Source organism: Scomber japonicus, chromosome 11 (genome assembly GCF_027409825.1).
Source record: "Scomber japonicus isolate fScoJap1 chromosome 11, fScoJap1.pri, whole genome shotgun sequence".
In the NCBI taxonomy this organism is placed as follows: Eukaryota; Metazoa; Chordata; class Actinopteri; order Scombriformes; family Scombridae; genus Scomber; species Scomber japonicus.
The window spans coordinates 14,842,652-14,914,740 of record NC_070588.1 but is presented as its reverse complement, the minus strand read 5'-3'; the positions used below and the strand labels follow the sequence as shown (position 1 = coordinate 14,914,740).

The 72,089-nt window shown below is 38.3% G+C and overlaps 3 protein-coding genes across 4 annotated transcripts; all 3 read right to left on the bottom strand.

Annotated features, from left to right (window-relative positions):
- Nucleotides 1–21,992: 21,992 nt before the first annotated feature.
- On the bottom strand, nucleotides 21,993–29,748 carry arsh (arylsulfatase H). The gene is made up of 11 exons (XM_053328135.1): nucleotides 29,688–29,748; nucleotides 28,849–29,001; nucleotides 28,556–28,677; nucleotides 28,311–28,433; nucleotides 27,928–28,130; nucleotides 26,217–26,437; nucleotides 25,378–25,514; nucleotides 24,881–25,018; nucleotides 24,610–24,769; nucleotides 23,794–23,915; nucleotides 21,993–22,933 (listed from the first exon to the last, which is right to left on the bottom strand). Exons 1-11 carry the CDS (start codon nucleotides 29,690–29,692, stop codon nucleotides 22,548–22,550), a joined length of 1,770 nt encoding a protein of 589 aa, XP_053184110.1. The 5' UTR covers nucleotides 29,693–29,748; the 3' UTR covers nucleotides 21,993–22,547.
- Nucleotides 29,749–35,015: 5,267 nt separating this feature from the next.
- On the bottom strand, nucleotides 35,016–51,942 carry si:ch211-39i22.1 (CD99 antigen-like protein 2). 2 transcript variants are annotated; one of them, XM_053328136.1, is made up of 12 exons: nucleotides 51,674–51,942; nucleotides 45,568–45,674; nucleotides 44,548–44,815; nucleotides 43,997–44,100; nucleotides 43,630–43,792; nucleotides 43,315–43,344; nucleotides 40,884–40,964; nucleotides 39,256–39,282; nucleotides 38,696–38,716; nucleotides 36,547–36,663; nucleotides 35,289–35,348; nucleotides 35,016–35,194 (listed from the first exon to the last, which is right to left on the bottom strand). In XM_053328136.1, exons 1-12 carry the CDS (start codon nucleotides 51,735–51,737, stop codon nucleotides 35,166–35,168), a joined length of 1,071 nt encoding a protein of 356 aa, XP_053184111.1. In that variant the 5' UTR covers nucleotides 51,738–51,942; the 3' UTR covers nucleotides 35,016–35,165. The 2 variants fall into 2 exon arrangements, with proteins under 2 accessions (XP_053184111.1, XP_053184112.1); XM_053328137.1 differs by having other exon boundaries at nucleotides 35,289–35,345.
- Nucleotides 51,943–54,595: 2,653 nt separating this feature from the next.
- On the bottom strand, nucleotides 54,596–64,179 carry LOC128367552 (sorting nexin-4-like). Its single transcript, XM_053328138.1, has 14 exons — nucleotides 64,054–64,179; nucleotides 63,184–63,308; nucleotides 62,245–62,386; nucleotides 61,916–62,065; nucleotides 61,413–61,460; nucleotides 61,159–61,214; nucleotides 60,276–60,348; nucleotides 59,902–59,963; nucleotides 58,032–58,097; nucleotides 57,765–57,854; nucleotides 57,072–57,171; nucleotides 56,727–56,872; nucleotides 56,123–56,237; nucleotides 54,596–56,024 (listed from the first exon to the last, which is right to left on the bottom strand). The coding sequence occupies exons 1-14, from the start codon at nucleotides 64,147–64,149 to the stop codon at nucleotides 55,977–55,979; spliced, it is 1,317 nt and encodes a 438-aa protein (XP_053184113.1). The 5' UTR covers nucleotides 64,150–64,179; the 3' UTR covers nucleotides 54,596–55,976.
- Between the last annotated feature and the right edge of the window lie 7,910 nt (nucleotides 64,180–72,089).

The following is a 72,089-nucleotide window of genomic DNA, read 5'->3' as shown; positions in this document are numbered from 1 at the left end:
TATTGATTTAGTATCCCATCTTCTCCACTACAATAATGTAAATATTGCAACTTATCTTTTAAGCAATGTTTCAATGTTTTAGACAGTCCAGTCTCAGTTGAATCCAGCAAAAACCATACCATATTTAGATTTTTATATTAGATTAGATTTTCCCCCATGTCAGCTAAACTGAACTGAAACAAATTGAATTCTTTCAGTAGTTTTATAGTTGTAAGTATTGCATGCTTGCAACTAAACTCCTGTACTGTCATCCCTTCATGTCCAACAACACTTTACATCACACACCTACCATCACTCTTCTTCTTTCTCATCTCTGTCCACTAAAAGCAGCCATGAACCCTCTGCTGTCACTAACTCCCCCTCGTGGAAGGATCATGGTGCTAGTCCTATTCCTCTCCATATTACAGACTGTTACCCCTTAAAGGTGTGGTGTGAAGAACAAAACTGAATAAACCTTCATTTCCAAGTGGGTAGAAGAACCTACGGTAGCAGTGAAACACAAATGGTCCTCTCAAGAGCTAGTGTTTGGTTTGTCCATTCTGGCCTAATGGGATATATGGTTATGCAATATGGCAGGCTCTGTGGAAGAGGACATGCACCCGCTGTAGGTGTAACAAACTCAAGTCCGTTCAGCTAAGCCACCAAATTCTAAACATTGCACCTTTAATTTTCATTTGCCACCTTTAGAGCCTGGAAACACGGTCCATAGGAAATCTACTTGGTGTGGAGTAAATGCTTATAATTTAATTAATGTTGATTAATTTAATTAATTCAGTCCGAATGATATGATTGGTCAGAGTTTTCACAGAATATTATGAGAATGGAATAATGATGAGTTTCTATGCCTGGTGGAGCTCTCTAACATTTTAGAGTGCCATTACCTTATTAATAGCATTTTAACCTAAACAAGAAAATGTGTAAAAATGTAACAAAGATAAGGGTAGCTTTAATGTAGACATCCAGTCCATCCAGACCAATGACTAACCCCTAAATTCCACTGGATGCGTCTGCGGTCCGTCACAGTTTTCGGGCACCCCTACTACTCCTCCGAATGGATGTGTTGGTTTTGTGGTTATCTATATAGAAAGTACATCCCGCGATTATCCGTGAATTTTGGAGATCTCGTGGGTCCTCAACAGATGGAGTTGGTGGGTGTTGACGGACAGCCGATCTGGTGAAATTTAGGGGTTACTAATAAATTCTACCATACAGATCCGATCCGTTTCCATTCTAGTCAATGGGATTCAGACTACTCCATTAACAACCTCTGTTTGTCAACCATAGATTTGGTCCCTCGCCCTGTACCAATCAATTCAAGTGATGGCTGTGAAATGTGAAATGTTAGGGTCCAGTGTTCCTCTGTTGAGCCAGTTTAGCCAAATTTCTTTGAAGAAGTTACAGCCACTGTCCCCCAAATGCATCCCTCCTTCTCTTCGTGACATTATCCCAACCTTTCTTTTTGAATATATTTTCTGCTCCTTGTGCCCAATCATACTCAACATTGTGAATAGCTCCCTTTGCTCTAGCTAGATGGCTGATTACTTAAAAAAAAGCTAGTATTCAGCAACTCTTAAAAAATAACAAGCCTTGTCCCATTACTTCCCAGTAACTATAGACCTATATCCAAATGTCCTTTAATTACCAAAGTCTTAGAGAAAGTAGTGTGTAAACAACTCCTACATGTCCTGGAAAACAATGATATCTTTGTTAAGTTCCTGTCAGGAATGATACCCAAATGCATGCTGATGATTGGGAGTGTTCGTTCTCTTGCTGCTTGACCTAAGTGAAGCCTTTGACACTTTTGACCACTCTATTCTTCTTTGTAGGCTTCAGCAATGGGTGGATATAAGTAATACAGGGACTGCCCTTGATTGGGTTTTCCTCTTTTATTTGTTCAGTATGGCCAGGAGTTGCTATGTGGCTATTGATGATTATGTCTCCCCATCTGCTCTGTTTACTTGTGGTGTGCCCCAGGGCTCAATCCTTGGTCCTACTCTTTTCTCCCTGTACATGCTGTCTCGGCCCCAGTTGGTCCAAAATATAGGTCATTAGACTTTTAACTAAGACTACTAACTAACTGACTAAGAAATCACACCAGTGTTAGCCATTGATTATTTGTTGAATTCACAACTGATTTTAACATTCTCTTCACCTATAAAGCATTGTACAGGCTTGCCCCACTTTACATTTCTGAATGATGATTTCCCTTGGCCACAGTAGGATCACTCATCATCTTCTGACCAAGGCCTTCTGGCTGCTTGTGCAGTTGTAGTTCCCACCAGTGGAGCCAGTGGAGAGTTTTAAAAAGCTCCTTATAACTCACTTGTTTTGCAAGCACTTTGTTTTGCAATGTGTTTGCCTTCTGCACAGTTTTAATGTCTTTATATTGTTATTTTCTGGGGCTTTTCTTTTATAACTTTATATTTTATTGTACAGCATCTTGTAACTCCTGTTTCAAAAGGCACTTTATGAGTAAAATTGACTTGCTTACATTACACAAAAGCGAGCAAACTCTTTGAATAAATAAGTAAAGGAAACTCAGACAATAAACTGATCAAAACCAGAGCGAAGCTCAGTTCAGTATCACTGAGTTCAACAAGGTTCATGTCAGCATTAATTTGAATTCAGCTGAGAGACAGTGACCTCAGCATCACATTTTAACACCAGGGGAAACAAACGGTTACAGTATCTCTCACGAAACACTGCTGAGAGCGTACTTTGGGTGTGTTACAGCACATGCAGCATGTCAGCTGTGACTGTGTTTGTGTGGTTTTATACTGTACTGTTACGTATGCTTGTGTGGTCATGGAGAAATGTATGCATCTACTGTGCATGCAATAGTACTTGCGTGTGTAAGTTAATACAGTAGGCTTTACATACTGATGGTGTTTCAGTTATGCCCTTGAGTGTGTGTGTGTGTGTGTGTGTGTGTGTGTGTGTCTGTGTCTGACTTGTAGGGTGTGTTGGTCAGCTGCTAATGATGCAGTCATATCAGGGAGTCTCCTCTCTCAGGAGAAAAGGCTGACTCATGGGTAACTGGCTGGCCTACTTTTGCTGGGACTTAAATCTGGACCACTGCAGGATACGCACACACACACACACACACACACACACACACACACACACACACACACACACACACACCCATACAGGGGCCCAGGTACTTATGAAATTTTGGACTAAGACTAGCAAACCTTGTACAGGTGCACAGAACAAAAGTCAGAGATAATCCATGGATGACAGATGAATGCCTCTGTACAGGGGACAGACAGGGGATTTGAGAAAAGAATATACTGTAAGGATGTCATCTGCTTGTATGAGAGGCCATACTCAGAGATTCAGAGCTACAAAACAACCTTGTCTAAACACAGAATTTGACTGAACAAAATTTGGTTGTTTTTGACAGAAACACCCCAGCAAAAAGCTTCGAATCACAAAGTCACCAAACTAATTAATATAATATTTTGTTGTATTTATTGTTTGATTACTTATTGTTTTATTGATTTGTTTATGCATCTCAAACTAGACTCCCAAATGAATAAATACAAAAGCCCCAAAGAGCAACTCAGATGAACCAACATTTTTTATATGTCTACAAAGTTGAAAGTCTGCTTTTAATGCTATAATTCAAGAGTGGAAAAACAAAATAATGTAATAAATGTGCAGAATATTTTCCTCCAAAGGAAACAACTCATACTCAAGGAACTTCTTTTATTAAGCCATGTACCTCCCACTTGCGGTGTGTCACTTAATTTTATTATTGCACAAAACATAACTCATGGACAAATTGCACAAAAATAGTGATTCAGGAAGACCCAAAGCTGCACTATGCAAAATGTAATATCTAAAATGTATTGTATAGCACCATGACCATCTTTCACCCTAAAAGTAAGTGAAAAAAGATAAGATAGGGTGTCTTAGACTTATGGAGCCTGGGAATATTGCAGAAGGGAGTGTTTTCATTGTCATTATAACTCAGTTATTTAGAAAAGAAACCCTTAAACTTTAACCACATAGAATAAATCCAGTCACTCTGGGACCAGCCAGCCTGACACACTTTTTTGTTAGTCATTGGATGTTGATTTAGTAACTGAAAATGTCATATTATGAAAATGTGTTTAACACCCTAAGATTCAAAAGCATTCATAAACACACACACACACAAACACCCACCCTGGCTTTAGTGTAACATTTTACTCCACATGTAACCTGTAATTATAGACATAAATTGTAGAGCAGCTGCGAGATGACCACACTTTCTGGGATGACAAGCAGAGCACCCACACACACAAACACAAAACATGTTACACACACACACACAATAGTGCGTACACAAAGGTGTACACACTATTATACGCTCATCAGGTGGCAGAGATAATGAGACTCGCCCTCTATCCTGTCGCAGATGAGCCTGCCTTAGGTATTCTAGGATGGAAAATATTAGCAGAGGATTGAAAAAGAGTGAATAAAGGAATGCATGAACAAACAGACAAGTATGAAGAGGTTTAACAAAGCAATAAAATGGCAGATGTAAGTTTTCTATATGTGAAATGATGTGAGTTCTCAGAGGTTTCTTGAGAGGAAGACAATAATCTTAAAGAACAATCTGAGTGGAAGGATGATGGATATGGCAAAATGGTTGTACAGACATTGGATAAATGGAGTTATATTGTAATGAGCTGAAAGTAATGGGGGGGGGGGGGTTATTCTATAATATAAGAGCATCTCTGATCAACTCACTCAGTGTTTGAATGATTGAAAAACAAACTCAGAGAGAAAGACAAAGGGGAGAAGGCTCAGGACAAATAAAGATAAGTGGAGGACACAGCTGATTCAGCCACTTTAAGCGTAAAGTAATAACAGCATTGTTTCATGAAAGTTTTTATTGGTGACTAACGTCGCTGACATAGAGTCAGACATTACGTGTCTGAGCACTTGGTCCTCTGGACATCATTATACTGCCCATGCTTTCCCATCAAACAGAGATAGGTATAGAGAAGTATTGAGAATTAATAAATACAGATCTAACAAATGGGACAAAATAAGACTAGAAGAAAGAAAGGAGAAGAGCAGAGACAGAGACTATAGTGCTGAGAACTATAAAAAAGTGAAAGGATAGCGAGGGGCAGAAGCAGGAAGAGCTAGAGGGAGGAAGGAGGGGATGGAGAGACATCTGTTTTGTTTCAGAGACAGGTTAAAGGCTGATAGCAGGGCTTAGAGAGAGAGAATGAAGGAGACAGAAGAGAGACATTCGCAGAGGGGGACAAGGAGCAGACTGAAGAGGAAAAAGAGTACGAGGAATGTGGAAAAACATTACAGAGATAGAAATGTCTAATTGAAAGAGACAGGCATTATTATTTGCTACAGAAATCTAAGTGCATGTCTCATGCTGTGTGTGTGTGTGTGTGTGTGTGTGTGTGTGTGTGTGTGAATGGGTGTGTCTGCACTGTAAGTGTAGGTGCTTGTGGAAGCCTGTGTATTAATTTGTGTGTTAGTCAGTACTGGATATTGCATCTCATTAAGGAGGGTACTTCTGCACCCAATGTGTTTTGCACGCGCGCGTGCGTGTGTGTGTGTGTGTGTATCTGAGAAAGAGAGGGATACAGACAGAGAGAATAAGAGAGATGGAAAGAGTCAGAGATAAAAGCAGACAGATAAGATAAAGACTAAGAAAAGAATATCTGAGGAGAAAAAGCCATAATAAAAGATGAAAGAGAAAGCATGGTGTGGGAGCAATAAAAGACACTAACACAGAGAGGGCTGGTAAGTATCAGGAAACCATAATAATACATGGTCTAAGAGAGGCAGGAGGCTTGTATCAGAGGCTGTGTTTGTGGTTTTACTGTCCCATATCCCTCCTGCCTTGCAGAAACCTCCCATCGCCAGTTCTGTCATTTACAGATTTCCCTTCCTTGAGGAGAAACACCAGACTATTGGTGATCCAAAATACGTTCAGGAGGCATGGCAATTTTTAAATTATTAGCAGGTTTCCCAAATGAAAGGGGTTTTCCCAGGACAATTCATGTTACTTTTCACTTTTGGACACCTTTTACAAGGACAATCAGGTAAAATTATATTCCCCTGCTGTTAAAACAAGTCAAATGCTTGTCCTATAATCCCTCCTTTAAATTAACTTTATAAGATTTTTGTGTCAACACAGCTTTTGTGCCATTAAAAAATGTTCAAGTAAAGTGTGTCGGCACAGCAGCGAAAATTAAGTTTCTTGAAACACAAAGAGTGTTGAGGGACTCTGGTGAGGGCCCAGACACAGTAATTATGCTCTTCTCCTCTGAGAAACAAGAAAGGAGGTCTCGCTAATGCAATCTCAATTTTATCTTCTTAGGGGGTGGGAAGCTGGAATGGAGACAGAATAAAAACGAGAGAAACAGAGGAATGGAATCTGAAAAAGAAGAGAAAGAGCATCAACTAGAGGGAATGGAAAAGCAGGGACTGCCATTTCAAAATCACTATCTCTAGTTATGGTGATGTCTTCCCTAGTCTCTGTCATAGCCTACATTTGTATTAAAGTCACTGAAGCGATTCTTCTCGCTACACAATGACTTTATAGAGACAGCATTAGATACACTAAATATACCCTCATCCCCCTTGTGCATGCTCTAGCTTAAATGTTACAATACTACATCATTGGCACTCTCCTCAGCAGTGACTTGCAAAAAAGTAGTGACTTATAGCACATGGAATATGATAAAGGAAGTTGTAAATGTTTGCTGCTTAAGCCTGGATATGATTTGCAATGAGCTGCTATATGTTTGCACAGTATCTATGTTGTTGAGGAAGCTAAAGTACAAGGCAAAAGTTTTACTTAGTGCCAGACTGCCCAGTGATGGGTGAAATAAAAAGATTAAAAGTGGTCTGTTGACAGTAACATTTTCTGGACTTTCTGGCAGATAGTACTAGTGAGCCTGTTTGTGCATGAGCAGGCATATGGGTGCATGTCAGTCTGTGCATGAGCACATTATGACACAATGAGCAACAATCAGGATCCTCACATGTTCGTGTCCGATACACTGCTGAATCTACGTTTATTTTAACAAGTGTGTTATGTGTATGTTGTGTTATGATACACAATTAAACCAAATTACTCTATTGTAAGCTATACACATGAGATTCTTTGCTGATTGCATGCAAAGGAATTGATTTAATCTCTGACTCAAAAACACTCAAAGCAGAACACATTCAAGCTCAGTTCAAAGACAATAAACACTTTTTATACACCCTTGTTTGTTGCTGACCAGATTCTGCTTTCTAAATTAACATTTATTAGGAGATGTATTTTTACACCTGACAAATGTAAATCCAATATTCACTCTCCTTTTAACTTTTGTTTCGTCTCAACCATTATACATATCTGTCTCTTTAGCCGCTAAGTGGTCCTTATTTACCACAGCTAGCTGCTAACTTTTTCTGTCTGCCATTTGATGCTCGGCAGGTGGTGTACAGTGGGCTTTTAGAGCTTTTTTGCTGAAAACAGCTGCCTGCCACACCTGGAAACGACACAGATGAGAGTGCTGAGAACCAAAACAGTAAAGTAGTGGGCTGGAAAACCAAAGCAACGAGCTGAAAGTTGCTAAGCTCCATAAAGCGGAGAGGGAATACGAGGTCAGGTGATAATTCTTTGTGGTTTGTCACTGTGAGCAACACATTTCACATTCAGTACAATCATGTGATCCATTGTTGAAATAAAAATATATATTATAGTCCCTGTACCAGCAGCCCATTTAACCAATGATAACTAGGACTAAATGAAAGAGAAACAGAATTTTGTGTAGCTCATACTGTAAGATATAAGCAATATACATTTTTTTTTTTTTTTACCAGAAACTCATGTACCACTGGGAACACAGGTTTTGGGACTTGGGACCATATAAAACTTGGAACAGTAGGTGTGAAGAGTGAAACCTTACATAATTCATTTAACACATCCAGAGTTTTGAAGTGTGAAACTGGTTAGTTGTTTAGTGTGAACACATGAGACATGTATCCATGGCAACCTAGTTATTTACTATCCAAGCTGTTGCACATCTTTAGCAAAACTTTCACCAAAAGGCCTGATGATTACAAACCCGGAAGTCATATCTGTCCTACACACTTTGTTAGGTGAATATTGTGTATAGCAGTGTATATGGTAAATAGACACTTGTAGGTATGTATTCAAACATTCTCTGTTATGTGCATGCACATAACAGAGAATATGTGGATAAGGAGATTTATCTGGGCACATCAAAGTTTGCCATAGACCCTGTCTGTATGTTTGTATGTGTGTGTGTGCACATGTGTGTGCACGTGCATGACAAGCTACAGGGAGTGCAGGCAACACCATCAGTAATTTAACAGGAGAGGGTTTCTGAGTCAACAAACCTGAGGGGTCTGAGTCAACTTATGACTGGTGGGTGGCATTTATGTGTGTGTGTGTGTGTGTGTGTGTGTGTGTGTGTGTGTGTATGTGTGTGTGTGTGTGTGTGTGTGTGTGTGTGTGTGCAATCAAAGTGATGTCATGTGTGAAAGAGCCACATTTCTGTATCGAACGTGAAAACGTGAAAGGGCAAAGGATGATGCTGATGATTATGGTGTAGAAGTGAATGTGTTAAATCACCATCAGAATTTATCATTTATCAGACTTAAGATGTACGCCATATACTGCAAACCCTTTAACCCTAATCCTAGTTGTATGAATACAAACTTTAATTCAGGTGATTCTATACAAATCTGACACAAACCACATACACTGTAAAGGTTCAGCTCATGATTGTGATTTGCTGCTCTCTAAATTCAAACTAAATAACTTACTCACGCCTGTCCTCATCTAAACTACGGGAAAGTTGTATTATGCAACAAACAAGATTGTCATGTCTTTTTGCAGGTCATCATGTAAAAGGACAGTACAAAAGAGGAAGAGGGATAAAGACAGTGAGACCCCAAAAGGCAAAGGAGAAGGAGGGGAGAGTAGAGGAAATATCCCCTGAAACACTCGGCTCAGATTTAGACAAACAGAGGAGTCAGACTGCCAACGCTACTTACCAAACTGATTCAGATTCACTGGCTGCTGCCTACTTCAATATGCTGTCCAGATCAAGCATTCATAAACATTTTAAGTTGGGAAAATTCAAAACTTATACTGATGCTCTAGGATTTACTGCAACACAGTAGTCTTACAATCTGGATGATGACCAGAATCCACCCTTTAACCTTTGACCTTAGTTTCCAGTACCAACATTTACTTCCTCTGTCTTTCAAACAGACATCTTGGTCATGAAAAGAAAACAGATGAAATAACTCGTATCAGGACAGTGTGGTTTTATTTGGGAAAAGTTATTGTAATTCATAGTAATCTGCCTACATTCAGGAACAAATGGACAAGAGGGCTTTTTTCTGAATTATGTCACACATCTTTTCAGTTGCTACACAATTGAAAGAGCTCTATTGTTCAAAATACTCCACAGGCTGTTTCTGCCATCTGATGTTGTGACAACTGAACAATGGCAAAAAACGGACTTCCCTTCTACTCTTCTGTCCCATTACATCCGTCAAAACATTTTGAGTGAGAAATTAAATGTAATTTAAAAAGACATCAATTCTTGCATTTCCCTTATAATTTAGTCTTAGTGGGATTGTACGGTCAGATAAGAAGAATCAACTTTAAACTACTGTGTAACTTTGTTAGGTAATACTGGGATTTTGGAAGAGGTGAAAAACAAAAATAGCAGCTTTGCCAAGGCATCTCATGCAATCACTGCTGCCTCTTCATAAATCCTGAGGTGGATCAGATTACATTTAATATCACTAATTTCATACCAGAAAAAGGACCCACAAACTACATATACTGTATGTGGCCCCATACTTGCACTAAAAACTGGGACTCTGGTAATTGAGATGAGATTTCAGTATTTAAAAACCTCACATTTGGTTGTTTCAGACAGATTTTTTCTCTTTTAGTCATTTTGGGATTGATTTGTATTGCATTTTTGTGGTGGGGAGTGACTTAATTATCACAATTATAATAATAGTCAGAAGATTGGGCAATGATTGGTTAACAAAACCAGCGCGTCTGATTCAAATGAGAAACACCTGATAAATTGAGACTTTTCAGGGTTGTCAGTTTATATTATTTTCAAGATTTTTGGCAATTGCTTCTAAATGACACCCAGTCAAGTGTACTTACTGTACAATGTTTTGACTATGACTTTTAATCATAATCCAAGAGAGAACTTTTTAAACCCCAGTTTTGAGAGTTACTGCTATCTTACATCATGCTAGTAAACCACAACTACCACAAAAAACTGTAGGACATCATTTTAGTAAGTTTACAAAGATGTATATCACATTAAATGAAAGTGATTTAGTGTTACATTCTGAACTCAGAAGAAATGTACAAAAGGACCACAGAGACAGTCTTTGATGGTAAAACTTTTTTTTTTTTTTTAAAGCATTGTTGGGATTCCTTGCCTGACTAGGACCTCCTCGTTACAATGTGAATTATGACTGTCTTGTGACAGAAAAAAATATGGAGGTAGTGGGAAATTGTTATCATGATTGTCATAAAACCTGGTGGTTGAATCTACAGAATGTGAACTTTGACATGGGAGACCAATGTTTAAATCTAATTTACATTTAACCATGACTACAATGTCTTAAACTTTGTCTTGGCTTTTTGGCTTTATTTAATAGCAGACACTGCAGTTATGTGTAATGTACCCTAACCATTCAGCTATTAGGACACTGTTAATCTTTTAATCTTATAATTTCAGCTATTTTAAGAAACTGTTTAGCCTTGTAATAATGCATATGTTCTATGTCCCTAACCCTTTTTAAAAAAAAAGATTTACGTCTTCAGTAGGAATCAATGAACTTGGGGCTCAGAGCCACAGACAATGTAAAGATGTCAAAATAGGGACAGACTAAATACTAGTTTTGATAACAATTTCATCCTGTCGGTACGAAAACAGCAGACACTCATAATGTAAAGCAATGACAAGCAACCAATTTTTTCATTTTCTTTGGAGGACATGTTGCATTACCACAAAACACACACAAACACACACACACACACACACACACACATAGGAGGCACATTCCATTGTGTTGCAATTATCGGTTAAAAACAGGTGTGCCTTCAACCTAAATCATCAGAAAGAGATGGAAAAGAGGGATGACCTACATATGCTTAATGATAGCAAAAGCATGACCTCACCCCAACCACTCCCTCTATTTCTTTGCTCTTCTTCTCTTCCTCCCTCCTTCTTCACTGCATTTCCATTTCTCTCTCCCCTGCTTTGACGTTTTCCCTGTCCCGCCCCTCGTTCTATTTGCCTCTTCTCACCTCCTCACCCTCACTCATTACCACCATTTTCCACCCAACAGAGTGACTCAGTATTTTCTTCAACGACATCCCCCTCACTCATCTGTTTCTCTCTCAGTCCATCACACTGTCTTGACAGAGAAGAAGTCACCTATCTGAGACAATGTGTACTGTTCGCCCTATCAATATTTCAAGTTTGCTTTATTGGCATGTCCATATACTTTTGAATATTTTTTTTTCTTAGTATATTTTTTTGGGCTTTTTTGCCTTTAATGTACAGGAAAGTGGAGATAGACAGGAAACAGGAGGCAGAGAGAGGGGGAATGACACGCCGGATAAGACCGCTCGGCTCGGGATCCGAACCGGGGTCGCCTGCAACGAGGGCTATAGCCTCAACACATGGAGCGGCGGGTGCTCTACCCGCTGAGCTATGCTCAACCCCATACTTTTGAATATTATTATTGCCAAAGCATATTAAGCATATTTAAATTGCAAGAAGACATCAAATGATTTGCATATTGCTACATACAGACATATATTATAATGAATGAAAACTAATATTTGCTTAATTAATACACTTCCTGTAGTGTAACAGGAAGTGTTGCTCTGTTTCCAGCCCTTGTTGTTAGCGGCACTGTTTTCTTTTGGTTGTCAGGATTGTCCGTGCTCTCCAGTTTCAATGGTTGGTCTCAGTGCTGTCCTCCTGGTGGTCATGGTGCCATGGTCATAGGACTTTGCTGTGGCCGTGCATTGTTTGAAGTGCTGATGTTCCTGACCAGTTGGTTGAGAGCCCAGCTAGAAATCTTCCAAGAAATTAGGGTGGAAGTGATTATATACGACTTATTTAGACCTAATTTATTTTGTATTTGTACTATGATATTTGCCATTGCCTGTTTTTTATAATTAACAAGCACATTGCAATTAGAATAACATTTACATTTTTGTCAAATGAAAATAGTAATGCAAACAAAAATTATAGAATTGTAGGTCCAAATGATATTGGAGTAGAAAATGACGTGCTGTCAACCTCTCCCTCCCAACTCTCATCTTGACAAATGAGGTTGTCCAAAACCAGCTTGTTCTCCTGGATGCCATGAAGGACATAACAACAGGCATAAAATACATTAATGAAACATTGAAACAATTATTGGATGTCCTCAATAATAACTAAGTGCATGTTTTGAAGTTTTGTGTGTTTCATTTGCTTCAGAAAAATGTAGATATGCTCCAGATACAATATGGTAGCCCATATAGTTGCAATAGTAGCTTCAATTTCAGAATGTGTTTAAGTGTCCAACACTAAAATATGAAAGCCAGTTGCTGCATTAAATCAGTGTGAGCCTTAACTGCAGCTCTGCCGGTAGGTCCCACATATGGTTCTATGTCACGTGGCCTGCAGTCTAGTTGAGGCTCTTTTCCAGGTTGTAGAGGAATGCCATGAGCCATCGCAATATTGTGAAGGACACTGCATGCCAGAATAATCCTGCACGCTAAGGGGGCACTCAGGGGTATAAAGAAGCAGCAATGCCATGGAACCCCTTCTTCATGTTACTCTGATGTTGCTCATCATAAGGGAATTTAATATGGTTGGTATTAGACATATGATGCCATTTAAAACCTTTGGGATGGCATGGCTCAGTGAAGGTTGCAAAATCCCAGTCCAATCTGCCAAATCCCCTTTGAAATGCCCCTGCAGCCAGGAAACTGATGGTGGACAGGACTTGAGCCTGAGAAGGTATTGAGTGAGAGTGGTGTGTCCGATGACTTGGATGCTGTTTCAGGGAAATGCATAGCTGCGGCAAAATTTGTCTCAGCAGTTGGGAATGGCTGTTAAGCCATCCGCATTTCTATCCAACATTCACAAATAGAAAATTTGAAAAAAGACTACAACACCTCAATTATATATTGATCTTACAATGAAAAATACACTTTAGAAAATTGAATTCCATTTTCCAATTTTCTATTTTTCATTTTTTTATATGGAAATTTAAACTGATATGCATTAGATGGACCAACTCCCTCCTTCATCGACAGATGTTTGGCTCTGAGCCACTGCATCTGACAAAAGAAACAGAGGATGGAGGGGGAGGAGTGGGGCCAGTCTAATAAGAGATGTGACTGGGCCAGCCATATTTGATAATGCAAAATGAACGGATGGGCCACTCAGTAGCTATTTAAAAAATAATTTAATAATTTAATAATTTAATAATTTAATAATTTAATAATTTAATAATTTAATAATTTAATAATTTAATAATTTAATAATAATAATAATAATAATAATAATAATAATAATAATAAATATAAAAGATTAAAATTGTATCAGTCCCAAGGTGTGTCAGGCCTCTGGGAAAATGCCTGGTATGTCAGAATTTTTGCAAAAGATGTCTCCATCTCTCTACCAATCTCTCTCAGCTCCTGATAGAGCCATTTCTAACTTTGCAAACATGTCTCTCCTTCAAACCATATCTCCCTAACACACAGATAAATCACTCATGCTTCTCAGTCTCTTCCTTCATTCACTATAGATTCCCTCATCTCAATAACTGTCTGAATTTCTCATGTGTCCCGCGTCTGTGGATTCATATTCTCTTTGGATCTTAGCTTCTCTTTTGCTATTCTCTTCTTTTCCTCCCCTCATCTCTTCCTCCTATGACTTTTCCCCACTCTCAGGCTCTGATCCTTTTTGTCCCTCTTTTGCTTCATCATCCCTTTCTTTTTTCAGATCTAGAGGCTTTCCATCTTAAGCTGTCTCTCTTCATCTCTCTCCTCCCTCCTCACATCAATATCTCTCAATCTTTCCTTCTCCCTGTAAACAGACTGACCCTTCAGTCTGCTGTTCCTTCTCCGCCTCCAGACTCTTTGCCATCTCTCTCTCACGCTCTCTCCTTCTCTCTCTCCTGTGGGTAAACATGACCCATGCTTCGATCATCTTCTTGTCATTTTGTCATTATTATGCCCCCTGAACCCCTCTCCATCGCTCTTCATGTCCCTTCTCTTCTCTCCTTCACTCTCTCTCTCTCTTTCTCATCCCTTGGTTCATTTTACTGTCCTCTTCTCATCTCTCTAGTGATGACAAATACTTCCATCACTCTTCTGCCATATCTCAAGAGCACCGCCTCTCCTTCTCACTTTTTCAGTCTCTTGTGTTATCTCTATTTTTCCTTAAAGATATCGCCTTCCAAACATTCATCCCTTCTCTCTGTCCTTTTATATCTCTTGGACAGATGGACACATCTACTTTACAAGGGCAAATATATACAGACATCTAGTCGCCTCTTTGTGCATAGACTCCTTCCAAAGGTCAACTGAAAATAAGATGAGGTGTCATCAGGCTGAGTCAGACTAAACATTGAGGTATTTTCAGAAAATTACAGTCTTTTAAGCTAAGAAACACTGACTGTGGAGGCAAAAAGGAGGACATTTACTCTAAAAAAGACAGAAAGTTTGGAAAATACCAACTTGATTTGACTGTCTCTGATGGATGAAGCCTCATATTAGCTTCAGCTGAACATTAAAATGCATTTTTGCACAAAAAGAGGACCTTTTGTGCCACATCACTTACAATGTAGACATACAGTATGGAGATCTAATCATACACAGTTTAGACAGTAGGAATGATTACAGCAAAATAATAATTCTTTCCATATGAGCATGTGAGTAATGTTTTGAGAAATGTCAACTTATTCTTTAATATGTTGCTTTAACAGCCTCCATGCTTTCTTGAAACCTGGCAGCAGAAATGAGGTCAGGCACTGATGTTGGTCGATAAGGCCTGACTTTTATTAATTGTTCCGATTGATCCCAAAGTTGGAAGCATACTACTAAGATTCCCTCCAAACTTGTACTTGTAATATTTAAATTGCGTCTGACATGTTTTTCCACAAATACTTGTTGGGATTTTAACATTTTAAGGATTTAAAAAAAAATCTTAAAATTGCATTTTCTCCAGCTGTATCATTACAAATCCAAAATCTATGACTATGCAGGTTTTCAAACTTCTGGACACAAGATTGATCCTATTTCAATAAAAAAGTACATCATCTGTGCATAAGCAATAGAGGCTGTAAGTGTCCACATCACAGTTCTATAAGTTGTATACTGGCTCCAGACTATTCGTGGTGTCACAAATCTTGCTCATTGGTCTGCCCGCTAAACTCAGATAAACTTTCCCCCTTCAGGAGATGAATGTGAAAGCAGCCTTGTAGTGTCAAACTCTGCACATACATCATTCTGCACAGTGAAGCTCAAACATCAAACTAAAGTGGAATAGAAAATGTGTTTTGATTGGAGGGAGCTTTAACATTTCCCTTAATTAAAAATAAAGGGTCCAAACCATGAAGAACAATCCCAGAGCTAAAGTAAAAAATGGTATTTGGGCAAGGACCATCCAAATACAGTAGTGTGTCTTTCTGTTTTTATTGTAGCCGCCCTCTTGCTCTCCCCATCCAGCTTTGTTAGCTTTTTATGAGACAGGATCCTTTAAGTTGCTCTCCTTCTCAAGGACTCTATCAGTCTATCTTTCCAAAAGCACCATCATTCTCGCTCCTTTCATGATTCCTTTTTATACCCAGACTTTTCATCCTCCTCACCCAGAATGAGACCCTCAAGTTTTGATTATAGTCTCGTAATTAATTTCTTTCTCTCATCAATATGTCTGCCTGCTTCCTCTGATTTCTTTACCGTCTCAAGTGTTTTTCTCAGTTCCACACCTGTTCAGCAGCATGTCTCATATGAATCCGTAAAACAGAGGCTGGTCTCCCTCCCTTTCTTTTGCTTGTGCTTTCTCTCCCTTTAACCTTCTGATATGATTTTTTAAAATGTGCTAATTTTGTCATCAGCCAGTCTGTATCTTATTTGTCACACCTCAAGCACTTCTCCTATTGCTGTGCCTACATTCTCCATCCCCTATTCCTACAATCATTCGTTCCATCACACATCACTCCTCCCTCCTTCACTGACCATTGCACCATTCTTACATTATTCATCCCTGCTCTGTGTCCTATTCCCTCTGCTCTCACCAGCATGAATCCTGTCATGATGAGTTATAGAGGGAATATCTGGGCATATTGGTTATAAATGTTTCAAACCGTTTTCAAGTGTATTAACATATTGTAACACCAACAATATAAAATTTTAAACATTTGGTCATACATGGGATTGTTTTAAATGAATATGTTGGTTTTTTTGTGTTGATCTACTGACAGTATTTGAACCTGTCTGGCTTTTTGGTGAGACATGTATCCTGTTTTGAAGTAAGATTAAAATATAAACTGTATTTTGCAATAAGGAACTAGTTTACTGAATAGAATGCCTAAAATATTCTTATATTAGATTGCTTTAAATGTTTACATATTTTTCTTTATGCAGTTAAAATGGATCCTGTCTTCCATAAGAAATGAGCCTCAGTGCCTTAAGTGTTACAAGTTTCCTTAATAATAATCAGTGTCACAAATTTCCGGGTATTACTGTACAAATCTCCTGGAGTGAAATTCCCTAGATGGTGTAGTTAGCCAGTAATCTCATTGTACTCTCGTCCTTCCTTCCTTTGCTACACTTTCATTAATGTTAAAACTCAGAGGAGCAACATGGATTTGTTTTTTATTCAGTTTAAGCAACAAAGGGTAAAGTTGATCATTGCTAGTTAGTGAAAACAGAAGGCCTTTGTGTTTTATGTCCAAATTTGGACCTAAAGTGCCAAAAATTGGATCATGATTGCACCCAGTGATCCTGAGAGTCCCACCAACAATGTGGTATTTTTGACCTAATTTATGTCATACCAGAGTCACTTGCCTTAACAAAGGAAGTCTGGGACAATAAAAAGCAAACCCTGAAAAAGGCTGCATCCTACTTAGTGGTTTTGCCACCATCAGTAGGGAACATATGCAGGCCATACTTGTGCTTTTAAGAAGCCTCATACATGGCGATTGACATCATTGTAACATCTGCAGTGTGAGCTGAAATACAGTAGACTGATGCGGTACGTGTGTGTGTGTTTGAATGTGTGTCTATGTAGGTTGAGGTGTCAGATGTGGGAGTGGTTTGCTGTATTTCTCCCAAATCACCCATACTGCTCTGATGCTGTCCCACTAACCGGGAGTAATTTAGCATTTTGCTGCAGTTGTTTTTGGGGCTTTTTTTTTTTTTTGGCCCTGAATCAAAGTGAGTCTCTGCAACAAAAAGCCTGATGTTGCTCTTCAGTGCTAAACCAAAAAACAGATGAGAGTTTTGGAGCCAAATTCTGTCAGTTTAGGCATAAGAACAGGAAGAGAGGTTCAGCACAGTGTGTCCATGTGATAGGCTACAATTGTCCCATTACCCTAGTTATTTAGCTATCTGTACTTCATCAAACCCCACCTCCCTAAACACTTCCTGTCACCAAAGATGGGCTGAATGTTAACTCTACCAGGGAACAGTGTTGGTTTGTGACTGTGAATTTACAAGTGTATTTGTTTGTATGTCTACATTGGTGAGAAAACATTTGCGGAAATGTAGAGGTTTGTGTTTATGTACTGACACGCCGGTCAAAAAATGCACTGTTCCCTACCTGAAACCTTGTCCCCTACGGCGGTAATTTTGCCCATATGGTACATAACATGACACATGCTTAAACTGCAGACATTGCACCACACTAAACACACACACATACACAAAAACACATGTTCTGGTGCAACTCCCCCAAGGATTCGGGATCAGAGTAAGATCTACATTTAGATACAAGGACAAGGAGTAACGACATGCAGAGATTGAGAGAGGCTTAGAGTCAGTCAGAGTGTGTGTGTGTGTGTTTAGTGAAAGTTCCCCAGCAGAGACCACATTTCAACCCCCGGAGCCTATCTCACACGGTAACAATTCGGGCCACTGCTGCTGAAAACGCAGCACACACACAGTATAATCCCATAATATATACAGACACACAAATCTTTCTCTGCCGCACTGACATTTATGATAAAAATTCAGATACAGTTACACATGCAAATACATTTTCTTGCTCTCTGCACTGTGCCCAAATAAAGACACATATACTACAAGCACACACACACACACAGATCCAATTGGCACTAATAGCAACGTAAACACCTCTGTCCTGCTCTCTAAAAGCCTCATTCATTGACAAACCTGACACAGACTCACTCTCTTGCTCTCCATTACACACACACATGTTCTATACTTGGCAATGTAATAGTGCTGTAATGGTGAGTAATTGCGGCTTTGCCACAGTAATCTACTGAGGTAGGTGAGAACAGAGCAGAGCGGCAGACAACTGACAACCACAGTAATTTTCTCTTTCCGCTTTCATTTGTTACCGGATAAGTGTATGATGAACCAAAAAGAGAAACAGATTGATGGATGGCTAGATAGACTACATGGACTGATGGATATTGATCAATTCTTGGACTGATCAATCAAGAAAGTTACTAGAAATTTACTAGTGGAGGGATATAAATGGTTTGTAGTGTGCTGCATCAACTTGTGTATTAAGTCTTCCCCTGTTGCCCACTTACTGCATCTGCATTTTAAAATTGTGCAGCATTTTAGTTCCCTGGTCATGTGGCCCTAGGCCTTTCAACTCACTGCAGACAACGTTAGCTTTGATTTTGAGGAAATGATAAAAGGCATAAACTGAGATAGGAGGCTAAAGAGCACACACTGCGTTGGGCATGGACTGTAGATTGTAATGGTATGTGACGGCTTTACCACAGAGGTCTATTGTGGTTTTACAAAACCTCAGCCAAACAGAGTGGCGCTGGGCAGATCATATCATTTTCATGTATATAATAAGATTTTTTTATCTTTCTTTGCCACACTCTCACACCTAAATAAACTGCTACGTTTGTAGGTCCCTTATTATTTCACAAATCTTCTCACTGTCAGTGAATAAATTGTCACAGCATATGTTCTCAAAGTGGAACAGTTAAGTACCTTTAAAGGGCAATTTCACCATTTGAGCATTCTTAGTTATTTCAAGTAGCTCTTGTGAATGTATGTGGAATCAATTTTTTTTAAATCAGGTTTTAGACACTTAAAGGAAGCCACTTATGGTAACTAACAGATATGTGTATTCACTTTAGATAATTATTCTCTTCTAGCTGTACAGAGTTAGATGAGAAGATCAATACCACTCTAATGTATGTGTTCAAGGTGCACCCAGGAGGCAAGACTTGAGGGGGAAAATAGCTAGCTTGGTTCTCCCCAGAGTAGCTGTATCATGTTTTTTTTCCTTAAAAAAAGAAGCAACATCTCAAGTTACAGTGCAGGCTGCCAAATAGGGTTAGTAACTAAAGGATTTGGTATAGGTTCCTGTAAAGGCTAAATGGTGCAAAACCTGGAAACCTCACTGTGATATAAGGAGTAGCTTCAAAAGTAATTGCACTGACTTTTGTTCATCACAAAAATAGTGACAGCACGCTGGTAAAACATAAAAATTGTTGTGTACAAAGTAAACAAATAAGATATGATAAGAATTACTGAGCTGTAGAGATGTTGGTGTGAGTACTTTTGAACAAAACTAGCTGTTTCTCCTGCTACTAGTTTTTATGCTAAGCTAGGCTAATTGTCTCCAAGCTCTGTCTTTACACATTAAATACAGACATTGGGTGATATCGAAGCAATCATTCATGGGAAAAAAAATCAAATAAGTACATTTCTCAAAATGTTGAGCTAGAAGGTTATAATGTAATAATAAACCTGAAGAATACTGTTCAGAACCTGCTCTATGTGTAAAGTGCCTTGAGATGACTTTGTTGTGATTTGGCAATATACAAATAAAGATTGATTGATTGATTGATTGATTGATGTCCAAACATTTTCTATATAGGCTTGATATTGTCAGTGAGTTTAAATGGCAGTGAAAACTATTTACCGAGATGGGAAATAAATTCTCCACAACACAAATTCTGATACAGTTGGCTGACAATGTTCATTTGCATCTTCCCACGACTCCACAACTAATTCACAAAACAGTCCTTTAGCTATCAGTCTTTGTGTAACATGCTTGGTACAGGAAAGCTATTTCCAGTGTGTTTTAGCTGCCAGCCATGCAGTATTCCTATCTTGTCAAGCTGGGTGTGTTTATGTGTGTCAAACAGAATGTTATAAAAATGCTTTATGGATTGTCCTGAAACACTGACCTTTACAGAAAACCACCGATCTGTTCAAAACATGATACACTGTGAGCAGTGTGCACACATGCATGTTTGTGTGTTTATGTCTGCACATGGTGATGTGTTTGTGTGTGTGACATGATATACAGCCAGTAACATACCCCACCAGCCATCATTAACTTTGATGTACAGCCAAATGCTGTTATGTACAGTCGACTGAATGATTTACTGTTCAAAGATATAATGGAGTGGCTACTGTAATGAACTTGCTGAGTGTTTGATGTACGGGTCTCTGCTGGAGGGAGAGAAGTAAATGCTCTGACCGTGATGGCAACAATTACAGTGATGATGATGATGATGATGATGATGATGATGATGATGATGATGATGATGAACTTTGCAGATGCAAGTGGAATATCTTGAGGCAGAATAGGAGGAGGAAGAGAGGACAACAAGGAGGAGATGAAGAAAGCAGTTTCAGGAGACGGAGGAAGAGGAAACAGAGAGGAAGGAGGCAAGGAGAGCAATTATAGGCTTCTGCTGTAGCAAACTTTGATGTTTTGACAGCCAGCCGCTGCTGGAGGGAGACAGTGTAAGTGTTGATGATGATGACGATGATGATGAATGATGATGACACTGAGGATAGAGAAGTTCACACGATCTTTAAAGTCATTTATTACTGAAGATGTGTAGCACCACAGGCTATCCTTGTGGTCACACTGGGACAACATCCACTCTTGCTTTGAGTCCTTAGCTGTTCATCAGCTGACTTTCTGCTATGACCTTTGTGAATGAAAAGGAAATTCTCTTTCCGAGATCAAAAAGTAATACAACACAGATAATCAGAAAGGGAAGGTAGAGGTGACAGGTGAGAATTTCAAGGAGAATCAAGAAAGGGAGAGGAAAGAATTGACATGATGGGGGGGTGGATAAATGCATAATACAGAATAAGAGGAAAGAGAATCCAGAAGACAGTTACTGGGAGGTTTTTTGTGGTGACTAGAGCTAAAAATAAAATGCACAGGGGAGGGATTCTGTTTTTAACCTGCAGATAATGAATACTGATGCAATAATATACTATGTTACAGAAACACTACTACTATACTATGTTACACACATAGAATACATAACACACTTAAATAGTATTTGTGTACTTACAATGGTGTATCTTTGTATTTGTTTTGAACTGAAAATATGTATAATATTAATATATGACATTAATGTATTATTAATAATACACAGCAAGAACTCAGTGACAGAATTTAGCTACAATCTCACTCTTAACCCTCATTCCCCTCTTTTTGCTCTCTCTCCCATAAACACACAGCTGACCAAACTCAGTCTGACTCTGCCCTCTAATGGTACATAACGTTAACTACAGTCTTGAGGAATTCCACTTCTTTCAGTCCAGCATGAATTAAATGTAGAGAATATGACAGTGATCATGGATAATAGGTCTGAAAACCTCACTATTAGTCTGGATGTAAGCACAGAATCACAAACAAAAGGGCCTCCTAGAATTTGGGGGGAAATAACTTACATGAAACTATTCATAGAGACAGAAATACAGCTTTTAAATAAAACATTTTATTGTGTTCTGCAAACTTTGTTGACATGTTTTCTTTCTAACAAACACCAATAGAAGAGATCCTTCACTTATGAATGATACAGGTAAACAACAGACTTCCCTTCATGTGTGTAAAGAAGCATTATCATTGAGCCATTGAGTGTGTGCAGTGTAATAATGCACTGCAAGGTTTAGTCCTTGTTTAATTTCTGTCCATTTTAATAGCATATCAATGTCAATGTTGTATGACTTTATTCTGATTTCTCTTTAGCTTCAGTTTTAATTTACTCTTTACATTACAATTTTGACTTTTTCTTCAATTTCAGTCATTGTTACATTAAAACAATTAAACAAAGCCTCAATATGCAAGTAGGGAACTTTGGAAAGAAAGTGAGGTGAGGTGTGGTTGGACATTTTTTACACAAAGTCTGTGGGTCAGACCTTTTCATGAAGAGGAAGAGCTCCTGAATGCACCCTGAACCACAAAAAGTACATTACAGTGCTATATAAAATTCTTGAAAAAAAGTTGGACTGGTTCACATGTTTGGGAGTTTTTTACTTAAATATGTGTTGCGCCCTCTTTGCAGCCACAGAATGGAAAGGTCCCACAGCAAGGCTGAAGCCAGGGTCTCCACAGAATCTTCTCCCAAGTCATCTGGCTTGAAGTTCCATGTGTGTTGGTGTGTGAATCCAAATCTTTGAGGGTATTTTGATGCCTCTCCACAGCTTTGGCGGTCTCCTCAAGGATTTCAGCATATCGTGGCTCAGTATCAGGGGTCAGTGGGCGCGACTCTGAGGGGTCATGGAACAGGTCATACAGCAGCGGTGGGTTGTGGTGCGTCACATGTTCTCCATGACATAAGCAGACCTTGGTGTCATAGCATCCACCGGCTCCAGGGGGAGAAAAGTTGGGGGTGAAAAAATGGATCTTGAAGATAGAGTCACCTGGATAGAAGCAAACACACAGAAACAGCAGAGAACACAGGTATAAAAATGACAAGAATACAGTATATCCTAATACTGCAAGAAAATGTTTTAATGCAAGAGAGGAATTTATGACAAAGTTTTCTTTCTTTCTGATTGGTTTCTGCAGTAAAAAGGTCTAAAATGAATGAGCATTTTGCATATGTGTGGCAAGACATAGAAAAGAAATTCATATTTTCCAAATATTACCTTCCGTCATTTACATTTATTATATATTTATTCTGGACTGCTTAAAATGAATGCAGCTCCTGCTTTCAACTTTGGTCTCTTTTGCAACTTTGGTTTCTTGTCAAGAATCTGATCCAGGATTCAATAAGCTCTGGAATCGGTTAAGCAGAACTATAAATCAGAATGGCTAAAATCTATCCATCATCCTGTCAATCATCGTTAATTGAAATTGTCAGTTGCATTCACACATTTATCGAGTATGTGAAGGGTTTGTATTTTGTCTTTTTCAATATCATTTTGTTTCAGAAAATGTTGCACAATTCAAGAAAGAGAAACAATACTGCAATGAAACCATACCTAGGAGACTCACAATAATACTTTCTGTATGTATTTCTTTCTTTGGGGGGTTTGGGTTGTTCTCTTAAGTATTACATTTGACCTTAAATCAGTTAATTTGAGTTAATGTTATATTTTAATGTTATTCTATTTGTAAATGCCTGACTGTAAAGTAGCCTACAGTTTGACTTCTGTTTTAAAGCCACATTTATGTTATTAGATCAGCATGTGGCTCTTTCTGCAGAACTAAGAGCTAAAGATAGAAAGAAATTCCACCAGATGATCTGATGTGTTTTTGTGTCTATGTGTGAACTTACTGCCAGGTGGGTGCCAGCGTACTGCGTTCAGGTAGATGCCACAGTAGTGGAACATGAACTCATGCTCTGATCGCTCTACTTTCCCCTCCAATAGTGGCATGAGGTTGTGACCATCTAAATGTCTGGGAAAAGAAGAGGGGAAAAAAGTGTCAATTTGATATTCAAAACTGCTTTACAATCAAGGGACAGACATGTCATTACATGCAGAAAGATAGACACTTTTGACTTTTGGCCCTATAATAAAATATCTCATTTTTCTCATATCTTGATTTTTGCTTACGTTCATAGGTCAGAGGGGACAATGTGGTAATAACTGTTTAAATTAAAAGGGAAAAAACATTAAAAAGATGACTTAAACTAAAACTAAAAAATCTAATAAATATTACTGTTTAGATCGCCAAGTAGTTAAGCAAACTACCATATTAAGTAATTATCTTGGGAACAAAAGCTTTTTTTGTCAGAATCATTAGCAAGTAATAATAATATGCAACAACCACATAGGTTTTTTTTGTCATAATGATAAAGCATATTCAGAATCAAATTTAGCAACATACTCTCTGACCTTCTGTATGTCACTTGCTTGTTACATTTGTAGTGTCTACATAACAGCCGTCTCTAAGTAAAAGATGTGGCTGGTCACAGATAATGAGGTTGTTCTGGTTCCACGCTTGAGTCATTTACAGGGAACAACAAAACAGTGTTGAAATGTACCATTCAAACTTTTTTCAAAGGTTCTCAACCCATTCAAGAACGATTACGAAATACTTAGTGGGTGAGAGTACTACAAAGAGAACCGCCATGTCAACAAGTCTTTACCTGTCTGGGTGGGTGTCCTGGGCCAAATGTTTCACCGTAGGGTACAGGTCCATGAGACTTGTAGGTTCATCCACCACTCTTCCAGCTTCTAGCCTGCCAGGCCAACGGAAAATACCAGGAACCCTGATCCCTCCTTCCCAGCCCCCCATTGCCTTCCCACCTGAAAAAGCCATGTTAACTAAATTATAGACTAATAACTATAATTATGATTGTGATTGCATTTAAAGTGATTTACAGTTGTTTTTAAAAAGAGCTTTACAATGATGACTACCTTTATAGATGCTGTTCCAGCCTCCTTTCTGGCCGATCTGTGTATCAGCATCCTCTAGGTGTCCACCGTGGTCTGATGTAAAGTACATCAGAGTGTTGTTGGATAGGCCGAGTGAATCCACAGTCTCTGTCATTTTACCTAGAAAATATATTAAGATAGCAATAGAAGCAGGTTGGCTGGGTAATATATCCTGCGAGGGAGCTCAAACTTCCTAAACAGATGGAGAGTGTAGAGTAGCTCTGGCTTTCCTGATTGCAGTTTACTACAACTTGGTACTGATTTTAATAGTTTTTAGCCATCAAATCTAGCAGTCATAATATCTTAAAATTCACATCTACAGAACAATATAAAATGTAGATGCAAATGCAGTTTGCAATTGGGTGAAATACTGCTGATGGCCACAGAGCATGAGTTCATGCTCACTACTGTGGCATCATTAAAAAAGTTTAACAATGCATAACAGTAGTAACACTTTCACTTTACAAACCCACACTCACCAATGAGCCAATCCACTTCTTCTATATTGTCACCGTAGCGACCATGGCGACTTTTGCCAGCAAAGGCGGGAGTCTTGAAAAGTGGCGTGTGGATATGAGCCAATGAGAAGAAGAGGAGGAACGGTCGATCAGCATTCCTTGAGGAGGAGGGGTTAAATCAAATAAAAAGGTCTCTCATTAACCAAGATTGTCAGTTTTAATGTTACTCATGTTAACCCATTTATGTAGGTTTGTTCTACGTTAAGTGATAAAGGATAAGGCTTATGATGTTCTCTTGCTGTCAACAAGTCCCACAGAAAGACCAACACTAACAGTTGATTGATCCTACTAACAAGTAAGAAGCACCCAAAAAAAAAAAAATCAACCACACTATTGCAGTGTCATCCTTCATTATTATGGTCATGGGCACAGTAGATTATTTTGATTCAATCCCACATAAATCATCTTGAAGCTGTAAAAGCTCACCAGCATGACAAATGTGGATTAATCAGCAATGCTTGAAATAGTCCTTGACAAATGCTCTATTTACCCCTGTTTGAGTAACATTTGCAAAAAACTGCAATGCCAAAGCCTTATGCAGAAATTACTTACTATATGTTTTGACCCATTTTTTAAGATTTACATCTCCAGTAATAATGAATGGGTTTTGTGCTGTTGACTTTGGTCTTTCATGCTGTCTTTGGCTTGTGCAAGTCCAGGCAATCAGTGTGTCAACCATGGATGCACCTGAAATATGAAACTGCCCTGAGCAGATGGTAAACGGCAGTTGCCAGACGTTTTTTATGCTGGTGACTTTTGCTTTCATAAGAATTGTTAAATTTTGCTCCTGCATTTAGTACCTTTTTATAAAATTTTGCGCTTCTCCCAGCAACCTCTGGGGCAGTGTATCCACTGTCATTGGCTGTTCGATCACCTCCTGGTTCCTCATGATGATGCAGTTCCAGGTCGGCAGGAGTTTAAAGGGCATGTACCACACAGCGGTTGTAAGGACATTAAAAAAGAAAAGTGCTACCAAGAGCCACAAGCTGACTTCAAAAAGGCCACATACACGGACACACACCTAAAGTACACACACACAAAATGAAACACCTGTTATACAACACAAAATACAGTATGTACAGTATATATATGCTATACAGTTTATATATTGTAGATGTAGATGAATTCTGTGGTTATGTAAACTCCCACAATAAGCTTCACTCACATTTATTTATCATATTTCTAAATGATAAGGTTCAAAATTGTACTCCTTATTTTTGACTACATACTAAATGGTGTTGTCATAGTGGACTGCATTATGTTATAAGCTGTTAATATTTGTGCCCCAACATTATATATTGTGCATACAGTACACTGAGGAAAAGGCAAGATGTGTGCACCTTCTAACATGTTGCAATTTAGCACAACTCTACCACAAATTAAAACCTAAAACAACCTACTACAGTTGAAATAAACACTTTTCTAACACTGTTTCAATTGATATTTAATGCACTGGACTTGTAGTGTCATGATGGTGTCATATGTCTGGGATCTTAAATTTTGATGCAGTTCAACGATTTCACCACTAGATGTTATCAGAATCCCTTACCAAAAGTAGTTATTTGTTTTCAACCATGTGACACAATTAGTACATTGTGTTTTATACTGTAGTATATTCAGTACTTAAATTTAGTCATGAAAGTAGTCTAATTTACCACCTCATATGTGTGGTATTCATTGATACAGGGTATTTATTTATATCTTTTATTTTTTTCTTTCTGCATTTGTAATTCTAATTGCCCAGTTTTATTTATTCTTTGTTTTGTTCTATTTGTACGCTTACTCATTTTTCATTGATTTACTGTATTATGTGGTCTAGTGTGTCATTATGTATTGTATATAATAAAAAAGTTAAGAAAAAGTAATTATGAAAAAAAAGGTTTATTTGTTAACATAGGCCATAGCTTTCTATCCCAATAGATGGTAACTTTTGGTAGTTGTTTATTTTGCACATCATTTCTTTTCCCATGATAATGATCGAGGGTCTTGTAGACTGTATAGAATGTAAAGTCTACCTATGGCACAGCTGGTTTCCATTTGTTTTAGAGGTACCTCCTGTACCATCGCCAAGTCCTCTCCAAATTTCAGTGTTGAAACTTCTTTACTTTCCCCTAAAGCAGGTTTCTGGCTGACGTGACTGTGAATTTCACAAGTGAAGCCTCTGTTCCTGATCTTTTTTTCAAACCCTGTGTGTCTCATTTCTTAGTAATTACGCACCAGTTATTTTGCTTTAGGGAAAACAACTCACGCAAACCTCAGTTGCTCTTTGTTTTACAGTTTCCCCCTCCTCCTCTTCCTCTTCCTCCTACTCCTCCTACTCCTACTCCTCCTCCAGCAACCCACATATATCTCTCAGTTGTTTTTGTTTTTAATTTTGTTTGGTTATACAGAAAACTTTTTGAGTAACCACATATTCTGTGTCATAGTCTGTCTTTTTTTAGATGTTACCTTTGGGCTCAAGTTTCCATGGAGATGAAAATAAAAGCTAACCTGATACGCAATCAACCTTACCAGCGTGAGAAGTCCAACTCCAAGCAACATGCTGAGGTTTCTGAGTGCGTGCTGTAAGTCTGCCAGGACATCGCTCCCCTCTCCAGGTACACAGTCATTGAACAGGGTGAATGGCAGGCCGTAGAAGTAGCTGAAGCCATGCTGGTTCGGGTGGTGACAGTGGTCCCCTTTTTGTTCACAGCTCACACCTAAGTGCCACTTACCTGCAGAGACATGGAGAGAGGAAAGAGGAGAGGTAGACAGATTTTCAGCTCCTACATGATTGGTGAGCAGCTGAGCAGCTGAAGTGGCATTAACTGTCTTTCTGTCTTGCCTGGGTGAAAGGACAGGACCAATTTCATGCTGAGGATCAGTGAATAAATGACTACAGTACATTATCTTACCGACTAAGCCAGTAGTGTATCCTTGTTGCTGTAGCCTCTTAGCAAAGGTGGTCTCACTTGATGGCAGCCCCCCTGAACCTCCAAGAAACAGCAACACCTGCACACGGCCTGTGCTACCCATCCCTAGACAAAAGACACACACATAATGTAAGAATAAAATTACTAAATAATTTGGTCAAACATTGCAGTAAATGTATAAATATGATGTCTCCATTTGCACAGACTGCATCATTTTTAAGAGCTACCTGAGCGGACAGCATAGCGCCCTGTCATGAAAGCTGCCCGGCTTGGGGTGCACAGAGGAGCGGCTGCAATGTGTTGAGTCAGTTTGACTCCCTCAGAAGCCAGTCTGTCTATGTTAGGAGTCCTACAGAGACAGAGCAAGTGAAATAAATAAGTAGAGTAAGACAGTAGCAATGCACATACCAGAGTGAGACAGATGTTAACATAGACATGATGGAATATACAGGCTAGGATGACAAAGAAGTGACTGTGAGCAAAAGAGGACCAGAATCATAATGCACTGGTAAAGACTGACCTGACAGTATCATTACCATAGCATCCTACATCACCGATACCCATGTCGTCCACCATCATCAGAACAAAGTTGGGCTTCCTGTCCACCCCCTCCCCTGTGATCTCATGCCCTATGGCCAGGAGCAGGGAGAGCAGAGATACCAACAGGTGGGACCTAAACATGAAGAGCACATTATTTTCTGACAGTAAAACTGGTTCCTTCACTTACAGTAAATGAACAAAACGTCCAGTACCAGTGCTGAAATGATTAATTAGTTCTCTACTTTATCTAATTGTAAGTTGAGTATCTTGGGTTTTGAACTGTTGGTTGAACAATACAAAAATATTAAATTTAGCTCTGGGAATTAGTGAGGGAAAATTTTGTCTTTGTGTTTCAAATTGAGTCTGAATTCTTACTACAGTTTTGCCCTCAATTGTGTCCTTGGGTTCAATCAGACCTCTTTGAACCATGACATTATCACTAATTTCCTCTAACTTGACAGTAAAACTGGTTCCTCGAGTAAACAATTATGTCACAATGCAAGTGTCTCATTAAACAATGCGTCTGAGATCATTTGCAGCAGGAACTGAAGACGAATAAACCATATGCTGTAGTCAATTGTGTCGTAACAGGTTACAGCACAGACTTTGCCTCTTACAACAGTAATGATTCATTCCCCAAACTCTACTCCGATGTGACAGCGATGAATGCTGTCGGTTTGCACAGACAGAATCACAAGATTTCACAGCGACTCGTCTTTCAGTTTGTTTCTCGCTTCAAATTCATTCAGCTTTTTTACTTAATCATTGCATGTGCTGTTGTTTAAAAAGAAACCTCGCAAACCTGCCATGTGAACTCACCTCATACCTGCACAATGAACTGATTCATACAGTTGCAAGAATGTCACACATTTCCTACTCCTCTCCTGAAGTCACTGCCCCCTCGATTGTACCGTATTGACTGGCTTATTAGCGCACAGCCTTAATGTGCCTTGCCTTAATGTGTGGTATAAATGCGAACTTCCACTTCAGAACAGCGGTTACGTAGCAACAGGACATCACCTGCTCCTGTCACCTGATAATGATCTTAATGGATGAATAAAAAGACAACAACCCCCAAAAACAACAACAACAAAACTGTAAACGTTGCAGAATAATAGAAACATATACAAAATATGATGATCTGCTCTGTGTAGTTGTAGTTATAGGATTGTTATTATAAATGCATACACATTAACTTTAAAGTTAATTTGAGCTGTATATGATAATAATAATACTATTAATAATAATAATAATAATAATAATGCTATTAATAATAACAATAATAATGCTATTAATAATAACAATAATAATGCTATTAATAATAATAATAATAATAATAATAATAACGACAACAACAACAATAATAATAATGATGCTAATGATGATACTACTACTACTACTAATAATAATAATAATCATGTACAGTACTTTTCTTAAAACAATGTTTACAAAATGCTTTACATGCAATAAAACCCAAGGAGACAATGATAATAGAGGTCAATAATAGAAAAATATAAAGTGAAAATAATAATAAAAAATAGTATAAATAAAAATGGAATAAAAGATAACAGGAACAAAGATCCACACAAACAAACAAACACTTACACAAGACCTCTCATTGGCCTCAGTCTCCTGAATGGCAGTAAGTAATGAGTGATTCACATACTGTAAAGCCTGTCCATATAAGTGTCTTTTATAGAAGGGTTCAAAATTCCATGAAACTCATTTAGTCGGCATAACGTCCACCAGCAGGTCCTTAGTCTAGGTGGATTAATAGAGAAAGCACAGTCACTTTTGGTCTTAAGTCTGACTTGTGGAACAGCCAAGAGGGCTTTGCCTGATGATAGGTTGCGTTCTAACTCATAAAGGCTTAACAGTTCAGCAAAAAAATCTTAAAATCTATTATAAATCTAACTGGTAACTGGTGCAGATGTTGCTGCATTTGGTGCTAGTTAAAATCCTAGCTGCAGCATTTTGAACAAGCTGGAGCATGAGACTGATTTTTAACTGAGGCAGGTGTCCAAAAAGTTGCAATAGACAAGGTGAGTTGAAATAATAGAAAATAAAAGTATGAATTCACCTTCACTTCATTAGCATGAGATAAAAATGACTTGTCTTTTGATATAGTATTTCTCAACTGAAGGAAGCAAGACTGCACAACTCTATTTACCAGCTACTCAAATGTCAGATCATAGTCAAAAATCCCTCCTATGGTTTTAGGCCACTGACTTAAATTACATGAGAAGTCACATATATCATGTAAGATAAGATTTCTTGAGTTGGGCTGCCCAAATAAGAATATCTTGTTTGTTTTCATTTAACTGTGGAAAGTTGTGGGACATCCAACATGCTTAATGAATGACAAATCAATTTGGAACATTATATCTTAAACTAATCAGCACAACTGTGAAAAGAAACATTATGCCTACAAATTATATGAACAAGTGGAAACATGTAGCGTGAAGACGATGGTGCTAAGAATTAAGCTCTGAGCTCACAACCACAGGTGATGTCTGCTGTGGTTGACGATGACGTGCCTATTGTGACAGAGAAAGAGCTGTTTCATAAGTAGGGTTTAAACCAGCTCTGTGCTAAATTTGAGATATACTGTTGGGTAGTTTAATCTGTAATTATGCATCAGATTTTATAAACTGACCATATTTGTTAAATCTGAAAAACTTAAAGAAGAGTTTATAGGTTAAATCCATGTGGTGGGGTGAAAAGCAAAATGGAAATACAGTACAGTACAAGTATCTTAAAATTATATTGCTGCACATTACTTTCCCCCACTGGTTTAAACCAACCAAAAGTGCAGTAATAGTTGTTTGAAATACTTTTGTTGTTACTTGGACTGGCTTGAACCTCTTGCTGTCATATTAATCCAATCATTTCTTTATAAACATAGTTCTTCTACTTCATTTGTATTTCTGTGTTTCGACAGTGTGGTATTAATAAGGTCTGCTTGAGTGAATGACTGGAATGCATTTTTGCCTTTATCCCTCAGACGCTAACACAGCTGAGATGTGGTTTTTCAACCACAAAGTATAATTTAGTCTGACTTGTAATCATATCAACTTTATTATCAATTCAGTAGTGTTGGGTTTAATTAGATGTAATTGTTGTGGCTGGTTGATATAAAATAAATAGGGTAGCATTTAGAGGAATTTTATGGGCATGAGTCTTGCATGATAAACCTACACAGGTTCCCACGTTTCTCTTCTGAGTGCCTCAGGTGTATCTATGAAACTGTCACCATCAATTACCCACTGAGCACAAACAAACCGAGCTGCATATGAGTTTCCTCCTCAAAATACCTGACATATCAAGCATTTCAGTGCATGTCCTGTGATGCCTTTGTCAGACAGGCACATGCAGTTACAGACAGAACACCAACTCCCACGAAAACTGTTTAATTGACTCCTCAAACATTATTTACACAATTCCAGAAGAACAACACAAGTGCCAGATGACAAAAATGAAGACAGTTCTTACACAAAATAAGAACACAGAATATTTAAATAAAAAAAGGAAAAGTCTATAAATCAGAAATTAATTGTCTAAATATGCTTAATGAATCAAGATGTATACAGGATAGGATAGTGCTTCTCCCATAGAGATTGTGTTAATAAAATCACCTGCAAAACATCTGTTTGTTTCACTTTGTCTTTCTGGTGATGAAATTGTTCTTTGCTTTGCTTGTTGGAATATTCAAGAGGCGGTATAAGGCAGGATTGGTCAGCCCCATGATTGATGCCCTAGCATTACCTGGGAAGTGCACTTCAGGACCCCATAAGTCTACAATTCCCTTTGTTACATTCTGACTTGGATGCAACGCTCCAATCGTTTGTGTTTACAAGGGATCTGACTGCTTGGGACTATAAGTAGAGTGGACCATATGTTCAAAACACAAGAAGTCCATCTTCCAGTTATTGGGGATTTATTGTTGTTTCCATTATATCAAATCACTCCCAGTAAATGTTCTGTATGTGAACAGCAGTTTGTTTTGGATAACTGTTAACCTTAAGGTTTTAAAGAGCTGTCCTGCTTAAAAGGCATCAGTGACTACATCTGAAAGCTTGTACTATTATTTTGTCTGTATTTTGTGCATTGTCACGCCATGACATTGTAGCCGATGCAGTGAAAAATTTCAGACACACTATCCACTTGGTTCAATGTGTCAAGAAACTCAGAAACTCTGTCTATCACAGAAGGAATCTGAAACAGAGCTTTGACCTGGCATCCAGCCCACAGTTCATACAGTAGAATTAATCAACATAACAGATTATTAATATTTTTCAGCTTTAGGCTAGGCTGTTGGCAACAGTCTCTGTCCTGTATTGCAGCTATATGGTGCTTTACAAAAAGGTGCGTTACATGAACTGCAGCACTATGCAACCTCTACAACCCTGTTTTAAAGTTTAAAGGGAACAGAGCAAGTACAAAACTGCAAGGCAACAAAAAAACATTCAGAAGTTAATATTTTTGTGCTACAGAGGGGAAAAAAACTCTTGGGCTCTTATTTTTAATGCAGTAGCGTTGCTTCTGAGGCATTTCACAATGATGATCACAAAATACCATAGCAAGTTAACCCAAGACAATCTGTGTCAGCTCTGAGGCACCACACTGCTAAATGTAAAGCGTTCATATAAAAATCACAGGTGAGTGGTGTTTCTAATGTGGAGATATTAATGATGCAAAAAGACTGCAAAACAGCAACTGGCTTGCCCAAATAAAGAGACACACAATGATGAGAGTCTTACTGCTGAGGGGTTTGAATGTAATGTTAATTTCTTTTTAAAAATGCAGTTAATAACAGCAAATGGGTCCACTGTGGATTTATGAGTAGTTTCAGGATTGAAGGAATTTGCAGAATTTCAGTCATTAAATGATACTGAATGAATCAAGAAAAATAAAAGCATCACATCTTTGATACATTCATGTGGTAACTTGTCTGTTTTTACTTTTAATGTCCCATCCCTCCTCCCTGTGTGTCTGCAGATTGGTCAAGCCAGGCTGTGTCAGTGAAAGGCACTATAAAGGAGAAATTACTGCATCACAACTAGACTGACACATACTACATCACAACAATGCCTACTACATCACTACATGACCACTTTTGAATTTGTCCATGTCAGGTGAACATTCATAAATCATCAACAGAAACAGGGTTGAACTAGACTTCAACTCACCTCATTAAATTTAGAAATGATGTTTTTGTACAGTAAATAGTAGATGAGGGGAACTCATTTGGCAAATAAATCAATACTTTTTCAGTACTTGAATTTCTATTGCATTTTCTTTTAAAAAAACAACAACATTAAGTCTTGGTGTGGATAATTAAACTTCACTTGGATTTTAAGTAATCAATTAGAAATTTTGCTGAGCTCCTTATTTATTTAATTAGCTGAGGAGAAGTGGTAGCCAACCAAAAGGATTTAAAACTAGGCCCATTCACCAATAAAAACACACAAACACACACACATACAGTGACATCGGTGGCCCACTGGACAGGGATTGGACCATGTAATAGCAACCCCAGAATCCTAGTATTGCAAATCTAGACAGAATTCAGGAAATAAAATGGTCGTCATTGAAGCCCCTTGTTATCTATCTATCCTACATTTTTACTGCAGACAACTGTATTAAAACAAAAAAAAAGGCTTTACTTAAGTGAATGGTCGCCAGTGGATTTTCAAAATGATACGGATGGCTCAAATAAGAATTAACAAAAAAGAAAAAACCCAGTTGTAAGAATTCAGTACAAAGTTAGACGTCTACAACATCAATATCTGTCACAATTTATATTCACACTGAATTACTGTAACTAGATTGTAGCCATACAAATACAATAAAAAAGGTAGTTCTATATTTTAGCTATCTTATGGTCATACTTAATTTGCAATTTAATCTCTTAATGACTGAAAAAAAGTTGTTGGATTTGGTTTAAAGTAGAAAGTCTGACCAATCATTTCAATAGATTCCTGTTATAACAATCATAAAACCCCTAAGGTTCACATATATTTGCTTGCTTTTTCTTATCTAACTCCTTTTCCCTCACATAAATCACACATACAAGACAAAACGCACATTCACACACTCACATACACTCAGACAAACACGCAGACACACAGACAGGCGCACACACATACACACACACACACACACACACACAAGCGCGCACACACACACACAGCCCTACTTTGAGGGCCCACAGTATTACAGCTCTACAGAGGATAGAGCCTAACAGTGAGATTGCCACTTTGCGTTGGTCCAGGCAGTCATGTGATCATTGCTGGTCTAGGAGGAGTTCAGTAGGTTGCTAAGGACTGGAAAAAATGACAAAAGTTAGTGTAAAGGTAAAATCATTTTATAATTAAAAAATGTTATATATATGTTATATGTGTTTTGTCTGTGTCATACCCTGGGGATCTGATTGAGCCTCTACTGCATCAGCTTTGCGGGCAGCTTCTGGATCCGCTGCTAATCAGAGAAAACACAAAGGATCACATGTTAGTGTGGATTTCACAAGCATCACTCATTAGTATAGATCACTTTATTCCCCTCTGGCAAGAGGGATGTGTCCCTCTACTATAATTGTGAAACGTAGCTCCACTGACCATAAATTAAGCATGACAATGAGAGCACCCAGTGGGAGTTTCTGAGGATGGTAATATTTCCCATCTCTAATTGCTTATTATCACCACCATGAAACTTTGTTTTTTTTCCAGTGTAAAAGCTCAGAACTGTGCAGTGCAGTCAGTTCTTCTCATTTAATGTGAATGAAGCAGCTCTAGGCGATACGCACTGATGATATTGCCAATTACAATCCTTAGTCTACACAGCTGAGGGAGAACCATTCACATTCATGAGCACTGACTGAACTGTCTCAGATCTGTAGAGAATAAGCTTTTCAAATTTATGGATGGCAATTATTCAAATTTAGAACATTTGTTTATTAATGAGACATCGAAAAGCCTGGATCCAAATCTACGTCTAATCTATGACTTTTGCCCTACATTGCTTAAGCTGAACAGCCAATTGTTCATGTTGACTGTAAATGAAAATTTTGCTGACTTGGCAGTATTGGGATGCAGGGTGTGTGTGTGTTTATGTGAGTTTTCTGTAATTGACAACACTTTCTGAGGGGTAAAGCTGAGTCTGCTTTGTCTCAAAGACAGATGGCTGACCTCCAATACTTGTGTTTTTCAGACCAAAAGAAACACACCCTGCTGATCTCACACTTGAGTCTAGCTAAAGCAAAGCGTCAAAGATACTTGTAGCTTGATTAAAGGCTGAGATCAAGCCCTGATCTAAGTCAACCATGTACAAAACTCTCCAGCATGGTGTCACTTACTCTTATGGTTCTGAAGCTTGGATGGTTCCAATGTTACTTGAGTAAATTATGTTAGTCATTATTGTAGATGTATTGCAGATGTATTGGTAGGGTGGACAGGAAAGAGAGATAGGAGCTAAAACGGCTTGTTTCAGACAGAGGCTGAACTGAGGGGCTGCGTAAAGTGTCAGTATAAGATACAGAAGTTTTTTGAACTGTAAATCATGCAAAGGTATTCCAGTGGAACCCCACAACATAAATATAGACCTGGAAATGTACATGATATGATCCTTTGAAGCCAGTTTTCTTTGGTTAGTTAAGTAATCTAAAAAGATGATTAATTACCCTGTCTATCTTTGAAGCACAGTTTCTTCTTCTGATAGGTGAAGTATCCAGCAACTGCTCCCACTGCAGCCACAACAATCGCACTCAAGATGCCTGCTATGGAGCCAGAGCTTGATTCTGAAGAAAACAAACACACAAACAAAAAAGATAACTGACACCAGAGCATCAGAAATGTGTCATATGTAAGTTTTAGTAACAGTATATGAAACAATGTGACTGCACTGTGCTAAATGTTTTCAGAGTAATGTTCACTCTCACCACTGGGTGCCATTATGCAGTTGAAATAATGACTGGCACTTCAGCAGTGAGGCTCACTGACAATGACATAACGTATTATGCATATATGTATGTGTGTGTGTACATGTGAGCGAGAGAACTGCATCATCTTGTTTCAGCATTCTAAGATCCCATTTACTTTGCTTATCCTATAATTTAAATCCTGAAAAGCATTCACAGTGACAATATAAATCTGTCTGCACCTGTAACCTGGTTACTATGACAACACCATCTGAATAGTTTTCTTGCTGTGTCATATCATACAGCAAATACCTCTCATACCTCTCATAGTAAATGAAGGGCACTCAAACAAAACCTGCTTCATGAGGACCATGAAAATCAATAATAAATCCTAAAGTACATAAAAATCCATCATTACAAAGACAAGTCCTGCATTCAAATTTAAACTTTAAGTAAAAATAATAAAGTATTATTAGCAAATTATAGCATAGTGAACAGTATACATACACAACGTATTTGTACCTCAAAATGACTAAGTATGTCAGCAATTAGTTTCTTTAGTTGCACCACTGTAACTAACAAATGCTGCAACAGCACACAATACATGTACTGTGTGCAGTAATCCTACTAAAACCCTCTGAATTGACTTAAAATGGGTTAGGTAGAGGAAATGATTACACACTAGATCATGAAAACTTTGTTACCTAAATTAAATCTGTATCTTATTTTGTGCAATTCTAGACTGAGATATAAGAAAGAATTCTGATAGAAAGGACTGTAAAGTGTGAATCTGCCCTATATTATTGTTTTCTCCTTTATATCTCCTCTAATGACCAGCTCTTTATTGTTCCTGTAGTGGCTTCAGTCATCACACAGAAATAATACCAGTATATTCCGTAGTTGCAATATAAAGGGAGGAGTAAGGGCAAAAGGGATGTAGGGGTGTAAAGGACAAGCCAGAAACTTAAGGATAAATGAAAGAACAAAAGAGAACAGTAAATCACCGTGATAAACTTAAAAGGTAAGAAAAATAAAGGTGTGGCATGAGTCAGAGAACTCGCAGGTGGCGTGACTCAAGATGAATTAAAATAAAAAAGGATGAGTCAGTGAAATTAAGTGGAATAAAATGTGGGAATGTAGTGAGTCAGTAAACGAAAGCAAAGGTGGGTGCAGACATGAGCATGTACGCACATGCACAAATGCAACCCACGCCATGTAGACGCACTTGTTTGTCTGGTATAAAGTGTTGTATACACACACACACACACACACACACGCAGACACACATACACACAAACAACTGATAGATAAGATGCACTATAGAACCATGGGAACAAAAATCTATGGGAACCATTTGTGGTCAGCACTATCGTATTACTATATGCTACATGGCAACAAAGCTAAGAGAAACACTTACATTAGCAACTTGTAAATACATCAAAATGTTTTCTGCATCATTTGCTAATGTCATTGTATAGTTTGTTCAATAATAGAATTTATGATTCTATTCAGAATTTGGAACAGACTTGACAGCTAGAAATGATATATTCACTTCGTCCCATAATGCAGTTCAATGTGATGAGCTAATTAAATATATAGTGTGATAACGATCAATGTCAGAAGAAAGTTAGCTGATTATCATAAAACTAGTCTTTATAACATGAGATCTGCAACTGAAAGGTGTCCTCATTTGCCTGACTTTGTTATTCGTGAAATTATACGAAAATGTCTACAAACATACTTAATAAAGTTCAAAGGGAAGTTCAAGTGCAAAAAAGAAAAAAAGTTTGGAAAAGATCATGCAGCAGCAGCAACAACACACCTGTCCTGCTAAGGGCGGATGTGTGGATGTGTGGATGTGTGGAGGTGGGTGGATGTGTTCAAAACAAAAAAGGGAAAAAGGATAACTCACCTTGTGCCTCAGGTTTATCTGCTGTTTAAAAAAAAAGGAAAAAAAAGACAGTTTTATTAACCATTTACAAGCTGATTTAACAGTCACACATCATGGTAAATGCACATCTTTGGAATAAAAGTGGTAAAAACAAGTTAATTGCTAAATGTGACACAAGGAACTGCTTATTAAAACACATAATGATATTCCCTTATCATTTTATTGTCTTTCTGTTTCCTGTTTTGACAATCAGGAAGAGAAGTTACTTCCAATGTGGAAGAGCTTCAAATAGACATAACATGACCAAACTGAACAACTCACAGTAAAAATACTCTTAAAGAAGGCCAGTTTCAAACCAAACATCTAAAACAATAGGGGAGAGGCATTTTCCGCTGAGTCTTGTATCATGTTTGTATTGTCAGAGGCATGCCGGTAATATCCTGTGTGTTAGCCCCACTACTGCTGCTGCTGTGGCTGCAAAGCTATGTATCTGACAGGGATATGTGAGGTTTGGGCAAAGTTTGACCTGATATGATTTTGTTGAGATAAAACATATTTTGACCATTAAAAAACAGACTTACCATCTCCTGTGGCCTCAGCAGCTTGTGCTACAGAGAGGGAAAAGAGAGACAATTTGTTAAAGGAGGATGGATAAAAATGATGAGTAAATGGTGCATATAAAGCTTTGTGCCAGAGGTGGTGGAGAAGGAAAAACAAGAGGAAAAGCGCCGGATTATTCTCTTTGTGGTAGTTTATACCTTAGAGGTATTAAAACTTCTAGAGTTCCTGTCCTGACCGGTTTGGTCTCTCTCTCTCTCTCTCTCTCTCTCTCTCTCTCTCTCAAACACACACACAGAAATTAACACACACACACACACACACACAAACAAACACACACTCATTTACATGAAATATCCCTTCAGTACACTTTTTAAGTAATATCACACAGGTAAAATATCTGGGCGAGACACACACCCTCTATGTCTCCCTCTTTGATCTTTGATTCAATCTATATGCAAACAATCTTTCTATCTCTTGCGCTGCCTGGCTGCATATACCGGTGACATCATGACTGCTCTGTACCTGCTTCAACTTGACAAAGCCTTTAATAACAGAGTCCTAAAGAAGAGTGCCTTTCACTAGATTATAATGATTATAGTGACCTAGATGAATCAGCTTTCAAGTGGGGAATAATGGGTGAACCCTGAGAGAACTGCATCAGGAAAATCTCACCATTGCTGTCAAACTGCTTTGTGGCCAGTTATTACAGTTTCTCAACCCAGGTGGATAAAAACCATAAAATTCAGTCTCATGGTTAGAACAGCATTCTTGCATTATGGACAACCATAGGAAGAAAGTCTAAAAACACGGCTTATAATGCTACAAACCATTTGGTTAAGGTGTAAATTTGAATGCCAGACAACAGCCAGTGCACCAGCTGTATAAAGATCACTGTCTCATGAGTTGATGTCATTGTTAAGAAATGGACTGTTGATAAGACTTAATCCTAGTTGCAACAGAAATGGTTAAGAAATTAAGAGACAAACAGACAAGTTGCCAAACGTAGTGATTGCCTATGCTCAAAGAACAGATTCAAAAGATTATTTCAACTGAAGACAAAGTACCTTTGTTTTTTCCATATTTGCTGTAACACTTAAGGACAAACACCAATAAAGACTTGCTGGATTTTCTTTTTTGGTGTACACATTCAGTGTATTCATTTAGGGAGAAATTTGTTTTACCTATTTACCAAGAATACAAACGTATCAATGTTGTATTGTATAAAGGCAGATGCTGATGTTAACTCAATTAGTCACATTCTTAATTCAAATATTTGGAAAGTAAATAATTTCAACATTTACAAAGAAATTAGATCAAATTAAATGAAAATCAATTCCTGTTTCATAAGCAATAATTATTAGGATTTTAAATGAAACTATTTAAGAACTTATTTTAAGAAAAAGTGCTAGGCTGGGCTAACAAGTAACAGATATTACGCCCTCTGTGTTAGAGAAGGTTTAACATTATTGCTTAGAATAAGCTGATGCTAATCTGACAGACATCTAGTCTCTGATAAACTTAGGTATTCCTTTTGTTCCACCTAGTTTCAAACTAAATGCAGATTGATCAGTCTGGGTTACTAGGAAAGATAACATTCCTCTGAAACTAAACAATCACTTAACTCATATTACTAAAATGAGTTACTAACCATTAGACCCAAGGCTTTTTCCTTTACGTGCATTCTTGTCCACTGCATTCCCTTCAGGCAGAGCATCTTCCAAATTTAATCCTGCAAATGAAAAAATAATAAAATTGAAGGGGCTGACAGAAATACAATATTAATCCCAGTAGGGGAAATTCCCTTTTCACTGTCCCACCCAAGAGAGACATTGTCCAGATGCTAACCCCTAAAACAAAGACATCGCTCTAACATACCATACCACACCATTTCTATGTTAAAGTATCTAAGGACAATATAAACCATCTTGGATGCACTCCCAGTTCAGTCCCTCAAGATCATAAGTGAATGTCCTGCTGAGCTGTCCTCGATATGGACTCTGAAACTCTATCAGCTCCAGGCCAAGGGTGTGACAGATCATGTGAACTGGTGATGACTTTGATTAAAGGATATTATCTGTCAGGATCAACACCATTCACTAACTCTATATCATTTTGGGAAAGCCCCAAGTGACAGAGTAGGGCGGGGTAGGATATAAGTTATTTTATGGCTCATAACCTTATGAGGCAATTATCCAGCAACCTGTTCTTTCACCTAAGAGATCATGATAGTAAATAAAAGTGAGTAAGTACTGTAGATACATGACTGTTAAGTAATGAAAGCATATCTTGAGTGGGAGCCAAGTTTTACACCGATACAGTCATTCACCTGTGTTTATTAGTTTATACCGAACCTCATTTCTTCCTTATTGTCCTGCGGTCTTAAAAAACAACTCTTCTCTTGCTCCTTTCACCTTTATTCTCCTCTTATCTTCTATCCTTTCTTCATTTTGCCACCCTGATTACTTCCCCCTCCTTAATGTGCTCTCAACTACTTTTCTCTCCCCTCATTTCTTTATCTGCCTCTACATTTCTCAACTCTTTTCCTCTTGTCACCACACTGACAGAATGTTCTCTTGACAGTTATCACGTGAAAGAAACCCTCCATAGCAACCATTTCCTAAACACCCGACTCCACCCCCCCCCCCCCCCCTTTCTTAGTGTTAACACTGCCAAGATAGAAAAAATATTATTGTTGAGTGACAAAAATTATGATATACCAGCATTTTACTTAAGCTGAAGAAATACTAGATTCAGATCCGTGTAAAGTTTGGGGAAGGGGAAAGAGCAAGAATTCAAGTATGAGAAAGAAAGAGTGCATCATCAAGACCTGAAAACATTGAGAACATTGTTAAAAACGAAGTTCAAAAATGCTCCACACTTCAATTGTGATAAAATCATACTGAGGTAATTGGGAGGTTTCTTGCACAAACCATACCGCCCCAAATTTAGGAGGTAAATTGTTTGAGCCAAGATCCCACCTCATAACCTTCCTGAGTAATTGTGTTTTTTGATGGAAAAAGCACATCTGTTTTGCATTAATTTGTTCAGAAAATAGGGAGTTGCAGTCTTAAATGATAAATGATATGTCATGAAAGCAGGACATGTACATTTGTTTAAATGACTGATGATACTATATGTTGACAATACTAATTTTATGAATACTTCAGGCGGCACAGTTCAAAACATTGTAAAATTGCAAATCATATCTTTTTACTTTCAGATGGCTGCTCAGGGACAGGCATTGTTGTTGTGGTTCAAAGTTTGAGGGAAATACATAGCAGTATTATTCATTCAGGTTACCTCAAATTTTCAGCTATTTCCCCCTCAGCGCCCAATCGCCTACCTTTTCATACTGTTTTAGAAGGAGTCTATGCTGCTCTGTCAGGCAATGTTAACATGTTGATGCTAGTCAGTTAATGCTAACCATGTTGCCATCTTAGTTTACAAGCACAAAGTACAGCGGCTACAGTCAAGGCTGAGGGAATATTAACACTTTTGCTGGTAGTAATCATAAATGCAAACTATTGGACAAATTGAAATCTTGACCTGGTGGTGGTACTATATGAAGAGTCAGGGGATAAAGATAAGTTATTTCAGTTAATCCTGAGGGGAACATGAACGTCTGTAGCAAATTTCATGGCAATCCATAGATGTTGACATATTTTACTCAAAACCAAAAATGTCAACCTCATGATGGCACAAGAGGAAAAGCCAAGGAAACACCAAAATCCGGAGGCTTCATCCTCTGGGGACCATAAATGTCTGAGCAAAATGTCATGTAAACAGTTGTTGAAATATTTCAGTCTGGATCAATTAAACTGCTGAGTTTCTGAGGAGACTGATTGTTACTGTAGTCCATGAAATAAAAATTGTTGCAATTCTTTTCCCTTGAAGTTCTCTTGCATGATGAACTGAGCTTTTGTGTCAAATTTACAAGCAATTGTTTGTGGTGTGCCTTGGTAATGTGTTAAGTAATGACCAGTAATAGGAGAAACTTGGCTTCAGAACTGCTGCAGTTTATAAATTGTTGCTGAGTAATTTGGAGATTGTTCAAGTGAAAGAGGGGAGGAAAAACTTACCTAAATCCACATTAGGCAGGTCCACTTTAACTGTTGACAAAGACAAACAACAGAATTTTGGTTGGTTAAAAACATCTAAAATCCACTTTCTAAAACAGAGAATACTAGTGACACCATTATTAACAGTATTACAGCTATAGAACACTTACATGTTACTTTGATCTTTAGTACAATTACAATAAGCAGATATTGTGTTTTATTATCTCAACAGAAATCTGTGTTTTGATTAATAGTTGATACAACAAATGCTTTGTATGCCTTAATATTTCATAGGTTTTTTTCAAGAGAGTGCAAATATTGTATTTTATTTCTAACCTGTAGGGACAAGGACATCCACTCCTTTTTCAGTGTCTGGTACTATTTTATCCTCATCAACTGGAACTGTTGGTTTAGCATCAGCAGTTGGACCAGCTGGTTCTTCCACATTATCTGCTACAGTTGGATCTGCTGCCAGCTTGGTGTCCCCTTCAGATCCATCCTATTAAAAACAAGTTACACAGCATATGAGCATGAAGGAAGGAGAGATTAGTGTCACATTAGCATAGTAGATTCTGAATAATATCTGTGTTATACACAACATCAGCATAAGCAATTCTATATCAGAGTATAAGGAATGTGGATCATTGTCAGAACAGGTTTTTGAATAATATGTTGTTTAAGACCTTCCAAGACTGCTACTGACCTCCTCCTGTACAGGTGGTGCCTCAGTGTTTGAGGCAGGTTGCTCCTCTGCTGGTTCCCCAGTCTCTGGTTCCTTAACCTCTGGATCAGCTGCAGGCGCTGGATCTGAATGTTTAAGTAAGAAATCATTGATCTTTAGTCATTATCCATTTACCCAAAATGTTATGGCATTACTAGTTGTACGGAAATATTTGATGCAAGTTGCAAGAGGTTGACATAGCATTTTACAAAAACAAAGGGAAAGCCTAGTGCTAGACTGCATCCATTTGTTTGTTCTGCTGTGCACCAGACGCAGTTACTGTATGATATACAGTGATTTATGAGTGCTGACATTTCTATTTTTTTTTACTTTGACATGGCATTTTGCCTTTGCACATTAACAAGGTACATAATAGGAATGTTTTAGTATGAGGCTTCTGATTAGACAGATGACTGATATTTGCTTTCAAAAACATGTTTAATCTCTGTTGCTGTGCTAAGAGAGAAGATCTGATTGATCAAAAATGTTTTCAATAAGCACACCAAATGTTTATTTTAACTCCTATTAATCACCTTGTGCTGGTGTAGTAGCTTCTGCCTCTGTGTCTGCTGCAGGAGTCACTGCTCCTGCATTTCCATCTGCAGGAGTCACTGCTCCTTCATCTTTAGGGGTCTCAGGTTCTGCGTCTGCATCCGCAGGAGTATCTTGTTCTTTGTCTGCATCCACAGGAGTATCTTGTTCTTTGTCTGCATCTGCAGGAGTCACTGCTCCTTCATCTGCAGGAGTCACAGCTTCAGCATCATCAGCAGACTCGGTCTCCTTCACAGTTGGCTGTAATTCCTGCATTTAGTATGAGATTTACACCTCTCAGGATGACATTCACATACTGTATGTTATGCAGAAAACCGCATCCTCAAAACTTTATTGCTAAGTGGGCCTTTAGGTGGTTGGGGATTTTAAGATTACTTACTGGTTTGTTAGTCGTTAACCATCTGTTTCTTGGTCTAAGCACACCTGATTTGGTTAGAATAGAATAACAAGGCTGCCAGTAAAATTACGCTTAATAAAGACCGACTATATCCAACCAACAATTAACATAAGGTGCTGTTTACAAAGAGTCTCAACTTATCAAATGGCTGCCTGAGGATTTACCAAGATAAGATTTTCTCCAGACCTCCATGACATTGACCAGCTGAAGGTCTGGCTATGCATATGGCACTGTGAGAGGGCCCAATCCTTCTAGATACGCTTTTGGATTAGAGTTTGAGAGTGTTGGAGTGAGGACAGAGCTTAAGGCTCGACTGCAACATCACAGTAAGCCAAACTTTGAAAATAACCTTTTTGAACTGTATTCAGCATTACGTTTTTCTCCTTTGCATTATTGCATTATTGCAGTGCAGATGTGCACTTCAGTCACTTTTTAAGGCATCTGCTTTTCAGCACCAGTTGTTACATGATTAGATATTATTAACACCCCCATGATGGAACTAAAAATTGATGCTTGGAGATGTCTGATTTACCAGGAGACCTCCATTGAAACATAAGACTGACTCAATACAAAACAATAAAACAAAAAAGAATCCACTCCTCACCTCTGCGTTATGGTCAGATCCCTCACCACCCTCTGATTCTGGTGCTGTGTCTGATTCAGAGGTCGGAGACTCAGGAGCTGCTGTGTTCTCTTCTGGGGCTGCATCATCTACACAGAAATGTGTGAAGGAAGAAAGTAATGAAATAATGAAAAAAAGAACACACATCCAGTGAAGTGCTGACTTCTGGGACATATCAATTTCAAAAAAATAACAGACTGTCCTAAAACCCTGGTCCTTCAATAAACATCAAACCAGTGACGGAAGACTGTGCAACTATATCATTTTCTTTTGAAATGGAGAAAAAAAGACAGAAGTGGCTCCCTGTCAGTGTCTCAAGGGGAGATCCACCTGCCTTTGAAGACATTCAACTTCAAAACATCTATAAAATTGACTATATTGACTACCATTCTGTGACCTACAATTCACAAAAAAGAAATAGAAATATTATAGAACTAAAATATAACCAATATAACCTAAAACTGGTAGTGATTAGTGTAACCATTGGTAATTAAACAACAAACACAAGTTCATTAAGCTGTTGGGGACACATTCTCTTACCTGAATATTACTACTCTCTCACACACAAACACACACAGTCCCACCCTGGTCTGATAGTTCATGATGTTAACACTTCAGCCACAATTGGATGACAGACACATCAATCATATTTAACCTGCCTTAAGACCACACTGTATGAGGCATCAACCGCCGCACTGGCATTGCAACTCTGTACTAATGAGAAAATAAAAAAGAGCACTTCTTTGTCATTCCGTGTGTGGCAGGTAATTTGTGTGGGTGTATACAGTATGTGTGTGTGTTTAAGCTAGTGCTGTGACATTCCCCTATTGCATGTGAGAAGTTGAAACGGCAAACTGTGCTCTGACTGGTCTTTGGTCTGCTGATTTCAGCTTTTCTAAATACAGCTATCAACATTGACAAAGAGATGTAGTCATCCAGTTAATGATGTTGTGAATCAGGGGCCAAGCGCCTCTTGTCTAAACAAGAAATTGAAAAATTAAGACAATCAGTATTATCATGAAGATGTATCAAAAGGAAGGGTTGCCAGGTGTTTGCTCACAGAAAACAACTCTGCATCTTCTTTAGAAGTAATTCATTGCCATGCAAGTTTCCAATGAACGACGAACGTGTTTGCCAAGAGAGATTACATCAGAGTCACATGAGCCTTAAGGGAAAGTGGCACACATCTGAAGTATTGCTATCACACCATAAACTCTCTAGGGGTGAGGAGTAGTGGTTACACCTTGGCTACCTTCACTCACAAACACACATTCATATACCAGAAACAAATTGTGTGTGTGGGTGTGGTTTGTGTGGGTGTTTCTGTTTTGTTCTCTTCAAGACTTCTTTGGAAATCGTTATATTCATCAAAGATATACCTACCGTGGCACACTCAGGCACGAACATGGAACTAAGATAAGATTGTAGCTGATACATCAGGCCAAAGATTTTGTATTAAAATATAAAAACTGAACATGAACTATAGTAACACATTATCATTTCCCTGAGAATTTATTGTCAATTTGTGTGTGTTTTGATGTGTGTGAACATGTGCAAATGAGTTTTTTTCATGGCATTGTGCTTACATATATGTGCGTGTGAGATATGGGACTGCATGTTTGTGTATTAGAGAGAGAGAAACTGCTGCCCCATAAAAAACCCTGTCTCTTTCTGTTGCCACTTGATAGAACATTCTGTTCCCATCTATCACTTTGCCACTTCCTCCTCTAACTACCTACGCTACTAACCCACTCCCATACACCCCCCACTTACCAACACGCACATGTGTACACACACATATACACATACACTCTCACGCACACAAAGCTAGAAGTGTGCACAAACTCATAAAATCACCCTCTCCTCCCCTTTTAGTCCAAACATACAAACAATGTTCACACATGTACAGTACATGTTCACTCTCACACGTTAAGAGTAAGTGGTGTCCTGTTTTGTGTTAGTGCAGCAGTGAAACAAACTGTTGCACATCCCAAGCTCTCTCCCTCCCTCCTCCCCCTTTTTTGTCTTTAAGCCTCTCTCCCCCCTTTTCCCTTCTTCCTCTCTTTCAAACTCATGACTCCCTCTGTTTCTCTGCCACCACTTTCCCCTTGAGGCTGATGAGTCATCTGTATCTCTCTGACATGGCTGCACGCTATTGTATGGGACTCTTTCAGCATGTGCAGTGTTAAACTGCAAAAAGGTCCCCAAAGGGAAACTCTTAAGTCAAACCAGTTTACACATGTGGGAAAGCGTCATACTCTCAGTTACACTGTGTTCTTTTCAGGACTAGTCAAGAGGCTTGAATGAAAGTTAGATGGATATAGATATATTGAGCTCTTTAAATTGTGTTGTAGGGTAGTTTTACTAATGTTTCTGTAACATCTGTATCAGAACATAGGCCATATCTAAAGGTACTGACAGGAAAACAGTTTGATATTGGACCTTCTAATGGGAAGGCATCAAGCCAAACCACAGAGAAGTTATTCAATTTCCTAAATTTCGATTGAACCATTCTACTTTGTGTATTTGCTTGCTGAAACCAGTGAATGTAACCGATTCTAAAACCTCAAATTTAACTTGATGCGTTTAATGCTACTTGATGAATGATATGAAACATGAGGGGAAGAGAAGCTTGTAACAAACAGGAAATGTCCTCATTGTGTAAACGGGTACATCTTTATGCCAAAAAGCAAGGTGGAGAAGTTCTTTAACTGTAACATTAGAATATTCCTGTAATTGGAAAAAAAAATCTGAAACATGTACCAACATATGAACATTTGATTTTCCATTTCTGATTTCTTTATGAACAAGCAAGAAAAAGCTTTGGCAATGAAGGCGCTCTGGATGTTCTCTGTTGGACGTTTAATCAGCAGACATGGAATTTATTTTCATTGCTATGCTGATGATACCCAGCTGTACATCAAAACTGCCCCAAGCCCCTCTGCAGCCATGTCACACCTCAGCACCTGCCTCAACAAGGTAAAAGAGTGGATGAGCACACGTTTCCAGCTAACCTGCAGCAAAACGGAAACTCTCCATTGGCACTGCACACCGCATTTAGTCATCCCTTGTACTTTGTCTAACTTTTGACTGACAGGACAACCCCCCTTCCTCCTCAGTCACCAATCTGGGTGTTAGCCTTGACACTCAGTTGACTTCTGATTAACATATTAGACATTTATGCAAAAACCTCTTTCTACCATCTCCAATACATCTGTAAACCCTACCCCTCTCTACCTCTGTCAGAAGCAGAAAAACTTTTTTTATGCCTTTATCTCTTCAAGACTGGTCTATTGCAATCTTCACAGAGATCCATGGCCGGTGCATCCAGAAGCTTTTCATTACACTGGCTCCCTGTCTCCTTCTCTATTGACTACAAAGTCATGCTACTCATATATAAAGACATCAACAGACATGCGCCTCACTACCTACAGAAACTGATCATACAACAAACCACCAGAATCATCATCATCATCATCATCATCATCACCACCATTATTATTATCATTATTTATATATATTTTTTAAAATTATTATTATTATTAGCACTCAAATGGCTAAAAAAAAAACCTTCTTGCCATAATTCAGGCAACATGGTATGAAAGTTGTCCTTGTAACATTTAACAACAGGCTTTATGGGAAATTTGGCATTAAATGTGTTTAAAAGGAAAAACATCTACATAATATATAAATGAAATATATGAACAGTTAAAATTACGTTTTACCATATAAGCTAACAGTCTCGGACAGTTATATAATGTTGTGAAACTATGAGAAAAACCAATACAGCATCCAGACTGCACATAGCGTGTTGTGTATATCATGTTTCACATACTTCATGGAAGTTTTAATGCTGTCCTGGTGCTCGATGCAGGCACCACTATTTTAATATCCGAAAGGTTACATAATGGAACATTTCACCTTTGCATGTCAAGAGGTTGAAATATGTTCAATTTCAGTAATTACACAAAAACAAGGTAAATTTGCTGTTTTTTAAGTTATGTAAGACATCATACTGTTTAATGGATGTAATTACCCCATTGGTATATGTTATCAGAGACAAAGAGGAACTTTACCAACTCTTCTTGTTCTTGCTGTGAGAGTTTGTGGTTGAATGAGTAATAATGTGTATGGGCATGTGCGTGTAAGCAATAACCAAGCCTTACCCGTAACAGTACACCTGAAACGAAAGTGTGTGAGTGTGTAATTGTGTGTGTGTGTGGTTGTCTGTGTGTGCGTGTATCAGTGTGCTTGTGTGCATGTGTCATGTGATATAACAGCATATTGTTCTGTCAGGTATGGTTCTATTGTGTGTTTGTGGGACAGAAAGTACTGTGTGTTTACTCCAATTATGCACGCATTAAAACTTCCCCCATAGGAGCAGGAAATGTGTGTGTGTGTGTGTGTGTGTGTGTGTGTGTGTGTGTGTGTGTGTGTGACTTATCTAAAAGACTGATTTATGTGTTGGTAGTTGAAGGTGTAAACACAGGCAAGTCTACACACACACACACTATACACACTCACCTGACACAACACCCAGGTTTTGGCTCTTTCATCTGCCTCCAAGACACAAATGCTCTATAACTGCTTCATGCACACAATCCCACGCCCCCATACTCCCATATGTTCTGTACATTAAAGTTATAGCCCACACCTACCCACATATTCCAAACACACACAGATGCTGAGGGCCCTGGGGGAGAGGAAGCTGCTTAAACTAGTTGAGGTGTTGGGTGTTGTCTACATCTGGACATAGATCTAGTTACTGAGACACTCCCTCTTATCCTTATCCTACAGCATATGAACACTGTACATGATGTACACATCATAACTTAGCACCCCAAATTTTTCAATACAGCTACAAACTGTTGTACACACTTTCATGCGAGCAAGCAAACATCCGCAGAGATCTCCTGTTCCAAAGCACATCAACATCCGTTGGCTTTACAGTAAAGTTACAGATCAGCAATTAGAAAGTGCCTGTACAGAAAGAGAAGGAAATGTGTGTACATGTGTGCGTGTGAGGGTGGTTGCGCTCTGGAGGTTTGTCTGGTAACAAAAAAATGAACCGGTAGAGTGAGGTTATGCCAGATGGCTACCAAGCTCACCAATGTTCAACTGAAGTTTTGTTTGCATAATGAGTATAGCCTGACTATCTCTCTTATTCTTTCCTTCGTTTGTATATTGCCCTGTTTTCCCTCTCAATTGGCTACATTTGTCTTTTATCTTCCTCCAACATCTCCTCCACTTTTTCTCAGTGTCTGCCTCTTCCTCAATGCTTCCTTTCTCTCCCTCTGAGTTTTATTGCACATTTGAGCAATCTGAAATCATTTCATGTGCCGCGGGGAAGGGCGGGAGCCCATGGACCAGCTGAAGAAGAAGGAAGAGGAGGGGGAGATAGTAAAAAAATGAAAAGAAGAAAAATGAGAAACAAAAGAAGAGAATTGAGATTTAAAAAGCAACATGGTTCAAAGTACGAATAAACAAAGGGAGATAATTACTTATGTGAAGACAATGGGTCCACCACACCCCTGTGGGCCAAAACTATAATGTCCATAAAGATATGGCTACATTACATGACACACCTATTTCAGTGATAATGTCTCAGCTGCAGAGCTATGAACAATCACAATGAGAATGAAGAGGGCACAGCTTTTTTTCTTCTTTAAGAAGAAATCATTCAATCATAACATATTAAAATAGGCAGATTGCAGTTGAAGGTGAAGTATATTGACATGCAAACAGGCAGACAGACTGGTAATTGCACACACACACACACACACACACACACACACACACACACACACAGATGTATGAGTAATGAGGCAGACTGGCAGAGAAAGAGGAGAGAAAAGCCATGCAGGGAGAAATATAGGTGAGAGCTAGATGAATGGATAGAAAAATAGAGACAGTGATATGACGATGACAGACAGACAGAGAGAGAGAGAGAGAGAGAGAGAGAGAGAGAGAGATAAAGATAGACAGTGAGACAGATAGATAGATCTGATGTGCACACAAACGAACAAAATCATCAAATCAAATCAAACAGCTGGAGGCTGGGTTGAATTAACTGGAGAGAAATCATTACCTTGTGCCTTGGCGCTTCCAGCCAACAGGCTTCCTAATAGCAGAATCCACAGGTATGACATCATGGGAACACGGTGTTCTGGCTGCGGGTGAAACGGGGCTCAGTCTCCCTTTCCTCGGCCTTCGAACGGGGCAATTAAGCGGCAAGCAGGTTTCAGGTGGATCTGGAGGGCGTGTATGTCTAAGTGCCGGTGCGTTCTTGCGCGTCGGACCAAACCAGTGGCGTCTCCAAGGTGCTCAGATGCTCTGCTTAGCGCGCGCCTCCGCAGATCTGTCGTCCTCTCCCTTTGTCTGGATTGGAAGAGAAAGGTCCAGTCTTTATTAAGGTGGGCGGGTCCCTTCTCCTAAATACAGACAGGCAGGCAGACACCACCGCCAAGATACAGTGCTGCTGATGTGTGGGCATTACTTTACCCAATAATCAGTTGCGTTTTTTACCAATTCCGATGATGTGACAATTAGCACAAATATTGATTGGTGCTCGTTTGTATTAACCCTGCGTAGTGCGAGAAGGGGTTCAGTTATCCAAATACGCCACATAATCTACTATTGATATCGATTATCGCTCTTAAACAGGAGGCAATCGTGTCCTTTCATTTTATGAGTCCAGCGCTGACAAAATCAAACCATATGCTAGGATCCCTGAGGAAATGTAATAGCACGTATCAAGTGACTTCATAGGAGACTTTATATCTCCCCTAGGAGATATCAAGCCAATGAAAGACTTTTTATCTAGCAGCTGGGTGACAAAGTAAAGGAAAAACCCGAATAAATCAGTGGAGAAAGAAGAATGCAGTTCCCATGCCTTGCACACAGGTGCATGGTACATTTACTCAATTAACATCTATCCATGCTCTGTAGTACTGTATATATAAAATGCTAAACAGGCCCAATTGAGTTCTGATTTTGTATCAAGTTGGTAAGAGGAAATACCTAAGTGACTTTGTAAGTGGGTTCATTGTTGGCGCACGAATGGCAGGAGCTTCAATCACAAAGACTGCGCAGCTGGCTGGTGTTTCAATAAGAGCAGTGACTACAGTGACATCTGTATTTAGATCAATGGGAAAAACATCAGTAAGTAGGCTTGTAAATTGTGGTTGACATTTGATGGCTGATGTTCATGCGAACATTTAGTGCGATATGTAAGGAAAAACAGACTGACTGAGAATGTCAATGCAGGACATGATCAGACTGTGTCAGCAAGCGCAGTCTGTCGACAATTACATAGAGAGTGATATTATAGTAGGGTGGTAGTGCATAAACCTCTCATTACAAAGATGAATGCACATTTGAGAGTTCAGTGGTGCAAACACCATAGACACTCCTCTACAGACATGTTGAAAAAAATGATATGGTCAGATGACTCATTCTTCACCTTATTCTAGACAAGTGGGCGACTGCATTGGCCCACATCAAGATAATGGTACAGGCCTACATTTTGCCTACAGTGCTTACATTTTCCCGCTATGGTTTGGTCTCACGTGTCTCCTCAAAGGAAGCCTCACTCCAAATCAATACAAAGCTGTTCTGGGTGATCACCTTTATCCTATGATGAAAAATTTCTATTCTCATGGCAGTGGTCTCTTCCAGGATGACAATGCCCCCATCCAAAGGACACATGGAGTCACTGAATGGTTTGACGTGTACGACAATTGTGTGAATCATATGCTATGGCCTGCACAATCACCAGATCTCAACCCAGTTGGAGAAATTTTGGATCGACAGTGCTCTCCATCTTTTGGAAGAAAGGAGTACATCCCTCCAGTAGAGTTCAGAGACTGTATAATGAATGCTGCTCTAGTGGCATGTGGAGGCCCAACACCTTACTAAAACAATTTATCTGTGTCTCCTTTGTCTGTATAGGAAATTATATCTCCCTATCAGCATTACCATGCCTACAACGCATTTCCTATGTAGGTAGCGTATAGGCTACTTTCTTACAGCAAGTTGTTCATGTATTAAGATATCAAGTTTCTTAAAAGTACCGACACTTATATGGGTTTTTTCAAAGTTAAGCTTTCCCCTGGTTTTGAATGCTAAATTAATGTTAGGTTTCTATTTGAGAAAGCCACACATTACCTCATGCAAACCAAAGCAGCAGTTGGATCTGAAAAGGGAATTTTTTCCTCTCCTTTTCTCAATAGTCTGCTTGCAGCCCACAGACTGTTCTCCCTTTCTTCCTTTCCATACCGCTCTGTTATTTTATTATGTTGTTTGTTAAACCGCCCTTGTGCCAAATTGAAATGATTATACTGGTATCGATCGGTAGGCGGCGCCGTCGATATAATCCTCCAGTTGAACGGCATTCTTCTCTGCATGAGGTGCGCACACACACACACACACACACGGCACTGGATTTGTCTAGCCTTTCCGAGCTCCAGTGGACAAATATTATATAATATATAAAGGCATTTAAATAATGGAAATATAATTATAAACACCGTAAACTGAAAATGGCGGTAAGGAGATGTGAAATATACCTGAGGACAATTTGTTGAATGCTGTTTCAAATATAAATAAATAAACAATCTGTAAGGAATACTTTTGAGATTTTTAAAGGCCCTTTTTTCCTATGGAACATCTGTCATTGAAGCAAATGTCATACTTTATTTACATCTCATATACTTGTTGTGTTTAAAATGTTTTTTTTTTACTAACTGAACAGTATTAATTATTTCATAACACACATATCTGTAAAGATCTCATGGAAAAAACCGACTCTGATCTTTATAATGAGCTCATTAAAAGATAATTTGCCACAAAGACAAATAAAATTGCACTGGGGAAAAAAAAGATTTCAGACATGAACAGTTATCAAGAACCCTCTTCATCACTGTGGTGTTAAATTAGCACATCACATAACATTCCAGTTTTCTGTATCATCCTTCTCTTATTCTGTATCAAAATGCGACTGAAATCATGTTTAAAAAGAAACATGTTTATTAGTGTCTTAGCACAATGATTACATAAACATAAAAAACACAATCTCCCATTTAACACATTTATTATAAAAACATACATAAAGCCTCAATTTAGGTTTTTATTTTAAATGAATTGATAATGGTTATTCTGAAAAGATTTTTAATATTTGTTGAATGGAAATAATCTGCACAGCTTCCAGATGTCAGATCCATTTTGCATCAATGTGCTGCTTAAATAGATACCATGAAGGAAGCAGATTGTGAAGATACAACATATACAGTATGTAATTAGAGGTCTCCAGTATTTGGTTGATATTTGACTTGAAGGCATACTGGGAACTCAGGTCTATTATTTACTGCAGTTACTTAATGCCAGAATGGGGATGAGGCACACTGACAGTAAGCAGGGTGGGTATAACCCGCACCCCCCCATCCCGCTGAACAAAACCAGTGTGTCTTAATAACTTATATCAGGTAGTTTGTGTGAATGCGTTTGTTTGGTTCAGTCATCCAAAAAGCCTCCATTAAGGAGGTCAAGAAGAAAAAAGCTATACTGTAACCAACATGGCTACACTACCCAAACTCTTCGACCGTTCTTCTTCGCAGACACATAGGTGGCAGACCAATTATCGAAGCAAATGAAACACTTTGGCGGACTGGCGATTACTTGTGTCATATCAGAATGTATGCTTGGTATTGGTATTATCACATATCTAAGTACAGTTAATTTACTGTGTACCTAGAAGTGGAGCCCTTGAAGAATCTCTAAAAGTAAAAGAAAAGCACATACCACAGTTTGTCTCAATTTATCAAAGGCAGTTTGACTCTAAAATGAGTCAATGGAACCATTGCCTGAAATGTGCAGCTTCTCAACACTTAATATTAAGTAGCACTCTGGTGTAAATTCCTTATTTTCAAGGTGAGAGATAAGAAAAGCAAAATACACCACACAGCTATTCCCAGCATGTAACTATTGTACATTATTAGTGCATGATTAACTCCTCTCGGACATGCTGTCAGCTGTGCAACTGAGGAAGAAAAAAGGCATTAAGGAATTGGATCATCTGCAGTATAAAAGGTAATGTCAGCAGAAAGCAGAGACAGTGGTACTGTTAAGACACTTGGCTTTAAAAAGGGAAGGATCCACTAAATGTTTCCGACTTTTCACAAAAAAGTGTGTGCGTCTGTTTGTGAGAGTAAGAGAGAGAGAGACAATCATTCTTAGTAGCATCCATTTAGCATAGCAAACAAAGTGAAGGCAGTATTTGTGATCTCATGGTCCATCTCCATAAGACTGCAGTATAACGATTGAATGATGCTCCCAGTCTGAACGATCTGACTGACTATTGTTTTGGTGCAGAGAGTGATTGACTGGACAGTGGCTCACATTTTGTTGAAACACTCCTTGGCATTGGACCACACCTGGATTCCCTGAGATGGCAAAAGAATGACAGAACAAGAGTGATTGAGACAAACAGAAAAAAACAAGAACAAACTCTGTGTAAAAAAACCCTAAAAAAAACACATACCTTCTTACACATGCTGATCTGCATAATGGCATAGCTGATTAGTGCTTCACGCAAATCTTTGTCCTTTTGCTCCTTAAAGCGTTCAATGTCTTCCCAGGCTGTTCGCACAAACTCTCTGATGACACAATCGCAGACAAGGACACGTAGTTGTAGATGAGTAGGGTAGAAGATAGGATAGATGTGGAACAACAAAACAAACAATGCGGTAGCTGGTTTGTTCCTTGTTCTGTGCTAGTTCCTGTCTTTGTTGTCTATACAATGATGTGTTATGTTTATGAATACTTAAAATATAATTAATGATGTCTTTCGTTCCTTTATACTGTGCAGACTTATGATTAAACTCATCAACTTTTAGGAAGCAAACATTTTGTGCTTGGAGCTGTAAGCAAGTCATCCAGTTAACTTTATCTTTACTTAACTGTTATTGTTAATCCTGGATCAACAGATTCAAAGTTGTGGTGACTTTTTTGTATGTAACAAACGGTCAGACTAAAAACCAGATTATGTATTTTCAGACACAGGGAAAATGACATCTTACAGAAGTCAATTTAGAAAAGACAAATTAGAAAAAGGTTGAAGACTGATTAGTCACTGTTGAGCTTACTGGCACTCTTTGTTTTTATCTTTGACCATTTCTTCTCCTTCCTGGATACTCTGCTCCAGGGCTGCCATCTTGCTCTCCCTCTGCTCAGGACTTTCCTGGCCAAATAGTTTACTGGTCATCCCCTTCAGCGAAAAAACACGCACCGTCTAAGGAAACATACACAAATTCAGAATTAGCATAGAATCATTTACTCTATGGCAATGGACACAATATGGTCAATGTATGTGTGTATATCACTTGTGTATGTGTCCAGGGTGTGTACGAGAAAGTGAGAGCTAATAAGCCAGTGTGTGTGTGTGTGTGTGTGTGTGTGTGTGTGTGTGTGTGTGTGTGTGTGTGTGTTACCCCGGTCACCAGCTCTTCTTTCTGCTGTTTCTTATATGCAAGGTCCTGAGCTGCGATTTCCAACTCATACTGGATCAAATCATGTTTCCTACAAACTGACCTTAACACACAAACAAAAAACACACCTTTAATGCTCAAGACCATTTTTCATATTGACATATTTTTCCACCCAAATAAACCCCTAAAATCAATTCACACCATAAATGCATCCTTTTTATATTTTACCAAAGCAAGAATATCTGATATCACGCTTCCACTACCACTAATAAAACTATCCTACCATCAGCAGCAGGCCTAGTTTATATGTTCTGCTCAAAGATAAATATTTAAATATACTGAAAAGCATTTGCATTAGCACTGCTGCATGTATGCTTTGTTTTGAATAAAGATAAAGATCAAAGGCAACATGAGGTGCAAGCATGTGATTGGATAACAACTGTGTTGTGGTTTATTGGACAGTTTCAAACACATTTGGTTAAAGCTGCACTCCTTCTGAGCCTGATGTAATTTATGCCTGGTGTTACAGAAGGTCAGGATGATCAAAACCACTATGGCAGCATGGATACTCATGTGTGAGCTTTTCATATTAATTTGACTCAAATACTCAGGGTGAGATTTCATCTATTGAACTGGAGTTTAGCTAAATTAATGACTTTTCCCCGAAGGCTTCTTGACTTAAAACAACACACTTACCGGACAGCCTCAGTGTAAAAGAGGTATTCTTTCAGTTGATCTGCATAGTGCTCTTCCTCCTCCAGAATGTCATCTATTGATGCAGCATATCTGGGCATACACACACAAAGTCATATTTGCATGTGAAATTAATTTTTTTTAAATAAATTAATTTGAGTGATAAAAGACTGTTTGAGCTACTGTTGAGCTAGTGTTAGTGTGTGTAACAGAATGAGCAACAGTTGAAGTATATTGTATCTATGCGACTTGTGTGTGTCTTCTACTCACGTGTCCATGTGGTGGCCAGCACTCTGTAGTCCATCTCCCATCTCTTTCTCTATAGCACTCCACTCACTAAAGACACAACAATGCAGTCATACATCACTCAATTCCCACAACTCTCTCTACTGTTTCAGACCAGCCTTTAGATGTTTCCTTACATGTACTTCAAAGTCAAAAGACTGAATGGTGTTTTTTATTATTATTATTGTTATTATTAGTAGTGGGGTGGGGGTGTTTAATTGTATGTTTTAATGTTTGGGTTTTATTTGTATTTCTCAAATTGCATGTTTTTGTTTTTTTGTTTTAAATTCTTACTGTTAAATGTGTTGTTTTATGTAAAGCACATTGAGTTGGCATTGTGTATGAAATGCTCTATATAAATAAAGCTGCCTTGCCTTTGTGTGACACCATTTGTTCATAAAATATGAATTCTATCCCTCTTGAGGCATCAAAAAATCATTATCAACAAATAACTCTCCCAATTGTATTAAAGATCATACGGAAACATGCTTGAGATGAAGCATGACCCAATAATTACAGTAATTACCTTACTACTAAAGGCATTAGCATAAATACAACATGTAGAACAGTTATATCTCATTTTCATTGTGACTTAAGTTAAGCATCGATAAGTCAAAAAATTTAAAGTCCTTACAGTAACATAAAAAAAGAAATGCAAGAAATGAAACATGTATGGTAAGCTTTCCATATGGCAACTACAGAGTGGGTGGCAAATCAAAGGAAAAACAAATACACTGCTTTAGTAAGGTTTTGGGCCACCGCATGCTGCCAGAATATCATGTGCACCTTGGTATTGATTCTACAAGGCTCTGAACTCTACTGGAGGGATGAACAGCATTCTTCCATAAGATAATTTTGTGTTTTAATGATAGTGGTGGAGAGCACTGTCTAACAAGTTGGTCCAAAATCTCCCATAGATGTTCATTTAGATTGCAGTCTAGTGACTGTGATGGCCATAACCCATGATTTGCATAATTTTTATACACGTCAAACCATTCAGTGACCCCTCATGTCCTTTGGATGGGGGTATCGTAATCCTGGAAGAGACCACTCCCATCAGGGAAGAAATATTTCATCATAGGATAAAATTGAACATTCAGAACAACTCTATATTGATTTGCAGAGACTCTTCCTTATAAGGGGACAAGTGCACCCAAACCATGCCAGCAAAAAGATCCAACAGTCAAGCATTCACCACTGAACTCTCAAATGTGCATTCATCTTTGTAATGAGGGGTTTATGCACTGCAGTCCTACTATAATATCCCTCTCTATGTAATTGTCAACAGACTGCTCTTGCTGACACAGTCTGATCATGTCCTGCATTGACATTCTCAGTCACCTGAGGAAGAGTTGCTCTTCTGTTTTCTTTACATATTGCACTAATGAATGAACATCACGATCAGATGTGCGCTGTCAATCACAATTTCCAATCCTGTATACTGATGTCTTTCCCTCCCATAGATCTAAATACAAATGTCACTTTAGTCACTGTTCCTATTGAAACACCAGCCAGCTGAGCAGTTTTTGTGAATGAAGCTCCTGCCATACTTGCCCCAACAATGAACTATCTTTCAGTGTCACTTAGATCTTTTCCTCGGATTGAATGATAATTGACTAATTGTACCATGCATTGCACCTCTGTTGAGACATCTGCATTTATTCATTTTCTCCCCTCATTTATTTAGGTTTTTCCTTTAATTTGGTCAAAGATAATTGGATAACGTATATGCAACAGATGTCTATTCATTTTAACTTATCGCTTGTTAGTACTGTATTTTGTGTGAATGCAAGGCCTCCTCTTAGGTCAATTATTAATGCAGAAATACAATGACATAAGAGCATGTGTTTCTCACCTGAAGACTCTCCCATAGTTACCGTGGACCTTATAAACTCCATACAGCCTGTCTGCCACTCTCTAGGATAAAAACCATCAGTTACTGTGAGCATAGTCTGACAAGAAACGGACATAGAGTGGAGTTTGATTTGTTGTCACAAGTGTATGACAACAAACACCACTATTTTGATAGTCAGAAATTCAAAAATCTAGCAAGTTTAAGACCCAGATATTTTTCTCAAGTGTTTGATGACTCAATGCCAGTGAATTTTGGATCTGCACTCGACAGGTGGTCAGAGAGAAGACTTCACCAGTATATCCAGGCTACACAACACAATATGTAAATAATATAAACCACTGGTCGTGTGTGTGTTGATGCATGCAAATACTCACCGCTCGCACCCTGAGAAGTTGAGAGATGACATTGTTCAGTTCATCACTGTAGTGTTTCAGCGCTGTGAATCGCCTGGAGACGACAACAAATGGGTCATACCTGAAACTGTGTTTCTGCATTGCTGTATCTCAGCAATCTCTATGTGTGACACCAAAGTGAACAGATTGTTTTAAATATGTTCAAATTAATTTCGATATTTGTTTTTATGAATAGTCCCAGAGCCGTTCCAACTAGGGGTGTGACGAGATCTCGTGCCACAAGATCTCACGAGACTAAAACGTCGTCAAAGTGAATATTGTCTCGCGAAGCTATAAGTAAGGGGCAAACCAAAAAAAAAAAAAATCTAAGCGAGAAATTAGAGCGGATATAGATGTATTCCTTTTTTTTTTTTTTTTTTTTTTTTTTAAAGTCTTTAGTAAACCTTTCACATTCAAATCGTGGAAAAACAACAGTAGAACTCAGGGCTATGTTTAATACGGGCATGCACGGGCATATTCCAAGATGACAATGCTGTGTATTTAGAAAGTAGAACTTAAGTGATTCATTACAAGATGATTAAAACATTTCAGTTAAAATCTCGTCTCGTCTCAATCTCATGAACCCAATATCGTGTCTCGTCTTGTGAGCCGAGTGTATCGTCACACCCCTAGTTCCAATTAAAACAACTTCAATTATCGTACCTATAATTACCTGTTTTGTCAATGGGATCATGCTATCTAATTCAGTCTACTCAATAAAATTTCTTGAATAACAAATTCATGATAACAAAGTAATATGATTGAATTCCCTGATTTGTATAATCAGACCAAAATATGGTCAGGAAACCCAATCAAGAGTAAACTGTTTTTTTAGAAGGACCACTAAGGTCTATTTTACACTTACTTGTCAGGGTTCTTGACTCTGAACATGGCACTCAGGGACTTTAGTCTGGAGTCAACCTGGTAAGAACACAAATACATTTACAGTTAGTTTTATGTTGCATACAGCATAATCAATTCAGCCACAGTCATTTCACACACCATGTGACTTCAGACAACGTTAGTTAACTAACATATTTCTTAGTCAAGCAAGTTCAATGGATGTAGGAATGGAAAAAAATGGAAAAAAGCACTCTTAAAACAATATATATGGCATACCTTGTCTTGGAAACCAGTCTCCAAAACCGCCTCCCTCCATCCCTTCTCCTGAAGAAAGATGATTGACAGATAATAGACCGGGTTATTAGTCATATTGTGTAATATGTTTTCCAGCAGTGCAACATCTTACACGGTGCCGCTCTGGTTTGAGCATGTTGCTACAGGCTACAAGGAGATAATGAAATACAGATTTGAATGTTCGGTATGGAGGTTTGAAGGTGTATCAAACGGTACAATTACAGAGATTTATTTCAGATTTCAAAGTTAATGAGGGGAGCAGTTATTGTCACCTTTATGTAGACACTGACAGCTTAACAGCAGATGAGCAGCATGTTAGGAGGTATTCTACCTGGGGTGTGCTCATGTAATAGCTCTGTGGAAATAATGTCTCACCAATGCAGCGTCTTGTATTGTTTCGCCATAGTGCAATTATCAGTTTAAAACCAAAAAAGCAAGATTGTGAGTTTGTGTGACTTCCTATGTATGGCAAAAAATGTGCTAACCTCTGTAAGAAAGAGGAAGAAGATCTTGTCATTGGAAAGGACAGGGTGTGATGCAACACGCAACAGGAAGTTTTCCAGGCCAACTCTCCGTCGCTCAACAAAGTCTGGGTCAAGGTTGTCTGCTGACAGCTTGTGCCACTGAAACTCTGCCTACAAGAAGCACAATCAAGCATGTAAGAAGATAGCAGTCAAAGGCAATGTCATAAAAAGAGGGATTAGCTCTATCACAAACTTTCAGGTCCTATAGTGAATATCAAAGGGATTCATTATACTCAGCAAATATATTATCTGTAATTAAACTCTTTAAAAATAGTAAGAGTACTACTTACCCTTTTCTCTGGTAGTGGAGGGATTATGATGTAGGGGTAGGTGATCAGGAGGTATGTTCTGAGCAGCTCAAACTCACTGTAGCGTCTCCACAAAGTGTCAGGTGTGGCTGGTGTACCTCCATCTGGGACGGCTTCAGCTGGCCTGCAGACACAACAGCAGGAACAAAGTTGCTTACGGTGAAAGCATAGAAATATTGTGACAAGTAAACTTCTGTTCTCATTCAGGGAAACTAGAAACATACAAAGAACCACAAATTCTATCTATTTGTGTTAATCAGTTACTCATCTCCATCACTGTTTAAGTCACTATCTTTGGGGGGAGAACAGAGTCTGACAAGAAAGCAAGGCCACTGAATGCATGTGATGTTATCAATGCAAGCCGTTGTTCTTGCTTTGCTTAACCAAGTTTAATCTACCAAACCTGACAAGTGTGCACAGGATGTGGTGGGCAGTGCACAGTGAAATCACATTTTTATCTTACCCACAGACGGTTTTGCCCTACTCACAGCAAAGAAGATAAGTAAATACTCCCATCACATATAACATGACAGGTGTGCTGATTTTAATTCATTCTATTTGGTTGATTTTCTCTCAGAATATTTTGTAATCAAGTTAGAGCAGCTCTAGCATTGAAACTGAACCAAAAGTGAGATTTAATGTCTTGAGATTAAGTATTACCTTAATTATTAATTTATCAGTGATTTTAAATTGTGGAGGAGAAAGCAAGGTATCCTTTCTATTTGTAATACTGATGAAGTCTACGTGTAAGAGGTCCCACTCCACTTTTCTTGCAACACTGCCGTTTTTTTCTGCACAACTACTAGAAAGATTAGCAAATAGCAACCTGAAAGTTGTTTAACACTAAGTAGCAATGGTGATTAATAAACACAAGATGCTCATCAAACAGGACAAAAGCTAATGTTTTTGTTTAGGACCTACCGTGTTTCTATGAGGTAGACAGTATAGGTTTCCTGTATGTTTACGGTGTTCTTCCCTGTTCTCTTCTCGGCCTCTGCCACATTTATCTCCATTTTTCTCAACAGAGCTGTTTCTCTTTCCACCATCTGCACAGCCGCCCCAAAACAAGAAAGAAGGAGAAAATATTACAAACAGTTGAAGGAATGGTAAAACATCAAGGTCTGAGAGGAAGCATGAGAAACTAATAACACATGAGTAGACAGGTGTGTCAGAGGAGAGAGTGTGGTTGTCAGTACTGAGAGAACAAAAACAGTCACGCAAGCACGATTACCTGCACACCTTTTTTCTGCTGAAGATAGTGTTACACTGTGCTTGTTGACACAGAGTTATGATAGGCGTATGCAGGTCACAAGACAGGACAACCCTACCACCAACGAAGTAATAAAGACAATATAGATGCGGAAATTGTCTTCTCTCACTAAAAAACACGGTACTAAACAGTAGAGTAGCAGAAAACAACGACGAATCAAGTAAACATAACTTTAGCCTGAGCGTTAACTAAGTTCAGTAAGTTACAGTAGCTAGCTAGCAAGCTAACGTCAGGAGCAAAGTTTTGCAAAGCAGCTTCGAAACAAAAGCAACGTTTTGTCAAATTAGAACTTTTAAGTGACCGCGCAGAACTAAGGCCAGGTGCATGCAACTTAAAACATAGAAGTAAAAAGGCAAAACAGCTTTTCTTTAAACATTTTACAAGATAGTAAAAGTCTCCATATGTTACTAACTCCACCTAGCTAACATTACGTTAGGCCTGTTTTGGAAAGTTTGCACAAGTGAAAACAGGCTTTTTAAACTCCGGAAGTGCTTCACAGAAAGAAGGGCAAAAGTTACGACCGTGTTTATGATGTTATTCTCTAATTCCGTTGAGGTGATGTCGGTGTTACCGATCACAGCTACTTCTTCGTTACTTCCAGAGTCTGCCATCATCATCTGGCTGCTGCCGTCAGCTGAGCTGGCACAGCGGACTGACTGCTCTGCGCATGCGCCGACGACTGACGCCAGGGAGTGACCATAATAATACCAATGTTTAGGGGCCACATACAGCCCAATTTGATCTCAAGGGGACCGGATCAGTAAAACCTGTATAATATATGTTATATATAATATATATTAGGGTCCGACTAATACTGGATTTTTGGGGCTGATGCCAATACTGATATTAAGGAGTAAAAAAAATCCAATATCGATATGTTACCCAATAATGTTATATACATAAACATACACTTTTTTGCATTGATCCCTTAAATGTAGTTATCAAATGAAAAATTGGAAGTACTTTTCTGCAATTTTCATACTTTGCAAAGTTATCCATTGGTCCTGATTGGACCCCTTGGTGGGTCGGTTCTGTCCCATGGGCCATATGTTTGACACCCCTGATTTAGTTGATGTGATAATAATGTTCATTCTAAATAGTCTACATATAGTCTACATATACTAAAACATGGAATAAAATGTAATACATCAGGTAATTTTTTTTCACACTTTCAACATATGTACAGTTATGTCCATCTAATTGTTGCAGATTTGCAGCAGTTAGTTTTTTTATATGAATAATTCCCAAAAGTTTCTATTCTGTTGCTGTGCTCACTAATTTGGTGAACCCAGTACCCTCTTCAGAGATGATTAACATCTTTGATGCCTTTCTTTAGCAAGACTGACATCTACTGGTGGGATTCTGGTACAGGGTTTGTTTAATTCCATTTTCTTCCCAGAGCCCATACTGCTGATGTTTGATTTTTAATTTTCAGCAATTTTGGAAAGAGATAGGAGCACTTGGAATATGCAGATTACTAATGATTCAGAATTTTGATTAATTGCAGAATTTCAATTGTAAATGTTTTGCCCCCAGAATACTTACAGCAGAAGACAGTGTGTCCTGTGTGCTGCTGACATAACCTGGCCTAAATAGTGACCACAGACCAATGCACACATGCTATGAGATACTCTTTAAAATTAATTTTACACTTTTTTTCTATGTTAAAAAGTATTGGGCATACGTCATCAATAAGAAAGTATCATAAATTGAAATCTTGCTGACATTTTCTCAGTACTTTCATAAAATCTGCAAAAGATTCTGTAAGTGATGAATTTCCTCACTGCGGTGATATCATTGTCCCTCTCTCATTGGATGTAGATGGTTGTGGGCCCAGATGTGAATGAGAGGGATGCGGTCTGCCTCAGGCTAGTAAACAGCGCAGAAACACGGCCTTTTAGTTCCTGTGGTCACACTGTTGTGCAGCGTTTAATGTTTAAAGAGAAGGGTGGAGCAGCATTTAGTAAGGAAGCATTTTATATAGATGCCACTGGGCATGGATGGGGTGTTGGTGTGTTGTTGGATGTGGGATGAATGAAAAAGAGAGGGAGAGAGACAACGAAATGCATACCATGGATGGATTGGTATGAGAGTGGTATAAACTGATATAACAATTAACTGTGAAATGGTGAAATGGTGAAATGGTGCAGCGCAGGTACGGATGAATGAATGGAGTGATGGTGGGATGCGGTTTCAGGCTGCAGCGTGTCAGGAAACCCAAAGCCTGCGCTGTGACCAGTCGTAGTCAAAGCAACAGCATAGTTACCATTCTTTCCTGCCACTGACCTCAAACCAGCTACCACCACTTCCTGTCCACACAAATGGGCATACACATACAATAACACATACATACACACTTAAACACACACACACACACACACACACACATACACACACACACACACACACACACACACACACACACACACACACACATACACACACACACACACACACACACACACTGGCCCTATTTGGCTGACTGTAATCGGCCATTTGACAACTTTTTAGCGCTCCCTGGCTAACTTTCTTGAACACTGAGCTAGAATAAGCTGTGTGTGTGTGTGTGTGTGTGTGTGTGTGTGTGTATCTTCCTGTCTTGTCTAAATTTGGAAGTAGTCAGTGTATTATGCATCATGAGTCATGATGTTCATGCCAAATGCCTGGAGACAAACAAGACAAATAATTGCTGTCAAAAATATAAATTAAATGCATATAGTGAATGCACAATAGGACTTTAAAAAAATAATAAAATTAATTGGCATAACTAATTATTTTTAAACATCACAGTGCTTTCTCATTTCAGTTCATGCCTGGTCTAGATAAATCTGTAAGTGATTACAGTGGTTTATTTCAAAAATGTGTATTGTAATAATTCATATTTTATTGTTTCCCCATTGATGATAGAAAACAAGGAGATTGAATGAAGTAGTTTGAATTGAAACTTTAAATGTTGAACAGTAGATGGTAGCAAAAATCCAATAATGTCAATGTACAACTATGGCGCTCTGCCTCCCCCTGTTAAACATGCAGCATCGCAGAATCAGAGTGAGCATTAGTACAAGAATGAGAGACGATCAGATTGCACAACATGAAAATGCTGGGTATGCTGTAATATGATAATAAATGAGTTAAATTAGTTTTTATAGTATAGACCAAAACATATCATTATTGTTAATTTAATATCAATGCACAATACATTTAATGTTCCAGCTAAAAGATCATTTTAATCTTTCAACACCACATAAAAACTAAGAAACAAACAAACATGTAACTGCTCCAAAACAACCAACAGAAACAGAACACTAGATTCCCACTAAGCAGCAATCTCAGGATCGTTAAAAAGCAACAGTTCATCAGTACAAGACATTTCCCATCTCCCATAATAGCTAGTGTATCTGAGCTTAATGACTAAAGGCTTGAGGGTCCTTCAACCATGTTTTCAAACTAAATTTAACATATTGAAAGGTAGTGCTCCCTTACTGAGAAGCAGTTTTTCCTTAAATGTTGTAGACCAAACTTTAACATAACAGTCCACTCTAGTGGATACCCTTGTTCACCTTTAGCTGGCACTACATAGTGTTACAAACTGTTGAAGAGGTAATGGTGCTAGTTTGTGAATGATCTTATATAATAAATTAACATTTGCAAAAAAAGAACTTTTCAAATGTCAAAAGATAATACTTGTTAACTATGCTTATACAGACTATGAAGTGGTTGCATTGATGTAGTTGATGTACTATTTGTCTAAGACCAGGCTGTGATACAGTATGAAAAACTTGACATCAACATTGAGTGCATGTGCAATTTCACTGCATCTGTACTAATTTGATTTCTTATAAATCTAAAATGAGCATGGTTAGGCTTTATTGTTTTTGAAACATTTTATAATTAGTTTTTTGAATGATAGATTGATATCAACAATCACACCCAAATAACAAGCAGACATCCTGAACCCTCTATCCTTTTAGAAACATTTCAGGAGGAGGGGTGTTTAATCTAATAAATAAAAAAAATCCAACATACTAACCATTTTGGAAAAATTTAATGTCAAGGATTGAATATGTCATCCAGTCTTCTATTTTCGCCATAGCTCCTGGTAAAGATGCAGCTTGCTGTCTAGAATTAGCATCTATATAAATGACTGTGTCATCTGCATACATTTGAATATTAACTTCTCAACAAATGGAAACTCATTGATATAAATGAAGTGTCTTTCTCAAACGTTTGTAAAGTAAGCATTACTGTATATAAATGTAGATATAGAATGCACAGTTATTGCATAAAGTCATACCATGGTTTACTGTTGTTCTTCGAGAATAGTGGGTATATACAAGTATTGCCGTACTAGTGAGTGTTAATGTCATCATACAAGTAATACTGTAGTGCATGGGTTTTCTTCCTCAAGTATATCATGAAATGTGATATCAGAAAAACAAATAACTGCATAAAACATTAATCCTCACTTGGCTGGTTTGAGTCTCATGGTTGATTAGTATCTCTCTCTTCTGGCATGTCTCAAGGGCCAGGTTTTTAGTGGCCAATATCAAAACTAGTAAACTCTATTCATGCCTTCTCTTTCTGATCAATCATTCTGCCATATAAATATATTTGTCTCATGTTTTTGTTATGTGTGAATGTTGTGTAAATGGGTATGGTTTCTAAATAATCCCATAATTGCATTAGATTCATCCAAATATGTGATTTATTCCCCAATATGTTTGTTGGACATTTTTAAGAAAAGTTGTTCTGTGCGTGCATGTGTATGTGTGTGTGTGTTTGCATGCTGTATACAAGGCTGGTCACGAAGGTCATAAAGAGGAAGTCCTTGTGGTCAGTAGAAAGGAGCACATGTTTTGCTCCATGTCATAGTCTCCATCCTTCATTTTCCTCTCCTTCATCCATCTATTCTTGCCTCTGACAGTGGTGGAAAACTCATACAGTGTGTCCAGTTGGTCTGTATTTGTGTGTGTGCCTGTATAGAATATGCATGTGTATGAACTGCTATATATATACATATAATGAAATGAGGATTGGTTTGGTTGGTAGTTCTTTTCTCAGTGTGTATTTTTGCCTTGTTATGAGAACAATCTTCAACTACTGATGGTAAATAAGATGCAGCCTAGCTTGCTGTTGACCTCTCTGCACTTTACCTTTACCAGTGATTTATGGGAAGAATAAACCAAAGTTACAAGAGATTTAAGAGTAGCTTATGTTTTGTGTAGTGTAGTTGAGCCATACACCAACACCTGATCAGCTCAACATACATGCATCCTGCCCACTCAGATGTATGTAAATGCATCACACTGGTTGATTTTTGAATGATTTTGTTCAACTAAGCTCTATTTTAACAGAGCATCTTAAATAAGTGTCATTAATTCAGATTAGGAATTTAAACTAAATTAAAAACTCATTCTAACCACCAACATAAATGCAGATAAATTATCTTTTATAGGCTTTAAATTTACATAGTCAATCACCTCAACTCATTGCTATTTTAAGTATATATATATTGGAAAAATAAGTCATCACAATGCCTTATCAAAGTGAGAAGTAAGAGATCAGAAGAGAGAGGACAAAAATGACATATATTATAACCTTTTATCTTCATTAGGTTTTTTTTAAGGTTTTTTTTAAGTATTCATAAGTCACTAGTATAACTCAGAAGTATTATCTTGTCAGTTTCCCACTTCTGTCTCTACTCTTCCATTCCTGGAATGTTTCAAATGTTCTGCCATTTTCTCCCTCCTATCCATCACCAGGGTGTTGACAAATTAAGACGTGTGAGCCTCAATTGAATGCTTCTATGCATGACTGATGCTGCTTTCCAACGAGCTTACACATTGGCGTGTACTGTATATGGGCACTAAGTCTCATTCACACACGCACACACATGCAAACACACATGCAGAGTGTGAGCAATGCAGTATAATAAGCAGCGTGGCAGCGGTGTGGTCAGCTTTGCCCCATGTGCAATCGTTGAGAAGCCACATGAAGGCTTCTGGGTATTAAAGGACAAGCCTTGGTTGGCTGGGAGGGAATCTGTCATGCAACAAGAAAACTGTGTTTTTCACCCTTTTTTTCCCCCTCTTTCATTTCTTCTCAATCCCTCTTTTTCTTTACCCCTCTTACCAAGTTCTGTCCTTCATCGAATTCTCTTTCTCTCTCTCTCTCTCTCTCTCTCTCTCGCTCTCTCTCTCTCTCTCTCTCTCTCTCTCTCTCTCTCTCTCTCTCTCTCTCTCTCTCTCTCTCTCCTTTTCTTTCTGCCCATTTTTTTCTCCTTCTTCATTTCTTTCATTCTGTGGCATATTAGACTCAGTTGTAATACTCTCTAGCTTAAAATGCTTAGACCACTGGAATGTTCCGTCAAAGAGGTGGGCGGACCCAGGGGGCGGGACAGACCAACATAACCAATTAAGGAGGAGATTGAGGTAAGACGGACAGCTTCTAAATGGTGTAATAACAACCTACTAAAATGTAATTACAATGCAATAGCAATAGACACTTCTAATGACAGGATATATATGCCAATGTGATTTCCTAATTATGGCTTTGGCATAATGGGTGACTGTTAACATGGCGTGGAGATTATAGAGAGGTGTCTGAATGCAGAAATTCAACCACAGGGACTTGTAACCGTGTTGAAGGGCATAATAGCCACTCAGAAGTATTGATCAGAGCTGGCATGTTTAAGAGGGAGCCTGTAAGTGAATGAGATGAGTGTGTGATGTAATTATGTAGCTAGCTTGTTAATTCATTGAGCCATCTAGCCATTTGTCCATTCATCTGTTCATTCATTCACTTTTTTATATTTTTCTAGTCAGAATCTATTGTTCTGGTTTTTGTTTTTTATTTGACCTGTACTTTTGTTGGTCCATTTCCATTCCTCACACAGCTTACATGTCCATCCACTGTCCATCTGTCTGTTCATAGGTCTATGTGATGCTGCCATCCATCCATCCATCTGTCCATCCATCCATCTCTCCCTCCATCCATCCTTCCATCTCTAACAAGAGGAGTGGATGGTGGCGTCCATTATTACAGAGCATCCCAGAATAGAGTCTCGTTTTATTACAAGTCCCTCTGGTCGCCGTGGCTACCCAAATTACAGGCCAGCCTTCTCACACATAAAAAAGGTTGCGCTGCCGAAAACCAGCCACCTCAATAAAGGATGGATTAGAAAATCCTTTGCTTTTTTCCCTTCCTTTCCTTTTTGAAAGGTTTTCTGTACATTTTTTTCCCTCTGGTGTTTTGTTTTATGTTGGGGTACAGCGGTCTTCTTCAGTGGTTTTGCTCCCCGACCCTGCGGCGGGAAAATACGCTCACTTGTGGGTTTCTGGGAAGGCAGTGGTGGACGAAACATCTGCTGGGAGCAAGATGTATGTAAGTGTGTGTGTGTGTGTGTGTGTGTGTGTGTGTTTCTGTGTGTGTTTCTGTGTGTGTATGTGCATGTTGGGACACTGCCTTGGCATCCTGTTTAAGTTCACTGATCTGTTTGACTGATAGCTAAATAGTAGAAGATAGTGAGAGAAATATTCAATGTATGTTTTGAAAGGCCATTTTACAGGTGCAATATAAAATAATGTAGTGCTTTAATGATAACCTGTCTACTGAAAACTGTAGAAAGGTGCAACACTTAGATATCTTTTAGTGAACTTAAGGATTTCATTTACTACTTTCAAGTTTGAAAATTTTAGATAACTGATACAGGGCTTCAGAAACATCCCTGGTTACAATATTTGATGTAGCTACCCAACATTTAAAAATAAGGTATGCAAGTGCTCACATCTTATAAGAGTTGCCTTCAGTAACTTTGAGCTAGCAGTAAAAGCCAAGGTTATCATGCCTGGCATTAAAAGCTTCATCATACCTAGATCATGTCTGACAAATAGCAAGTAGGATAAGGTGCAATTTGAGTACTGTCAGATGTTTATAAAATGTTAACAAATGAGATTACATCATGCATACCTGTCATGCATACATATGCACCAAGTACACATCAGTATATGTTTTTCTCAAGACACCTCCACTTTTAAACCATGTTTTAAAATAGTAACGTAGATAATTACAAATACACAGAGTTTAAGGAACTGTGCCTGTTTCAAAAGCTTCCACTATCAGATGTTACTGAGGTGACAGGAGTGATCATGTAAAGCCACTAATATGTGTTTTGTTAAATTGTTATTGGCAGACAACTTTATGAAGTAGATAGGATACTACACATTGAAACAAAGGATGGGATTTCCTCATTATCCTTAAATGTATATGGGTTAAATCTCATAGCCAGAAACCTTAATTGAATTATTTTGAGTTTCAGTGTGCTGAGGAAATCTCAATTTCCATATCATCATCATCATCATCATCATCATCATCATCATCATCATCATCATCATCATCATCATCATCATATGTTTTATAACCTACTTTCCCAGTAAGTTATCTTGAGATGCTTAATGGTGTCCCTAAACTACTGTTAATTATACATAATAAAGCAAGTTTAAATGTGCTGTTTAATTAAGATTTTACTCTTTTTGACTTTGACATTATTGTAGTGTAA

What these genes read in the sequence shown, in the direction of transcription:
- si:ch211-39i22.1 (XM_053328136.1), bottom strand. Translation starts at nt 51,737, where the DNA reads ATGATGTCATACCTGTGGATTCTGCTATTAGGAAGCCTGTTGGCTGGA. An exon ending in TGGAAGCGCCAAGGCACAAG is followed by an intron (nt 45,675 to 51,673) that starts GTAATGATTTCT and finishes ATTTCTGTGTAG; the next exon opens with ATGATGCAGCCCCAGAAGAG. An exon ending in CCTGCCTAATGTGGATTTAG is followed by an intron (nt 40,965 to 43,314) that starts GTAAGTTTTTCC and finishes TTTCATTTGCAG; the next exon opens with GATTAAATTTGGAAGATGCT.
- LOC128367552 (XM_053328138.1), bottom strand. Translation starts at nt 64,149, where the DNA reads ATGATGATGGCAGACTCTGGAAGTAACGAAGAAGTAGCTGTGATCGGT. An exon ending in AACTATGGGAGAGTCTTCAG is followed by an intron (nt 58,098 to 59,901) that starts GTGAGAAACACA and finishes TTGTGTCTTTAG; the next exon opens with TGAGTGGAGTGCTATAGAGA. An exon ending in AAGAAGAGCTGGTGACCGGG is followed by an intron (nt 56,873 to 57,071) that starts GTAACACACACA and finishes ATGTTTCCTTAG; the next exon opens with ACGGTGCGTGTTTTTTCGCT.
- arsh (XM_053328135.1), bottom strand. An exon ending in TATGGTAATGATACTGTCAG is followed by an intron (nt 28,678 to 28,848) that starts GTCAGTCTTTAC and finishes CTGTCTCTGTAG; the next exon opens with GACTCCTAACATAGACAGAC. An exon ending in GCGCAAAATTTTATAAAAAG is followed by an intron (nt 25,515 to 26,216) that starts GTACTAAATGCA and finishes CTCCTCCTCAAG; the next exon opens with GAATGCTGATCGACCGTTCC.